The 72089-nt window shown below is 37.4% G+C and overlaps 4 protein-coding genes and 1 pseudogene across 7 annotated transcripts; 2 read left to right on the top strand and 3 right to left on the bottom strand.

The window, feature by feature from the left end:
• The first annotated feature begins 9718 nt into the window (after positions 1-9718).
• On the top strand, positions 9719-11093 carry LOC103931286 (F-box/kelch-repeat protein At1g80440). Its single transcript, XM_009340720.3, is given in 2 exon segments — positions 9719-10112; positions 10114-11093. Coding segments are annotated over 2 exon segments (1062 nt in total). The 5' UTR covers positions 9719-9921; the 3' UTR covers positions 10985-11093.
• A 9997-nt stretch (positions 11094-21090) lies between these two features.
• Positions 21091-26437, bottom strand: LOC103931284. Its single transcript, XM_009340719.3, has 5 exons — positions 26155-26437; positions 24385-25392; positions 22648-23555; positions 21982-22038; positions 21091-21640 (listed from the first exon to the last, which is right to left on the bottom strand). Exons 2-5 carry the CDS (start codon positions 25349-25351, stop codon positions 21395-21397), a joined length of 2178 nt encoding a protein of 725 aa, XP_009338994.2. The 5' UTR covers positions 25352-25392; positions 26155-26437; the 3' UTR covers positions 21091-21394.
• Positions 26438-28124: 1687 nt separating this feature from the next.
• Positions 28125-34037, bottom strand: LOC103931283 (protein MLN51 homolog). Of its 4 annotated transcripts, none has more exons than XM_048583824.1 (12): positions 33108-34037; positions 32759-32864; positions 32442-32662; positions 31503-32353; positions 30747-30867; positions 29911-30033; positions 29572-29627; positions 29336-29448; positions 29183-29254; positions 29027-29103; positions 28553-28640; positions 28125-28456 (listed from the first exon to the last, which is right to left on the bottom strand). In XM_048583824.1, the coding sequence occupies exons 1-8, from the start codon at positions 33641-33643 to the stop codon at positions 29372-29374; spliced, it is 2091 nt and encodes a 696-aa protein (XP_048439781.1). In that variant the 5' UTR covers positions 33644-34037; the 3' UTR covers positions 28125-28456; positions 28553-28640; positions 29027-29103; positions 29183-29254; positions 29336-29371. The 4 variants fall into 4 exon arrangements, with proteins under 4 accessions (XP_048439781.1, XP_018499026.2, XP_048439780.1 ...); XM_018643510.2 differs by having other exon boundaries at positions 29403-29448; positions 32759-32861; XM_048583823.1 differs by having other exon boundaries at positions 28125-28475; positions 29403-29448; positions 33108-34036.
• A 20263-nt stretch (positions 34038-54300) lies between these two features.
• LOC103931282 (uncharacterized acetyltransferase At3g50280) lies at positions 54301-55668 on the bottom strand. The gene has a single exon (XM_009340716.3). The coding sequence runs from the start codon at positions 55666-55668 to the stop codon at positions 54301-54303; it is 1368 nt and encodes a 455-aa protein (XP_009338991.2).
• A 10167-nt stretch (positions 55669-65835) lies between these two features.
• Positions 65836-66520, top strand: LOC125477006 (annotated as a pseudogene).
• Positions 66521-72089: the final 5569 nt, after the last annotated feature.

Below are 72089 nucleotides of genomic sequence, written 5' to 3'. Positions count from 1 at the left end.
TTGGTTTTAAATTATATAACTCATTATATTTAGAGCGTGCTGAAAGAGTAAATAAAGAGATTTTGTCCATTATCAAAATGGAAAATTAATTGTCCCTCACAAAATCGTATGATTGGACGGGATAAGTTTCTTTTATGCTTATTCCAATTTAATCCCCATAAAAAGGAAAATCATTCACAAGAATCACTATTATCTTCACGAACTTGCTAAATTATATGAGTTGTATAGTCGAGTTCAATCATAAGAGTGTATAGAAGAGTCTTTTTAGGGGACCAAGTCCCGGGCCATGTAGTCATTCTCCTATTTTAGACTGCTTTTTAGGAAGTAATAACATCGCTAACTCATAAGCAGTTTCTAAAAAGCACTCTAAAAATAGAATAATGACTATTTATAAGTACAATATGATTTTCTAAAATAATACCATTACTAAATCATAAGTACTTCCTACAAAACACTCTAAAATAGTAGAATGACTACCTAGCACTTAGTACCATTCGACGATTAAATATGTCATTAGATGCCTATATGACTGTCAGATGATGATAATATTAAGAGAAATTTTATTTAAATTTATATAACATTTTTCTATACCTAACTTACTCTCTACACCCATATTATTTTTAATTCAAGAATTAATCTCTTTCAACACAATTTTTTTACTTAAACTGCCCTCACAAAGCCAATTCAAAATGTAAATTTATCTTTACACCCATTTAGAAAATAAAAACCCAAATTGAATAATTTGGTGAAGTTTCTGCTTGTTTATGGGAATGAAGGCTTTATGGAGTTCGACTTATGTGGACAAGTTGAATAATTTGGTGAAATTTCTACTTGTTTACGAATCTTCCATATACTAATAATAATTTCTCTTTTTGGTTTCCCCTTTGGATTGTATGGCTTGAACTTGACGAACACTTCTATTTGTTGAGAAGACTAGATGTGTGGTGGTAATGGCCAAAAAGTTGAAACAAACTTCAAATCAATTAAAAATATATCCAGAAAAAATATTAGGGTTTTTTTTGGTCGGAAATGAAAGAATATTAGGTTAAAAATGGAAAATTCTTCGACCTCCATCCTCATCTACTACTCAATGCCGTTGCAACTCCTCTATATACTTCTCCACATCTAATTAAAAAAAAAAAAAACAAGAAAGTAGGAAGAAGAAATAATAAGATTTCCTTCATAATGTTTGGGAGGGGAGGCTTTGCCACCATATACACTGCAAAACCCAAAAATCCATCTTCTCAACTCTAAAAAAAATTGAAATCAATTGAATTTTTTTTTGCATAAATTGATTGATATCTTAGTTGGAGGATTCAAAACTTCAAAATTACCCTCCATCGATAAAAGAAAAGTTTGTTTTTCTCTATGAGAGCTCTTAGAGTTTTAGCCGAAATGAAGCAGGATAAAATTAAATAGTGTAATGGTTTGGTTTAATTATTGAGAGTGATTTTATTGATAAATTTTAGTTTTATTATTAATCTTATCTTGTACTTGATGGTAATCATTGGAATGGGGTAAAAAAGATAATTTAAATTTTAGGAAGATATTACAGAGTTTGAAAAAAATTTCTCTATACTAAGTACTTATAAGTATTGTAATCCAATCTATAAATTTGCTTTTAACTAATTCTATCAAGCACTACCAAATGCGTTCTTGTGATGTAATAGCGCTTTTAACCATTCTAGCTCGAAGATATTTTGTACTGTTCATCTAAAGGCCCAAAAATACGGTTATCCAGAAGCACTATTTACCTAAATTTGTTCTAACGTTGCGAATTTTGTTCTAGAGAGGTCTGAATTCCGGAAAAAGAATGTCATATGGAAGATTAAGCTTCCATTTCACAAGTCAAGACTCAGTTTTCTGCTTTGTTGGGGTTGAATTTGGTTCTAGAGCTCTCCATTTCGGAAACAAAAGGTCATATTGGAAGATTAAGTCAAAAGTCAGCTTTTTGCAACTTTTCTTTGTCCGGGTTTAATGCTGCATTAGCTATGTGCTTACGCCACTCTTCATATTATATTAATCAAATTCCAACGAGCGATTACCGTTGTTGACATTAGCAATATGTTTTGAAGGGTAATGCTAAGGAGATTAAATTTTTAACCAGATGACAAACCAAATGTTCTATCACCAATAAGAAACAAGCAGATTAGCTGACACTTAATTAATATTCCAATCATCTGCAACCACATCATTTAATTTATAAAATTTGATATCCCTAGCATTACCTTGTTTTGAAATACACATTTTATACTTTTTATTGGACGGAAGGTTCTTTAATTGACAAATTTCAAAGTTTAGTAAATATGATCGCAAATCTATATTATCTCTGTTGTACTAGAATTCACATTTCGTCTCTCGAAAATGTAAAACAAAATACAAATTTAGTTTTTTGTATCAAATTTGCATATCTCCAATAAAGATGCTCTTATTGATATGTTCTACGAACTAATATTTGTTCTTTTGATTGAAGGGCAAACTTGCATACATGTTTGAAGTGGCTGTAATTTTTCTCCTCTCAAAGTTGAGTAAAATTTGAAGACGTGGATGCAGCAACATTGTTTGGAGCAGATTTATTCCCTAGTTCGAATCACCCTTTTTGTATTTTGAATTTATTTGAAGCATAACATCGCTTGTATTATGAAGAGGTCCTAATTAGTTGAAATTCCTCCCCCACCCTTGATCAAAACCAAAAGAAAAAAAAAGAAAAAAAGAAAGGCCTTCCCTCGTGCATTTTGACCAAATGATCTTTCTCCTTTGACATTTGAAATTAAATTTGGGGTCTTGAATTGCTAAAATAAGATATACGTAAGAGGTGACCTGTCTTGCTTCACAAAAACCAATCTTATGTAGTAGATTCACACACTCTGGAAAACTTTGCTATTTTTTCGGCTTTTTAGCCAAAATGCTTTGTGATTATGTCGTAATCCTTCATTTTGATTTCTGAGATTTAAAATTGATAGATGTAGTTATTGAATTTGTTCAACGTCAATTATTTTTGTCATTCCGTAAAAAATGTATGTTAAATTGAATATATTTTTGTCAAATCAATCCCGCCACTTACTTTTTCACCATACTCTCTCATTTCCCTCCAACAAAAACTGCTATGCTGTTGATTTTGGCGCTAGAATCAAATCTTCAGCCATTAAAACAATTTGGCACCAAATTCAAGTAAATCATCACAAATGGTCTTTGAAAGAAAGAAAAAAAAATGATGAAAAACAAGTGGAGGGGTTAATTTCACAAAATACTCTAAATTTAATAGAGATATTTTCACGAAATAACCAAAATGATTGACCATAAATTCAATGACCACTTCTATCGTTTTTAAAGCTTAGGGACTAAAGTGAAGAGTTATGCCAATCTCAAGAACTATTTTAGTTAAAAAGCCATACATTTATTTTATTATGTGAGTCTATATGTACCGTTGGTATATATATTATTATTATAATTAATGTCGTCATCATTATTATAATTGTTATTATTATTGAGCAGAAACAATGTGTTCTTTGAATTGCAGCAGCTGCCCACCGAAAGTTAATAAACAAGGGACAGTTAAACCTGGACATGAAATTGATCTCCTCTCCTCTCATATACACTTTAAATATTTGTCAATCCGCACAAAAAAATACAACAATTAATTAACAATTATTCACGCTAAAAGTTCAGTTAAACAACATAAATTAACAACTAAATAGTGTGAATACATGAGTCCGGAGAGATTATAATGGTCTCCCAAACGTACTAATCCATTTTTTGTGTGATCCCAATTCCATATTTTTTTTCCTAATAAGTACATGTTTATGGAAGATTACTTTGTGCATTATCACTATTGACAAAATGTCTAGACAGTTTTTATCTCAAGTGCCGGTCCAGTTTGATTTCTCTATGCCAATATTACTTGTAAAATGTAGTGGATCAATCAAAACTAACTTTTGCTATTGATTTTATTGTCGTTATGTAATTATTGTTCGAAATATAGTGTTAAAATTGCATCAGTGATTAATATATTGTATAAATATATATAATTGTCGGCATCAAGCCTTCAATTGTTTGATGTGATCGTAAAACCAACATGCATGATTGAATCGTGAGAGGTAACCATTAGACAACTAAATGAATTAAATTTGATTGTAGATGGGGTGTAGACTAAGCCTTATAATAGGCTATCGATAATGTAGTTCGAATTAACCTTTGATGATAATCGAATTTAAAACTTCATTAAGAATACCACTAAACCGTAGTACTAAGTGACATATGAATTGTTATAGTGCTCATTGCTGATCAAGTAATAAGGTAATATGGCGCTAATAAGTATAAGTTAATAAAACATTAAACTGGGATTTCACAATATTTAATGATCTAAATCAATGACATTTTAGGTCATCATTAAAATATTAATCTTATAAAAATTCCCTTCAAATTATCTGCCTGTAACCAAACAAATGAACAAATACAACGTTGTCCATAAACAAAGACATGTTGATGGCAATCATATTAAATGGCTAAACAATTTCAGTTTGGGTGAGCTAGTAAGGATTTTATTTGGATGAAAATATAAAACACAAAATTATGAATTAAGTCCAAAGCGATAGCTACTGTAATATTAACTTATTAATCAGTTAATGCTTGGATAATAATATATACTATATGGATCATGATGAATGGACCATGCAATCAATGAGGTGAACAATGTAGAGACAAACATTACGTGTTATCTACTGAGATGAGCACTACACATACAACATATTATCTAATATTTATACAGACACACAAAGATGTAGAGACACACAGTGTAATCTGAGGACTTTATCTTAACGAGTTTGTCGCGCTACGGTGTTTAGGCCACAAATACATAGCCATGTGAAGGGAATTTATACGCATATCCCTTATATGAATGATCCTGGATAGACGATAGTAAACTTGTAAACTTTTTTTTAAGGCAATAATATTTCTTTAATCAAATAAAACGAAGAACATCATTCACGAGAAATAAAATTTCATGGTTACAAATGTTGTTAGTGCGAAAAATTGGTAATTTTTAACAAAATGCACGTGTCTGTATTTTTCTTAGACTAGTATTGATTTTCATATGTAATTGTTGAGTCTAAATACCTCCGGATTTTGATCTCAAGAACGTCAAGCAAAACCAGAGACATTGCTTCAGGTAAGTTTGTCATGTGCATGCATATATACTAGGTCGATTATTAGTTGAAGGTTAAATGTTGATTAACTAATGTTGTTAAATACAATGGGCTGTAGCATTTAAATTGGTAATTGTAGTGTGTTTATTTGATAAAGCTTTATTGATTAGGTTAGTTCAACCCATTAGTATTGTAGCCGCATGCTAGGTTAAAATAAGAGGCAACATAAATATATGAGTGCGCGCGTGCGCATTAAGGCCGCCGCATGTTTGCGTGGAGACTGAGAGCATAACATTGCAAAGAGGTTTTTTTAGAGAAAAATTAAGAAATCATTCATGGTCTACTTTGTGCTTTAATCTTAATATCAATATAAGAATGTTTCTTGTGATTCTCGTAATTGATTTATTGTGTTAAATTATTTATATCATTCATATCGCGTGATCGCGGATCTCTTATGCGTTTGAGAAGTATTGTGCAAAGTTTGTGTTGGAGTAATCGACAACCGTGACCAGTTTTGTGGACTTTCATGTGGAGAAAGCAAGTTGCATACTCAAGTAGCAAGGCTGCGGAGGATGAAACTGCCTTCTAGTACATGTCTAGTAAGATCTAGTTTACGTCATGTCCATTTTGTATTTGTTTGACTTATAGTGGATTGTTTTCTGCCTAGCAAAGTGCTAGAAGATTTTCATAGTAGTGGGTTTTACCTCATTAAATCCTACATGGGTGTGTATTGTGTGTTGCCAATTGATTTTATATTTCGTTGCTGCTAATAGGATTGCAAGTCTGTTTCAATCCTATGCTTTGATATAAACGAACATGTGAACCGTTCTAGTACTTTCAAATGCAACAAAAAGACATCCTTTTTTTTTTTTTTTTTCTGAAATGAATATTACTACAGTTTTCTTAAACAAACAAGAAAATGCAACAGAAATACTATACAAAATCTACCCACATAACCATATCCAACCAATTGGAAAGATAACGCTCCCTAGGACAAAACCTTGCATAATTTTTTGATAACTTGCAAAAGATGTCACTCCTTCACTAAACTTGTAACATGATAGTCTCTCTTGTACGTACAAGCAAGACCGAAATGATACTATTTTATTTTCAAGATAGTCTCACATCTAGTTATATTGACATATTGTTAGCCTTCACACTTTTTTTTTAAACAAACGATATTATCTACACCAAGAGAAAGCAGACACATATTTAATTTCAAAACAAAATGCTATATGAAAACCACATATCCAATTGCAAAACAAAATGCTTTGTAAACCCACTACCGTTTCTCCTATAAAAAAACTTTATAAACCAAAAATGCACATTGTTTTGCGGCCAAATAACGGCATCTGTATGGAACGGAAGCTCATTGTTTCCAAAACTTCCATATATATGATTCCTTGTACACACGGTCTTGTAATCAAATAATGACATCCTACCTAGAATCGGAAAGTAAAATCCATCACAATTTGCAGAGGTTTCATAATTTTTTATGAAGTTTCTTGTTGCTGCCGAAAGGAAATTGAGATTTTACGTTAAAATTAATTACTAATAGAGAGTAGCTCTATTCTTTATAAAGACAGACAACGCACGATAAGTTTTTGATATGCTGGACATCAGCCAAAAGTTGAGGTTATAAACACACGTTCTTAACTCATATTAGCTCTCACATATTAGGTGACTTGAAAAACGTATATTCATTAAGCTTCACACATGAGTAAAACTGCTATAATACTAAACTAAATGCTGTAGGACAAGATGGGGGTCGATTAAAGTGGATAAAGTTAAAGAAAATGAAATGGTCGAGCATTGGCAAGAGATGACGCATGAAAGGAAATTCATGTTCAAGCATAAAGTATTTTGTGATAAAATAAGGAAAGGCTTATTGTTGGAAAATTCAAGTTGCTTGAATAGTTTTGCGAAAGTTTGAGTTTTGGGTAATTTTATTTTTCCTTCTCCCATACGGATTAGGCTTCCATTTCTCCAATTTTTTTTATTTTTATATTTCCTTCATTCACTTGATTTCCAATTACCGCTAGATTAGGGTTTGATACCTATACAAGGCTCATCTTGGAGTTGTTATTCAGATTCTTCACATTATTATCAATTGAACTTTAAAGGTTTTCTATATATTTTTTTAATTCCGAGATACTAATGGATTTCAATTTATTCTATCCAATTTGATGCTTGTCTATCGACTCAATCCTTCCATCTTATTTGTTGACGCGTCATTAAAATTTGATGTTATAAACACACACAAAATCTCTCAATCATTCTAGCGTAAAACAACACTTCGATGCTAACAGCACTAATTTGTAAACGCCGGCCCTGACGTACGGGAATGGCTTGAAAAATTGTCCTGGTTTGAACCTAATCCAAAGGTGTCCTGAATATTCTGATGCTATTTTTGCACAGAAGCGAGACCGAATGATGAACTAACATGTTGACTCTTAACAAACTTTCCTTTTTTTTTTTTTTTTTTTTAATACTTTTAAGCCGCAACAAGTTGCAATGCTTTCGTTTGACTTCAATTTGGTGAAATTACAAGTATTAATATGATTGCATGCACAAGCATACTTTGCTGGCCGATCATAAACAATCTAGCATCTACTCTGCCAGTAATGATTGAGTAAGTTATGTCGGTTCTAATTAAAATATAACCGACATTGCTTTCCTAGTCATATCCTCACCATGTGTTTATGTTCTTAAGTTAGTACACATATGGGAATCATGAGAACGACTATGAAATTCACATGTTCTTTAATCATTCAATAACATTTTCGTAGCTGATTATTATTATTATATATTATTATTATTATTATTATTTTTAATACTCATCTAATAACATTTTCGTGGCTGATTATTATTATTATTATTTTTAATACGTTTTTGCATCAATCTACACCAAGAGGAGGGAGGAGAGTTTGAATCCGGGATGCAGTGAGTTGAGTAGAAAAGCTTTAACCACCAAGGTAATCCGCTACTTGCACACCTTATTGTCATTATGGTTGGAATGGACCTTGTGAAATACTAATGGTAAAGATGTGTTAAGCGGTTGTTCAGTAATCATTTCATTTTTCATTTTTAATTTTACCTTTTGTGCTTGAAATATTGGAAATATATATAAAAAAAAAAGGAGGGCTAAAGAAGGGCGGTAGAATAAGCGGAAATAGATGAAAGAAGAATAAATGAAAATAATTAAAATAAATTTTGGTTTTTAGTTTTTATAATCTTCTTACATTTCATTCTACTTATCTTCGAACCGAAAAAACTTAAAATAAAAACGAACAATTACCAACCGGCACTAAGCTCATACCGATTCGACTTGTCTTGATTCTTCTTCTCAGCAGACTCCTCTTTCATGGCTTTGCTCTTGACAAACTTCCAGTAATGACCCTAATTGAGTAGCTCATCGATTTGATCTTGAGAGTGCGACAACTTAGGTGCTGTCACCAGCGCACTGGTGGAAGGAGTAGTATTCATTTGGCTTTTCTGGGCCAAATGGTCAGAAAGAGGTTTGAGCCTTTTGACGAGAGGAAGGTCGTGTATTGATTTTGCTTGGTGGAGCTTGCTTATCCTTACATCCTCTCCTGTCATTCCGACGAGGAGAGCGAAGGGGTATCTTGATCATCTCTTCTTCGGTTGGACCTTCTATCGTGATCCGGATCGAGCTCTCTTTCCGAGTTTATCTCCGAATCGATGAGGTCATCAGCGATATCAAAGCACTTCGTCAGGATGGTGTAGTCATATTTCTTCTTTTTCACCTTTTGGGAGAGAGGCGAGTGGATATAGAGTCCCTGTTTGAAGACCATTGTAGTGAGCCTGTCGTTCGACTTCTCGATCTTTACCAATTCCGCATGGAATTGCTTCAAGTAGGCTTTGAGACTCTCATTCTTAGCTTGGGCGGTCATGCTGAAATGGCCTCGTAGTGCTTGCATACATTACGATGCACATAGTAGGCTTTCACACACATTCATGTATTCCATATAATCATTATAGGGTGGCCCAGTGATCGGGGATGAACTTCAAGCTTATATTTCACATGGCACGTCTTGGTGCTGGAGAATTGTAAGATTGTGACCAGGAAAAGACTAAAATACCTCTATAAGTCTTTCTGATCTTCGAAAAGATGGACTGCCATGACGGTCCCCTTTGTAAAGAAAAAAAAATTTAATAATATATTTTTCAATAACATGCAAAATGGACTTGAATTTTCTCAAGTTTGATATTGTTTGGCAATTTTCCCTTCCACATGGCATCACATGCATGTACTTCCAAAATTTGTCAATGAATACAAGAAAACCTGCAAGTTACGTTGAAGAAGATACCGACTGCGGCACCCCAATTTCCTAATCCACAATGTTTTTCCATTTTTATAATCTAATTAAATGTTGCGTGGTGACAATTGTTAGATGATGACAAATTAATTAAATTAAAATATAGGAGAATATTAATGCTGGCACATAGAGTCCGTTAATGGGAATGTGAAAATTGACAATATCAAAGGCCTTATTAAATTGTCCAAATCGACCAAACCTTTCTGTCTAGAATTTATGTTTATATATATAAATACAATAAAACCGGTAGGAGGAAACATTAAACACTAAACCAGGACCCTCCCTTCTTCACAACAATCAAACACTATAAAAATTCCCTTCCAAGCAGTCCCAATATTTCAGGTTCAAAAAACCAGTCTCTCAGAATTTATACGTCAAATCCTCTGTTGTTTTTGCATACCAAGTTTCTGCTTTTTGTTGGTACCAAATCTTGTACCATGGCGCTGATTTCTGGCCTGCCGGATGATATAGCATATGACTGTCTAAGTCGTGTTGAATACGACCAGTTTCCGACAGTGGTATCGGTGTGTAAAGGGTGGAAGGCGGAGGTTGAGCTGCCGGTGTTTCTTCAGCATAGGAAGGTTGCTGGCCGCAGCCAAAGACTCATTGTGATGGTTCAAGCCCATGTGGTCCTCAAACCATGGTGTCTTCAAGAGTCCGGGTAGCCCGGTTTACCGGCTCACTATTTGTGAACCGGATTTGGGTAATTGGTCCGAGTTGCCTCTCCTTGCCGGTTTTGCCAATGGGCTACCCATGTTTTGCCAATTGGCAGCAGTTGGGTCCGATTTGGTGGTGATGGGTGGCTGCGACCCGCTTACGTGGACGATCTCGAAAGCTGTGTTTATCTACAACTTTGTGTCCGGAGCATGGCGGCGTGGGACTGACATGCCGGGTGATGGCAGGATATTCTTTGGGTGCGCAGCGGATTCGGAGCGGATGGTGTATGTTGCCGGCGGACATGACAACGAGAAGAATGCGTTGAGATCATCAATGGCGTATGACGTGGCAAAAGACGAGTGGATTCCGTTGCCTGATATGGCAAGAGAGCGTGACGAATGTAAGGCGATTTTCCAGGGTGGCAAGCTCCACGTCATCGGCGGATATTGCACTGAAATGCAAGGACGTTTCGAGAGGAGCACCGAGACATTCAACATTTCCACGTGGCTGTGGAATCAAGTACAAGAGGGCTTCTTACAAGTCGCCACTTGTCCACGGACATGTGTGGACGGTGACGATGAGACAATGTACATGTGTCGTGGCGACGATGTGGTACAGCAAAAACACGACACGTGGAAATTCGTGGCCAAGTTGCCTGCTCAGGTGCGCAATCCCGATTGCGTGACAGCGTGGCAGGGTAAAGTATTAGTGATAGGGAGTGCTGGGTTCGGTGAGCCCCACATGGCTTACGTACTGCATTTGGAAGATTACACGTGGACAAAACTAGAGACACCTCACAAGTACTCGGGCCATGTTCAATCAAGTTGTTATTTGGAGGTATGAGTCTAAGCTAGAAGTCTAGTTACTTGTCCTCTGAATTTGTAAAAATGAGTGTCTGTCAAGTTCCTTTTGTATTTGTATGACTTATAGAGGAATGTGCTTTGCTTGATAAGCGATATCAAACTCGATATTTATTAAAATCGTATATAATATTCTTTCGTACAAATAAAAAAAAAATTATTAAATCGTAATACTAAGTTGAAAAGTTTTAAATATCTTATTGGCACCAAATACAAATGATGGCGATTATTAATCCAACAGGAACAAATTTGGATGTTGGAAGAACGATGACAGGACAACAGGAACAAATTTGGGTGGGGTTTACTTTATTTTAATTTTGCTTTGTTGTTAAATTGATTTTTTAACTATTTTTATTTGCCACGTCATAAAAAATATGTGCCTTATATTTGCCACATCACTATTTTAACTGTTGTATGAAATTGAAATGAAATAGTAGTAAATGTAAGAGATTGAAATGTTTTAAAGATATTGTAAGAAATTGTAATAGACTCCAAAACTAAGGGGGTAAAATGTAATTTACCCTAATTTTAAAGAAATTTTTTTGTTGGTTAATTTGCTATAGAAACTCACATATGGCTGCTCCCCAAAACTGATGAGGTTGTATAATCCCATTATACCTAAACAAAATAAGCCAACTTCAAATCCAAGGTATGAAGAAAAGGCATGGAAAGGATGAGATCCGAAGCTCAGTAATTATTTGTGGTCAAAGGTGGAGGCGAAGATCAGAACCATCCCATATCTGATGTAAATCGGAAAAGGTCCACAAATCAGAGGGAAGACAAATCAACAACTAAAATACAACTAGCGGCATAAAGTATCACAATTGGTCGTGAAATTAGGATCCCTCATCATTTTGGTTTTGGAAATTGAAGATCGATCAAATATCGTCTTCGAAATTGACAACTGCAACTACCCAATTGTCGAATTCCTTCCGATTAATCTCTTGTCATTTGAAAATTAAAAAAAATAGCGCCTAAACCTATTTAGGCATCCGTCTAGACTGTTTAAACCGTCCAAACCCGCCTAAGTACTCACTTAGGTTGCGACTCTTACTTAGAAATAAAATAGATAACTTTCATTTTGTTTTTTGTAAAAGACTTATTGAATACTTAGATGAAAACATATCATAAGCCCCATGTTTTCATTATGTTTTAATACTTTATAATCTATATGTCATTTTATTCTATAGTTTATGTATCCTAATGAAATTATATATTTTTTAAGAATAAGCAGACACTTATTTATACGATATATATATATAAATTTACTTAAATCCGCCTAGTCTGTCTAGGCTCTCGCCTAGCCGCTTAGGCGCTAGGCCCCAGCCCGTCGCCCGACTAGTGCTTAGCTTCTTTTAAAACCTTGGATGAGTCTGAACCCTAATTTTTTTACTTAGTTCACGTGTTTTCATTTTCTTTAAATATAACAAGATTATTTAACATCATTAGTTTTGCTATCGTTAGATTAATCCAAGAGCTCATGTAAAAGAAGTCCTCATAATCATAGCTCCTCAAAATGAGTTATTTAATCTGCATTTTCCATTGCTTATTGCACCATAATACCACTATAATAATACAGTGGTCACAAGACAATCTTTGTCCTCGTTGGCAGAATCACAATTGAGAAGATTGTAGGAGTCGTATTAAAAGGAAAATGCTATATTTGTTTAAAGAAATCATATCTTAGCTATTGTCTCTTTGATTACACTAATCAAGTTGTATTAAAAATAGTTAAGTCAATTAAACCAAAATTGAATTTTGAAGTCAAATCATTTATATATATATAAATTTACTTAAATCCGCCTAGTCTGTTTAGGCTCTCGCCTAGCCGCTTAGGCGCTAGGCCCCAGCTCGTCGCCCGACTAGTGCTTAGCGTCTTTTAAAACCTTGGATGAGTCTGAACCCTAATTTTTTTACTTAGTTCACGTGTTTTCATTTTCTTTAAATATAACAAGATTATTTCACATCATTAGTTTTGCTATCGTTAGATTAATCCAAGAGCTCATGTAAAAGAAGTCCTCATAATCATAGCTCCTCAAAATGAGTTATTTAATCTGCATTTTCCATTGCTTATTGCACCATAATACCACTATAATAATACAGTGGTCACAAGACAATCTTTGTCCTCGTTGGCAGAATCACAATTGAGAAGATTGTAGGAGTCGTATTAAAAGGAAAATGCTATATTTGTTTAAAGAAATCATATCTTAGCTATTGTCTCTTTGATTACACTAATCAAGTTGTATTAAAAATAGTTAAGTCAATTAAACCAAAATTGAATTTTGAAGTCAAATCATTTGCAGAAAGCTATTTTATTGTCATTTGGTGGCTGCGGAACAACGTTATTTTAGTTTATTAGAATGGAACGTCAATAGAAGTAAACCCTTGCGTTGTGTTATAATTTCTTCATCTCAACCGATTTCCGCCGCAATCTCCTCCATCTCCCTTGTTAAAAGAGACCAACCCCAGCCCTTTCTACACAAATCCAGAAAATTGTAGCACCAAAGTCGGTGCATCATGCAGGCATATAAATATGCTAGATAATTCTAGCATTATCCTATTTAGTCGGTGGGTGTGTGTGTATAATAATGTGCTAGAAAGTCCTAGCAGCTTGTACAATTGTGTGGCTGCCATACAAAGCCCAACGGCGGTGGGCAATTGTAGTCGGCAAAACCACACCTATAAATAGGTGTGTGCGCGTGTGTTGCTAAGTAACCAACCAAGAAATCAAGAAGTAGAAGTAGGCAACCAAGTAAGCTTGTAATCAAGCAAGCAAGCAACCAAGTGAGAGTGAGAAGAAATAGTAGTCTTGTAAGAGTGTGAGTAGTCTAGAGTTTGTCTCTATAAAGTGAGTGAGTGTCATTGCTTTTAGAGTGTCCTTGATAGTTTGTGTGTTGTAATATTTTGTGAGTTAATACAAGTAATTTGTTTACTTGTTTTGTCTCTCCAACACTTGTGTTAGAGTTGTGTACTCTAAGATTTTCCCAACAATTGGTATCAGAGCGGTACGATCAGGGACCGTCTCTATTGAAGCTTTTGAGAATCGTGAGAAGTTTAGTACTTTGCAAGATTATTCGTTAATCTTGTTCGGCTTATCGAAGCTCTGCCGACACTATGGGAAACCTTTAAGTTGTTGGAGGAATCAAAAAGTTGAACAACAAAAATTACAACACATGGGCGACGTGTATGGAGTCTTACCTACAAGGCCAAGATCTTTGGGATGTCGTCGGCCGTAATGAAGTTATGCAGCCAGAAGAAGACACCAGCGCACTTTGAGGAAGTGGAAGATCAAGGCAGGTAAGGCCATGTTTGCCTTAAAAACTACAGTTGAAGATGACATGTTAGAGCACATACGGAAGGCCAAGACACCAAAAGAAGCATGGGACACCTTCGCCACACTCTTTTCAAAAAGGAACGATACAAGACTGCAGCTTCTCGAGAACGAGTTGTTATCAGTGGCCCAAAAGGACATGACAATTGCGTAGTATTTCCACAAGGTAAAGTCTATTTGCCGTGAAATTTCTGAATTAGATCCCAGTGCTGCCATTGTAGAATCCAGGATAAAAAGAAATAATTATCCATGGATTGAGACCAGAATATCGAGGCTTCGTTGCCATTGTACAAGGATGGCCAACCCAACCATCACTTGTTGAGTTTGAGAATTTGCTTGCTGATCAAGAAGCTTTGGCAAAGCAAATGGGAGGGGTCTTGTTAAGAGGTGAGGAGGAAGCGCTTTACACCAAAAGTAAAGGCAGCTTTAAGCAGCATGCTGGTGGTGGATCTAAAAGAAAGGGTGACAAGGAAAAAGGTCATCAAAGAGGAGGGAGTTCTTGACCAAGGGGAGCTCTGAAGTATCACGACAACCGTGGTTAGTCTCAGAATAATAAAAGATTTGAGGGCAAGTACTACAATTGTGGAAAGAAAGGCCACATGGCGAAGGATTGTTGGTTCAAAAGGCCTGCAGAAAGTAACGTCGCCAACTCAGAGAAGAAAAGTGAAGATGATTGGGATGCCATAGCGTCTTTAGCTATGGTGGAAGAATGGGACGCTGAAGCATCTTCTTGGTGGTGCTCAGAAAATGAAGAGTTGCCTGACTCGAGAGAAGTTGAAGATACATTACAGGAGAAAATGGGAGACCAAGCTGCCCAAATCCAATCGAGTCCAGATAAGCTTGAGGAACTGCTTGATGGTGATGATATCAAGCAAGAAGTACCTAAGAGTTATTGGCAAACTGGTGTGTACCAACAACCACAAAAGTTAGACCTAGTGAAGTGGAAGTATCAACTCCACAATCACAACTAAGAAGGTCAACAAGAGTATGAAAGCCAAATCCTAAATATGCCAATGCTGCCATAACTGATGGAGCAGCAAAAGAACCTAAGGCGTTTGAAGAGGCATCACAGAGTTCTGAACGGGTAAGAGCTATGGAAGAATAAATCACTACGCTTAGGCAGAATCAGACTTGGGATTTGGTGCCAAAGCTAAGGGATGTGAAACCCATATCCTGCAAATGGGTGTACAAGATAAAGCACCGTCCTGATGGTTCAGTTGAAAGGTACAGGCTCAGTTGGTGGCTCGAGGCTTCTCTCAGCATTATGGACTAGACTATGATGAAACATTTAGTCCAGTAGCACAGCTTACGACCATACGAGTCCTACTTGCACTTGCAGCTAATAAAGATTGGAATCTATACTAGATGGATGTGAAGAATGCTTTCTTGCATGGAGAGTTAGATCGGGAGATCTACATGATGCAGCCAATGGGCTTTGAAAGCAAAGCTCATCCCGAGTACTTGTGCAAGTTAAGGAAAACACTCTACGGTCTGAAACAAGCACCAAGGGCTTGGTACGGTAAGATTGCAGAATTTCTAACATAAAGTGGTTACACAGTGGCACATGCAAATTCCAGCTTATTCGTTAAAGCTAATAGAGGAAAGTTAGATGTCATGTTGGTGTACGTGGATGACTTAATCATCACTGGCGATGATGAGGTAGAAATTCGTCGAACAAAGGAGAATTTGTCAGTTCAGTTCAGGATGAAAGAACTTGGACAACTGAAGCACTTTCTTGGATTAGAGGTTGATCGCACACAAGAAGGGATTTTTCCGTGTCAACAAAAGTATGCAAAAGACTTGTTACAGAAGTTTGGGATGCTTGAATGCAAGCCAATCTCAACACCGGTGGAACCTAATGACAAGATGTGTGCACATGAAGCCAGAGACTTGGAAGATGCAACAATGTATCGACAATTGGTAGGTAGTCTGATCTATCTGACTTTAACTCGACCTGACATTTCTTATGCAGTTGGTGTGATGAGTTGATACATGCAAAATCCAAAGAAGCCTCATCTAGAAGCGATTCGACGAATATTAAGATATGTAAAGAGTACAATTGACTATGGTCTCTTGTACAAGAAAGGAGAAGATGGTAAATTGGTTAGCTATTGTGACGCAGATTTTGCAGGAGATCACGACACCAGGAGATCGACCACTGGCTATGTCTTCAAAATTGGTTCTAGAGTAGTTTCGTGGTGCAACAAGAGACAACCAACAGTGTCTCTGTCAACCACAGAAGTAGAGTATAGCAGCAGCAATGGCAGCTCAAGAGAATGCATGGCTGGTACAGTTGATGAATGATCTACATCAACTAGTGAATTATGCAGTACCATTGTACTGTGATAACCAATCGGCAATTCGCTTGGCAGAAAATCCAGTATTCCATGCGAGAACTAAGCATATGGAGGTACATTACCATTTCATTAGAGAGAAGGTCTTGCAAGAAGAGATTGAGTTGAGACAGATCAATACAGATGCTCAAATTGCAGACTTTGTTCACTAAAGGTTTGAGTACCGGCAAGTTTGAAAAGTTTAGTCGTCAACTCAGCATGGAGAAAAGAATGAGTTGGTGTTGAGGGGGAGTGTTAAAAGAGACCAACCCCAGCCCATTCTACACAAATCCAGAAAATTCTAGCACCAAAGTCGGTGCATCATGCAGGCATATCAATATGCTAGATAATTCTAGCATTATCCTATTAAGTCGGTGGGTGTGTGTGTATAATAATGTGCTAGAAAGTCCTAATAGCTTGTACAATTGTGTGGCTGCCATACAAAGCCCAATGGCGGTGGGCAATTGTAGTCAGCAAAACCACACCTATAAATAGGTGTGTGTGCGTGTGTTGCTAAGTAACCAACCAAGAAATCAAGAAGTAGAAGTAGGCAACCAAGTAAGCTTATAATCAAGCAAGCAAGCAACCAAGTGAGAGTGAGAAGAAATAGTAGTCTTGTAAGAGTGTGAGTGGTCTAGAGTTTGTTTCTAGAAAGTGAGTGAGTGTCATTGCTTCTAGAGTGTCCTTGATAGTTTGTGTGTTGTAATATTTTGTGAGTTATTTTGTTTACTTATTTTGTCTCTCCAACACTTATGTTAGAGTTGTGTACTCGAAAATTTTCCCCAACATCCCTCGCATGACCATGACCAATCTACGAGCACCACTCGTCGGAGAAGAAGCACCACTCTCCAATATCATTAAAGAAGCCGATACTGACCCTCAAAAACTAAGAAACCTAGAGCAGCAAATATACCTCTACCGAGAAAGAGCCAGGGGAAAAAAAAAAAAAAAAAGAAGCAAAAAGTCGTGAAACCATAACTGATCAAGGTTCAGGGCCAGAAACCAGCCGTCTCCCCAAACCTTCTGAAAAGGTGGTGTATTTGGGGGAATTCATAGTGAGCTTCTTAACTCGAGATGCAAAGTTTGTCAATACAAGGTCACTCGAATTTGGGTTGCCAATACCAGTACAATGTTCCAAGGGATGCAAAAGTTGGAGAAATTTTTCACTGTGATTGGAACACCGATGGTGTACACTATGTGTTTTTATATAAATGGTGAGAAATTTTATATTTTAAGTTATTAACTTTTTAACACACAGATCTAACCACTTGTCTAGTGACACGTAGTGTACCATCCCGTATTCCGGTCACAGTGAAAAATCTCTCCAAAAGTTGGCCCTAGCGCTACTATGATTTGTAAATGCTGTAAAAGAGAAGGTGACTATCCTAGTATAGACGAGAAATTTTTCATTATGTGCGAAACACGGTGATACACCACATTTCATTATATAAGTAAAGAAAATTTTATATTTTTTAAGTTGTTAAATTTTTAAGACAAGTATCTCACCACTGAATACGTAGTGTATCACATCGTGTTCCGTATACACTGAAAAATCTTTAGGTAGAGAATTGGATTGGAGGTGTTGTTAAGAATACGACTTGTCGTGTTGGTTATAGCCACATGACTGAAGACTGCCCCAAGAAAATAGAACGGAGACGGAGAGTGATGATGATCAAGATGACACCCTCGTTTACAATATTTAGGCTACTAATACGTGGTCATATGAAGAGAGTTTTAATTCACATAACCTTATATTAATGGCCCTGAATGAACGATAGTAAACTTGTAACTTTTTTTTTTTAAGATAAAAAGTATTTCATTAATAAAATAAAACGAAGAATATCATTAACTAGGAATACAATTATACAATTACAGACGCTGATAGTGTGGAAAATTGACCATCCTAACAAAACACACGTATCTGTATTTTGCTTAGACTAGTATCAATTTTCATTGTAATTGTTGAGTCTAAATGTCTAAGGATTTTGATCTCAAGAATGTCAAGAAAAATCAAAGACAACACTTCAAGTAAGTTTGTCATATGCATTCATATAGACTAGGTCTATTATTGGTTCAAGGTTAAAGGTTGATTAAATAATAGGTTTTTTAGCCAAAATAATCCCTAAGATTAGCATAACTCCTCACTTTGGTTCCTGAATTTAAAATCAATAGAAGTGGTCTCTCTAGTTTGTCTACCATTAATTATTTTGGTCATTTTGTTAAAAAAATAAAAAAACTTCATTAAGTAAGAATAAAGTGACAAAAATACCCTCATTTTGTCAAATCTTTTTGATCAATTGTTTATTAAATTGAGAGTATTCTTGGCATCTTGGTACTTATTTAATAGAGATCTTTACGGAATGACCAAAATAATTGATAGTGCACAAACTCAGGGACCACTTATATTGATTTCAAAATCTCAGGGACCAAACCAAAGTGAGGAGTTATGTTAATCTCATGGACAATTTTGGCTAAAAAGCCTAAATAATATTGTTAAATACTACGAAGACCAAATTTGTAAATCAAATGATATAGTTGTTGATAATTGAATTATTACTTAAGTGTTGATTAACAGTGTATATTTTTTTTTATTAATTATCTATCATTTAATTTACAAATTTATTTTAAAATTTTGATCTTTCTAATTTATCGTAAACTAAATAATCCAGCCTCAGACCCAAAACAGCAAAAGAAAACAAAACGACGAGTTATTTAATTTGCGTTTTCCATTATTTATTGCACCAATAATACCCGCTATGATAATATAGTGGTTACAAAAACAATCTTTCTCGTTGCAAAATCACTATTAAGAAGATTACAGGGATTTATTAAAAGAAAAATGTTTTTTTTTTGTTTTTTTTGTTTAACTAAAATCATTTTTGTTCAAAAAAAAAAAAAAGAAATCACATCTTAGCTATTGTTTAAAGAATATTACACTAATCAATTTGAATTAAAAATAGTTATGTCACATAACTGAAAATTGTATTTTAAAGACATAAATCTATTTTATTGTCACATGTTGGCTACGGAACAACATAATTTTAGTTTATTGAAATAAGAAATTTGTTTAGACTTATTCTTTAAAGCACATGCTGAAACTATAGATATGTAAAGATCATGCCTAAAACTTCGTTTAAATAAAAGAGCAGCCTTTTAAGTGCTAATTTATACAACAAAATCCAAATGAAAAAAAGAAAATCCACATGAAATAAGGTAAACTCAAAAATAAAGAGTAAGGTTTCCAAATGAAAAAGGGTGAAAAAGGGAAAAGGGAAAAAAATCCAAATGAAAAGGGGAAACTCAAAATAAAGAGTGAGGCTTCCAAATGAAAAAGGGGAAAGGGAAAAGAAATCCAAATGAAAATGGGAAGCTAAAAATTAAAGATTAGGTATAATAAAAAATAAAATAAAGAGTAGGTTTCCAAATGAAAAAGGAAAAAGGAAAAGAAATCCAAATGGAAGAGAGAAACACAGTAACAAGCAGCAAGCAAGACCTTTAATCCATGAATTGGGAAACCTTGGAAAATTAGTTATTTATTTTATTGTTTGGATTAAAACCTAGACCATCTGAATTGGGATATCTTAAGTTTCTTTCTTTATAAATATAGTTTGCAATTTAATATAAGATTTAAGTTAATCACAATGTAATCTTATGGGTTATGTAGCTGCCTGACGAATTTGTAAAATTCTCTTCATTTCAATCAATAAAGTTTTTCTGTATCTGCTTGCCTGCTTTTCAGAATTTGCTATTTGATTTTGGTTGTCGTAATTTGCCACTTCACTACCCTTATCCATTTATTAACTGCTTGGAAATTGTTTGCTTGGTTGTTGGAAATTGGGAAAGAGAACCTCTCTGGATTCTTTCCTCTTAATCTATCAAATCAGGAAATCTATATCGTTTAAATTTGATCCAACGGCTGAAATTAGTATCACTTTTAAAGTAAGCCCCTATTTGTAGCCGTTGGATCAAATTTTAACGGCACGAATTCCTTAATTTGGTGGATTAGGAGGAAGGAATCCGAAGCAGATCCCTTTCCTTGAAATTGGTTTATTGTTTGGTTGCTCGCTTGAATCGCTTGCTTGTCTTGTCTACCTAATAAAACTCGCCTTGCCCACCTAACGAAGCTCGTGTTGCCTTGTCTATAATTGGCAAATCAAAGATGTACTCTCCAAGGGCCTTTCTTTCAGAACCGGCCAAGCTTTCTAAAGAGGAGGTGGTGCCCAGGGTCTCTTATTTCTAGGACTACCTTTACGAAGCTAAAATGGCTGCCCCAATAACAGACGGATTGATATGGTAACCTCCTCGTCACAGGCGGTTGTGGAGGTGGCCTGGCTGGAGGATACACAGGCCATGTCGATTGTCCAGGCATGCTTTTATCTCTTTGATTTCTTCTTTTCTCGCAAATATGCCAGAAACAATCACGAGTGACTCTAACATATAACCAGTTGTATAAAATTTGTGGAAACAAATTGTAGCATTAACCACAAAAAAATAAAAAAAAAAGAAAAAAAAAAGTTCTCTAAGAAGTTCGCCCCGGGCTCCAAATTCACATTCTTTTGCTTTGCCCAACTTCACGTTTTAAAATCTCTCTCGTCACGTAACACGCCTTCGTCAAAATATCAATCCTCGATATGTATCGATTAGCCAGAGTAACATACTTTCCGTTAATTCCACTCACAGCATTCTCTAAAAATAAAAGAATGAAAATGTCATCTTAACGGTACCTGTGTTATTTGGGTCTCATGCACTTGAGGAGAACGTCTACAAATTTCTTGTACATGTGCCGCTTTAGGTACATCCGCTCTACCTTCTCTCGTCCCTTGAGTCCCATTTGCTTCCTTGAAACTGGGTTCTTAAGCAAAAACCGGAGATTCTCGGCGAGGCCACGAGTTCCGTGATGCCCCGCAGGATGAAGCAGGCCTGTTACATTGTGTTCAACAATCTCTTTTGTGCCTCCGGCTTCGGTTCCAAGCACCTGATCAAAACAAACACATAGGAATTATATTTGATCAAACGACCGAGATCAGTATTAGTAATGCCATTTTGCTTCAAAAGAGGCTTTATCTTTTATAACTGTTTCTGTTGTTTTCGAGGAGAAACCAGAAAAAGGCATACAACGCTAAAAACACCATTTTGTTTTCAAGATACAAAAAATAACGGCTATACCATCCCTAGCCGAAAAGGAAGATTACGCCATAAAGCAGTCATATAGTATAGCGTGCCTTTGCATATTTGAGGTTCGATTAGCGAGACTAAATGTTATCAGCAGTATAAAAAAACTATCATCCAAGTGGGATGGGGAATAAAATGTCATACCGGAAGACCGAATGCCATGGCTTCAATTGTCACTCTCCCAAAAGTTTCGCCCAGTCCCTGTGCACCATTTGACAAACTGTGTTAATTCTAAATGATATAGAATAATTGATCAAATGCATACAGGCATAAATCAAGATTATAAATTCAACTGAAATGAGAAATGGGTTACAAACGCAATAAATTGGAACCGCTACATACATATTGAACAGAACAGTAACATTTGGTGGTACGCCTAGTTCATACATAACCAATGGAATTCATGAATACAACTTGTGCATACAGTGGACAGAGCTAATAACTTTTTGTTGCAAAGACCTCAAATGTAATAAAACAAAATGATATCCAGATAGAGATCAAAATAAACCATTTCATAACATTTATCGACAGTAGTTTCACTTTCACATGGTTTATAAGGACCTGAAATCTATCCGGTGTTCTCACTTAATACTGTCAAAGATACCATATCGTTACGTGTCTGTCTCAGTTGTGTTACAGATTAAAAACTAAAGACTCACAGAATATTTTTATTCAAACAACCAATACAAACATGAATGGTTGATTCTGTTATGACATGGGACTCCTCCATCAAAATCCATAATAACAAGTATAATTTAGGAGCAGTTATGCGTTCACATAAACTACTAAAAGACTAAGAAGATGGATCACCTGAGAGTTCATGACATAAACATCAGCTGCGGAGTATAATGCAGCTACACGTGTGGTTGCCGGAGTCCACAACACTGACTTTGACAAGTTTGAATGCTGAGATAGGAATCCCAAAAGTTCTTTGACATAAACGACCTTATTGCTCTTAGATCCAACAGAACCAATAAGAAATTTAACAGATTGTTTGAGTGTTCCTCCTTTATCTGACAACACTTTCCTCATATGAGTGGCATCGAAAGTCAAAGCACCTGTACTATCAACAGAGGTATAGAGATTACGTAATGGCAAAATTTTCTTCTGGGGTTCATTCAACTGGACATCAGATTCCTTGGACAGTGACAATTCATTTGATGATACTCCATCATCATTCAATTCTTGTAACAAAGCTCTCAAGTGATGTTTTCTACCCAAGGTAGAGCGGGCTTGGTGCTTATGTACTGGATTTTTTATCTTCGGATCATCTTTCGCAGGTTTTTCTTCAATCACCAAGCGTGCTGAGTCAAGAAGCAAGAGCTGCCCCTTCCCAGGGTTTATACTGCTCAGAGACATCACAAGCATATCATTATCTGTTAACCCCATTTCCTTTCTGACTGAATCTCGCAATACCTGCCTCTTCTCGAGCATCTTCTCAGTACTAGCGGATGGAGTATTAAGTGAACAAGCTATGCCAGCTACAAAGGCCAGTTCATCATTAATAGAGAGTGGTACAACGACAGGCGGAGACCTCAGCTTAATCTTTTCTTCTTCACACCAGTCTTGCCATTGTTTAGACTGTGATTCTGATAGAAAAACCAGCATTTTCACTTGGTTAAGCACAACCTTCGCGCGATCAAAGTATTCCCTCCGGTTTTCCATGATCCACCAAGCAATTTGACTTGCACCAGCTGGAAAATGATCCATGTATTGATCTAAAACAAGCAAACGACGCCAAATCAAATCAGCTACAAATTTAAGAATTCCAAAATATCACAGACAAATGTCACTTAGTCTAAGAAAACCTTCATACAAAAACACATCAATGCAAAATAAACTAATAAGGTGTTAAAAAGATGGAATTTATGTATTTACAAATTACTGAGGGAATACTGATTTCCAAATGTATATATAAATGGAATGGTGCATAAACACATCCTTATAAGGTCAAGAAAAACCAGAGCATATTATGGCTATTTCATCAGGTTAGTAACTTAGTCAATGTCATTGTTCTCCTAGAATGGGAAAAAAAAAAAAAAAAACCATCTTAATTACAGAAAACATGCATATTTCCTGCATCAATTAGTATGGAAGTGGATGAAGTATCGGAGGTCAGCAGTTGGTGAATAGAAAACTACATAATTCCAACACAGAATAAATTGTTTAGGCAATATATGTTGTTCCATCCATACAGTGCTGTAACTGTTTACATGGAAATCACTCTGGGAGATTAGAGGCATCGGACCAATTTAACATGTTGCTAAATGATAATCGTATCTAAAAATTCTACAAGAAGCTGACTAATCTCTATGGGAAAGCATACTGTTTTTACATGTATAACCTGTACTTCAAGAGGCTAAAAAGGTACTGAAATCCGTAACTAAATAAGCACAACACTCAACGTTAGATACAAAATCTATAGGGGTTAATACAACATCAGTTCACTGAAAACAATAGGGAGGTATTGATAGTTAATGTTATACACTTCAAAATTTGTGAGATCAGCAAATATATTAACTTGGAATTTCTTAAAATGGTTCTCACCAATCCATGATGCACACACTGCTGACCCAGCAATGACGAGATCTGCCTTCATAGCAGTTTTGAAGCTTTGTTTTCCTTTATCCTCAAGCACCTTGATTCTTCTCCTAGCTAGCTCTGGCATCAAGCCACCCTTCTTGCTAAGAACTACAGCAGAAACAGTGGCTCCACAGCTCAAAAGCTCTGTTGCTAATTCCAACATAGAAAGTGGAGCCCCAGTCATTGAAAGTTCATGGAATATTAATATAAATCTTCTAGACCAAACAAGACGTGCAAAGTCCCCCTTCCTGTCACAGGTTCCAGACCGCGTTTTAGGACTCCATTCTAAAATTTGATCCTCTAGAACGCCAAATGGACCAACAAGCATCCCATAAGTAGTATTTGTCTTAGGAAGGTCCACTTCCTGCTCCTCTGTCTCATGGTCATCAACCTGCACTGCTTTCTTCTGATTACCTTTCCCTTTACCACGAAGACTACGAACTCCTCTTTTACTCTTCTTTTTTGGACTTGCGCTTCGATGAGATGAAACTTCATTATCCTTTTTTGTTAAAACCACATCTATCCTTTTACCATCTTCCACCTGATTTTCAGTGGTCCCATTCTTAACTTCCACAGAACTGTCGCTGCCAAGCAAATCTCTCCGCAGATTCTGTTCATTGTCTGACTTCTCATTCCTTGCTTTATTTCCAAACCCCAAGAAGTTATCCTTGTTATTGCTATGAGCCCAACTGGACTGAAAATAAACTCCAAGATAAGCCCAAAGAGTAATCAATAACAACCAAAACAGTACCCGATTGCTCCGAAACCACTGCACACCTCCACTACTTCTACCTTCTTTTTGTGAAGTACGGCTAGAATTCAATCTCCGAAATGAAGGAGAATTTCGAGGACTGGATCTTCCTGACAATGTAGACTTAAAACTTCCACTTTCTCTCGTCGACTTATAATCCACTCTAGTGCTTTCCTCCATCGTTCTCTTCGAAGAACATCAGTTCCTTTTTAATTCGGTCTCTGCAGCAATTAAGAGTAAAGAAACATGATTTTCTCTATACACAAGAATGAGCAAATAAGCAGAATAAAACAAATTGGCCCAGAGCAAAGAATTCCCTCGGCTCTTGTAATTTTCTTTAAATCTTATATAGCTCACAGAATGAAATTTTAATCCGTTTAGCGCTACTTGGCGCTCTCAGCAATCAAACGGAGTAACTGCATTCAGCATTTCACCATAAAACCGAAAAATAAACACGCAGATTCTATGTTAATTAAACATCCATATCCATGTCTAAAAATAGCATCCCAGTAATTTGTGATCACAATCAACCAACAAGAACATACAGGAAAATAATTATAACTAATTCAAGCAATGCTTATTTTTCTCTACTAAAAATTAACAAAACAAAAAATCAAGATCCCAAAAATTTTCATTAATTTCTCGGTCTTCGAAGTTATCGATGAAGATCAACTAGAAGGTCAGAGCTGAATCTAAAATTTTCTCCGATCCTAATTCTCACTAACTTGAGAGACTTGATTCATTTTCTTTCGCTCCATTTTCTCGGCAGCCAAACAGACCATAAAAGATCCACTGATTACTACTTACCAAGAAATCATGCAATTAATTCGGAGCTCATTCCCTATCAAACCGCCCAACGAAATATTAAAATTCATACATATACACACACATACATATAAAGAAAGATTTCAAAGATACGCATTTTTCTTATTTCTGGAAGATTGGGTAAGCAAATACGAGCTTTCAGAGGAGAGGGAAATTACATGGATTTGCTGCATGCTCTGCCTCTGAAGCTGCGCCTCCAAGATCTCGACGGTTTTTCTTGAGAGAGAGAAGCACAAGTTGCAGAGTGAGTGAGTGTGAAGATGGCCGAGAGAGATTTTAGAGACGGAGAGAGATTGTTATGTGTCTGATCGCGCAGGCGGGTCAACTCGTGTAAACGGAATCGGAAGCAGGGCAGGGTGTGTATTCTCTGCCGCACGGACTACTTCAAAGCTTTTGCTCCTTCTGGCTGTTGCTGTGTCTGGTCTGGGGGTCTTCTTGCAGCTGACCTACGCTGAATAAAATTGTACGCTCGGGCTCCTACTGCAGCGTCGGTGGGGTCTCACAGCCAATCATGGCCCTCCATCTGTATTATGCTTCTGATTATCTTGGCCCCACAAATTCCCCTTTGTAAGAACTTGCGAGTATTCCGCAAGTGGCTAGCAAGTGTCTTCTATTTTGGACGATTGCATATTCAAGCTTGATTCGTTATTTGTAAGACGTTACGAGCAGTTGGTCACGTTTAACTCCTATTTACACCATGAATAATCATTTAGGGAAACAACCGTGTCCGATTTAATCGTCAAAACTTCTATCATGTTGACGTCGCCTATTTCTAACTCAGATTTCAGTACCCATAAGCATTTGAATTATGCTGCATCGCAGGCAAGGATGGAGCCAATGAAGGCTCACCAGAGGCGTATGCCCCTGCTTAACTGATTTGTTTGTTAAGTCGTAGACTACAATTACATAATAAACACACGTTATTGTTGAAGAAAATATATGTACCTAGTATCCAACATACTTTCATACAACGTATACTCCATGTCAAATATTATACGAGTAAAAGTGCTTTTGTTTTGTCATTCAAACCGAAAAACCTCACTCTTGCGTAATTATATATTAATATTTTTCTTATCACTTTGCCACTTTCCACGTGACATCCCACATCGACCAGGAGAGTGATCCTTATATGTATATTCTCATCCCTACCTAGCACGAGGCATTTTGGGAGCTCATTGGCTTCGAGTTCCATAGGAACTCCGAAGTTAAGCGAATAGCGCGCGAGAGCATTCCCAGGATGGGTGACCCATCGAGAAGTTCTCGTTTGAGTTCCTAGAAACAAAACCATGAAGGCGTGGTCGGGGCCCAAAGCGGACAATATCGTGCTACAGTGGTGGAGCGGGCCCGGGAGGTGATCCGTCCGGGCCAGGACGTGACATTCCACTACTACATTGAAATTTTTGTAACATTGGAATTGTGATACATTATTATTTGAAATCATCCCTATTTTCATATTGGTTATAAGTCATATTATAATAAGGTTTTCTTAATTGATTTTCGGGTTGCCCCCACTAAAAGAAATTTCTAAGTCTGTCCTTGATCGCAAAGCGACGAAAAGCTGGCCTTGCATGGACGGAGCCAATGAAGGCTCATTGGGCAGATGCCCCCACTCAAGTAATTCGTTTGTTCAGTTGCAGACTACAGTTATATAATATACATATATATATATATATATATGGGCCTTAGCTTTGGAGAAAATTATATGTATTTAATATTCAACATATATTCATACTACTTATACTTCATATCAAATATTATATGAGCAAAAGTGCTCTTATTCTATCATTCATACGGAAAAAAAATCCTATTCCGCCTATCATGTATTAGTATATTTCTTACCACTTTGCCACTTTCCACTACTATACTGAAATTTTTGTAACATTAGAATTGTGATACATCATCATTTGAAATAATCCATGCTATCATATTGAGTATAAGTCATACTATAATAAGGTTATCTTAGTTGGCTTTCAAGTTGCCCCCGCTAGAAGAAATTTCTAGCTCCGTCCCTGTAGCCTTGCCTTGATAGCTAACCTCAGACCCGGAGGCGGATTCAAGGCCGCCACCACGGTTACCAAACTTAGACCGGGCCGGTTCAAAAAAATAATAAATAAACAAACACAGATTTCTCTTCCAATTCAACATGATTAATTCACATATCAAATATTCATAGCAAACAAGTCATTACAGTATCGATAGTTCAAGCAGAGCTTCTTACCCTCCTCAACTAAACAAGGAAAATACTACCACAAAGGTTTTTAACAACGTAGGCAACAAAAAAATCCAATGCATCTATATGTAAAATGAAACAACTTATAGAAACCATCGCCGAGCGAACTGCTGCTACCGCACAACAATTCTTTGTATTTTTTTTCCATTTTCTTTTATATAGCAGTTTAAGTGGAAGCCCGTCTACATTTTCAAACAAGCTTTTCGATAACAACCAAACCACAAGAAAACCTGAAGACAGAAAAAGCAACTGTATTACACAGCAGTCGATGACGATTCACAAGAACAAAGATATTTAAGTTTTTTTTCACTTGAAACGTTTCCTACCGAAATTGTAAATAAGGAATGGCACCCGTCAAGCCGCAATATTGATCTTCGATTAAGTGCAGCATGAGCAGGTGTTTGTCATACGTAACTGCAGGAACAGAGGAAAAAGAGGGAAACAGACAAGAACGAGATATAAGCATACAACTAAATATTATTATAAGGCCGTAAAATACATTTGGCAATACGAGGATAAAACAAACAGTGTGTCAATCTTCCCATGGCCCAAGCACAGAATAAGAAAAACTAGTCACACTGGTGGTTGTAGTGCCTAATTCTTCGAGAATACAAACAAATGAAACACAGGCCTTTCCAAAATATTTAATTGAACATTTTGTTGGTTCATAAAAAAATAGAATGTCATTACTCATTGAAGCAACTTGGCGTGCTATCCTATCCAAATAGAATTATCACTTTGGGGTGTCAAGCATTAAATACATGTAAAACCAAATTGACGAAAGACCAAGGATGACATACCTAAGATATCTTCGAAAACATTGGCCCAGAGTGCCCCAGAACATAGGCTGAAGATCACAAAGGGCTCAGACGAAGGCCTGCAGCACCAAATGAACAAAACTTAGAACTTTGCACTCCCAATATGGCAGAAAAGTTAAATTTGGACAAAGATAGAACCTTCATCCGCTTCTTCAAACAAGCTCCGTATTATTTTGAAGTACTTCACTGGCCACATTCATCTGTGAATATCTGCACTTGAAAAGAAAAAAGCATTCAGATTGCATGAAAAGGTAGAATGTATAAAATGCACCCTCTTCAATCTAACCCAACCTTGGGATAAGCGGAGCAAGTTTGGCAAATAAATAATTAGTTCATGAAAACATGAGGTATGACTTGCCTACGAGGCTTGTTTTGTCGCTGCCCATACTCATCTCCCACAATCTCTGTAATGGAAAAACTATGTCAATGCCAAACCATAACAATTCATAAATTATTAAATGGCCAACTCAATGGCCAAGAGTAAAAAAAAGGTGGGAAGCAGAGCTAAGTGTAATATAATGTCATACCAGGCTTTTGTGAAGGCTTCCATTCGTTATTGGTTTTATTTGCATTATTCTCTTTGCTGCAAATAAACGAAGATTATTCAGAATGGTAGACATAGATGTTTATTAAAAACATAATTGAAATGTAGGATCTCCTGACCATGTGGCAGTAGAAAGACCCGTTAAACAGTTATTTCAACTTGAACAAGGAAGTTTAATCAAGAAAGATAAATAAATAAAATAAGCAAAAAAGGAACCACATAGTATTGCAAGAGACAAATCTAACAAGGTAAGCAAGTTATGATAAACGAGAGACCATTATCTCAGAATCATAAATAATCAAAGAGACGCCATACAACCAACCTCAGGGAACCCACAGAAGATGTTTGTCCAGATGGGCGACCATGATAAGAACCGTCAACAGTAATATATGGAGGACAATATGTTGCCCCCAATGCTCCTGCAGCACCCGCCAATACAGGTAACCTAAAACAATTCAAACAATTATCACCAGAGATCTTTCTCAAACTAAAGGAATCACCCCATTAGATTGAACTCCATTCTCATAGCAATATTTGAAGATATTTTTCCAAGACAGATACGACACTGAAGCAGTTCCTACCTCCTCACAGAAATGATATATATTGAAAATATATTTAGGGGTAGTAATCAATAAGGAGTTTAAAAGAGTGTGAGGTTACAAATTCAGGGATATTCCATGGAAGTATGGGTATTCAACCAAGATTTTAAAGGAGTTCATAAAACTCCATAGAAATCTGGATGTATTCAATCAGGTTTTAAAGTAGTATAAAAATCCATGTGTATTCAATTCAGATTTGATTTTAAAGTACTTTAAAAAGTTAAAAGAATTTTTATGGATTTAAACAGATTTTATAGTGCATTTTAGGCTTTAGGAAATCTTGCCTCTCCCCCAAAGATTTTGAATGAATTCACATGGATATATGAAACTCCATTAGAACTCCATCACACTTCACAAATATACAACTCTCTTAAAATCTTAAAAATCTCAATTAAATACACACCCCTTCGCATAATTCTCTTTATAGCAGACAATAATTCATAATGCAGAGTAATCAACCACTAACTGAACTAAATAAGATATCAACTTCCCATAAGGAAGAAGAACAAGAAGAAGACAAGACCAACAGAAATAAATATCATTAATACAATTCCCGTACCATGTCATTTCGCCAGAATTTCCTAAACCACCAAGTTGTGGCTGAGCAACATATCCAGGGAACGCCATGCCAACAGCAGGAACTCCCATACCCCCAGTATGCTGGCCCCCAAATTGCATGACTGCACAATCATCCAACCAGATAAGACCTCAAATCATAATCTATTGAATGCTTAAATGTTAGAAAAAGACACAACTTAATATGCACTAATAATTTAATCTGCAGCTACTGTCAATCATTATCGATAAGCAGTTCAGAGAACAACATTGCGGTGAAATCATAGACAGTTCAGAGAAGCAGTGAACATGTTTTGTTACGTTGACAGTGCGGGGCAAAAACAGATGATTAACCTTGATTATGTTTTACTTTGCATTCCCATAAAGGGAAATTGGGGCTTACTAGCCCTTTTGGAAATACACCAACAAAAATTAGTCCTGCTCTCAAAATGCAATATCTATTAGCCCTCTTTGACGAAAATACCCTCAAGTGAAAAGCCTCTTACTAAAAATTATGGTGTCAATAATGTATTAATATTGTATCGATAATCTATCAGTATTGTGTCGATAATGTATTAATAATGCCAATAATATATTAACTTGAAGGCATTTTCGTCAAAGAGGGCTAGTAGAAATTGCACTTTGAGAGCAGGGCTATTTTTGGTTGGTGGGTTTGTAAAAGGGCTACTAAGCCCAATTTTCCTTCTATAATTAAGGGCAACTCTATAATTCTACCAAAATGGTAATCCAATATACTTACCAGGCAGAAAGGCTGGAGCACCAGGGAAGTTCTGATCATGATTAACACCCATACTCCCAGTGGGTCCCGTAACTGGAGCTCCGCCATAAGTAATACTGCCCCTTGCACTACCCTGAACACTGCCTTTTCCCTTTGCAACCAGGGCACCTTTAGATTTACTTGAATCTGAAGGTGATTCAACTTCTCCTGATTCGAAGGAATTTGATGACATGGTTGTTTTGGGTGGAGAGGAAGCCTGAGATCCACTTCCAGGACGTTGTCCCATCTGCTGAGCAGGACCTTGCAGAGCCAGTTGAGATCGATTTTGAGCAGGATTGCGCTGAACCGCATGAAGATGTGTGGATGGAGAAGCCCTTGTCATTTGGTTCTGAGACACTGGTTGATAACTCATTTGTCCTGAGATAACACCCCTTCCTTGAACCCTAGACTGAGGAGCTTGAGTAGTATTGACAAATGATGACCCAGAAGGTGACATTTTTCTGTTGGTCAAAGTCTTCCCAGCAGCTGGATTGGTAGAGTCATTTATATAAAGCTTGTCCATACCGACAGATTCAGCTATGTTCTTACCTCGCTCCAATGCATTGGTTTGGGGAACATTGAAACTCTCATGCACTACAGAAGACCGAAGGTTCCTCTTACCACTCCCAACCTGTGCATCCCGCTTAGGAGTAAGAGTTATACCTTTATTGGAACTGGAAGAGCCTGATGGGTAAAAAGGAGGAGAAGCTGAATTCAAGCTTGAGGCAAAGGAATTTTTCCTAGCAGAAACCTGGCCAGACTCTGCATTTGAGTTGGGAGTAAATGTTCTCTCTAAATTACTTTGTACGTTTTTCTCAGCAGGCTTTCCAGACCTGAAAATAAAATCAATGTGACGGCTAATTATAAAAAATCATGAATTAACGAAGACATATTAGTACCATAAGAATACGTTGTACTCACTGTTTGTTATGTGTTGGCGGTGCCTGTCTGTTATTCCTAAAAGCCGGTTCATACCTCCTGGGCCCTCTCCCTCTAACACCCTTGGGTACCTGTCTCTGATTATTATTGTCATATTCTTTAGACCTGTCATATTCTTTAGACCTATTTCCTCTGGCACTCCCACGATCAATACCTCGGTTTCTTCCGCGACCTACATAAGGACCCTTTGAAGGTTTCTTTCCCTGAATTAGTAAGTAGTGCACATCAGAAAGATGAGAGATGCAAAAAGATCTATAGAACAAAATATTCTGCAGTATGACCATGTATAAAACTATTACTTCTTCATAGCGCCTTTCCTGAAAAGTAATCTCCTCAAACTTATCGTGCCCCCATTTTCTTTCATCTCTGGACTCCCACAGCTTCCTTCCACCACGTGTTCGCCTACTGAAAGGAGAATGCTTCAAATTATTACAGCGCTATACACCATAACTTGACCATGAAAAGAGAGAAGAGGAGAAGGAGAAGAAGGGGGGGGGGGGGGGCGTGATGCCGAAGGAAAACAATGATCCATAAAGGAGCTACTATCACAGCTGCACAAGTTCACTTCTATATTACAACAGTACGACTCGCCAAACTACACCTACATTCATATGAACGCAAATGCAATAAAAAATCATAAACAATTACCTGTGCCGACCACCAGAGTTTTCCCTGAAGCGGTCATCATGCATATAAAAAGCACCCGCTGTGGGGACTGCAAATGGTTCATTCTCCTTCTTCTCCTCCCCTTCTTCAGCCTGATTCCCCCCATTCTCATCCACGGACCCTTCCACAGACCTCCGACCATCACCGCTCGATTCCTTAACAGCCAAAACCTCAACCCTGCCACCCATCTCGCCTTCCCGGCCTCTCTCCTGATATCTTTCCAACTCCTCTTCTTCCACAACTTCCTCCTCAAACTCTTCTTCTTCATCAATCTCTTCCTCTTCTTCTCCTTCTTCTTCTTCTAGTTCTTCGTCATCATCATACTCAGCCGCCCCACCCTGATCATCCGATTCATCGGAGTGAACCGCGGCCCTCGGATCCTTCCTCGGCTTCTCCCTCGCCTCCTCTTCACCTTCCTCATCGTCGCTGGCCGCTTCCCTCCTCCGCATCGCCAGAGATCGCTTCGTTACCTCCGGATCACTCTCATACTCCACATCCTCCTTACCCACAGAAGCCATTAGTTCAACTCTAAACCAACAAAAACCCTAAATCCACACCAATAAATATCCAACAAAAAAACCCTAAACCCAAAACTTGCCTACAATAATCAAACACCAACCGCACAGATCTTCACTCAGATAAACCCCAACCTTCCTGGAATTCAAACGCGAATTCGAAAAAACCAAAGCCCTCAATCAAAAACCCGTAAAAATCCAAAATTTCCCGTGAACGAAACCCTGAATATGTACATTACCGCAAAATCGAAACCCTAGGAGCTCGAATTGGGGAAAAACAAGGGGACTTTATTAGGGATTTGGAATCTTACCCGTGAAACCCTAGAGAAAGATTTTGGGGCTTTTGGACGACGATGCCGTCATAACTTGAAAGTGGAAAGACTTGGGCAGGAGTCAAGATTTCAAGGAAATGGATAATTACGGAAATATCTGAGGCAATAGGCAGTTGTGCAGGGGTATTTTGGGGATTTAAGTAGTTGCAGTCACAAGTCAGGATAGAAAGTGAGGCGTCAGAGACATGGACTGGAGGGCATTGGAATCCACCAAAAAAGCAGTGTTGTGTTGGATTTAGATTCTGACACGTGAGATGCTTTATTCTCACATGAGAATTAGCTTGGGTACTCTCCACCAACCAACTTCCGCCATTTGTGTATCTAGGAAGTGGGATGTAAGCAAACTCAATACTTATTTTCGTTTCTTTTCTAGATTTCTTTCCTTTTGTTTTTTACCTTACTGTTCCGGACAATACTTGAATACTTCCTCGTTGCTACTTAAGTTTTACTGACCACTTACGTGGCCCATTAAGAATGTTACACCTGTCCATTTAATTACCATAAGCTCTTGCTATTTTGATGCTCAAACATCCTTCTTTATGTCCTAACCTAATAACCAAACAATGTCCTTCTTCCTCTCATAACCTGACCAACCATGGTTGACCACCCCTCATTTCCTGCAACCCTTGCCCTTCTTCGAATCCACACTCGTCTTCTCCTCCAGCCTCTTCCACTTGACCCCACTTTGTCATATCCTCCAATCTCTCTCAATCGACCTCACCCTCAATCCATCATTTTTTTATTCTAAAGCAGTCATGGCAGCAGGGGAAGGAAGGTGGCGGTGATTCGCCTGTACTCCGATGGCAGTTTCATGACTTCCTTGAAAATAAGATGTTGGTTTGATGCAGGGTCGGCTGAGAAAAGTTAGAGGATGAGACGTGATGGGAGACCTGGAAGTGCTTACTGGTGCAGGGAGATGAAGGCTGGGAAATATTCTGGTGACGGAGAAGAAGAAAGTTTGAATATTAGAATAATGAACGTTTGGTAATCAATTTTAATTAAGGGAGCATTTTTGCTCATCAGTATTAACTTTAAAGTATGCTCACACCTACCATATAACATGACATGTGTCATTTAATTCAACACTAGTTAATTTTGTAATTATTTTATAACATTTTAACATTTAAACTAAACATAAAACAAATTAAGAAAGTAAAACATTGTGGGGCCCATCCATCCTCACCTTTCTTCCCTGTTGCTAAATTTCGCACTGTTGTAGAATGTGAAGATGCTAAAATTTGTTTACCTATAGAAGAATCGTAAGCAAGCCTAAGATTAGAAGGTGTGTCGGTTAAAGACTCTCCAACAGTTATGTTAGTAATCAATATTAAGACTCAAGTAGTGACCAAGAGAATAAGTATGCAAATATTGCATTACCCAAGATAAGCCCTAGAAAGGTGTATTTATACCATTCGAAGACAGGACCTCTAGGATAGTATAACCCTTCTTAAATCGGGAGAATCCTATAGGATATCTAAGAAGTAGATATTGCATCCTCTTAGAAGTGCGAATACTTGCGGCACACGTCAATCCTTAGATTGTAAAGACTCCAAGATTATAGGAAACTTGTTGATTCCTTGTTGGATTAGGTTCTTGAATCTTGCAGAACAAGCATGGTCTATCCAGCGAAGTTGATGGACTTCGCTCATTAATTCCGGAACAGGATGATGGTTGTTTCACTAATCCGTTTAGTCAGCTCTGCAATGAAGGTTGTTGAGTCCATGACCGCAATTCTAAAGCAGGCGTATATCGATTCTCCTTATCCCGGTCTTGAAAAAATCATGGTCTCACATTCCCCACTTCATCTATCTACCCCCTCCCTCCCACCCTCGACCCCGAACCCCTATTCCCTGCTCTTTCCTTCTTCTACTAGGTAAGCTTTAATTTTTTTCACTCGGCAAGCTTTAATTTTTCACTCTAATTCTTTTTCTTCCTTCATCATCTTCTTCTTTCTACTGGGCTCGCAACGGATTAATAGATCAGTGCAGGTCTGACGAACGATTTCGATAAAATTAGTGTTGCAAATCCAATGGGTGTCATTGCAGAGTCGTGTTGTCTTTTGCACAATAGTGGGCCATGAGGAACAACACAACCACCAACATTTCCACGCAATTTGGGATCACAATCGGGATGATCGCACCTGGTGCTCAGCCCCTTCCTCGATTACTCTTTGTTTGGTTTGATTGGGCTTGTCGTCTAAGGCAATTGGTTGGGATTAGACTGCAGAAACGAAAACGAGGGGTGGGGGCTGCAAGAAGGTGAAGTTATTGGCATCGGCGAGGTGAGGTGATTAGTCTAGGGTGTTGGGTTGGGTTGGTGTCTTTAATGTTTTCAAGAGTCATTATTTTGACCCGCAACGTTTAAATAAATTAAAGTTGTCTTTTGCGTTTAATCCCAACCAATTATTACAACAAAATTATGCTTTAGCAATGAATTTTTTTGCTATAAAAAAACTCCTTTAAAATTTTAGTTGAATACACCTAAATTTTCAGAGAGTTATTTAAAATCTTAATTTAATACCTTTGGATTTGTAAATAGAATTATAATCCCTTAAAGTCACAATTGAATGCACACTCCTAATTTTTCTCGCCAAAAGACAATTTCATTGGGCTCTCCAAAACATCTAATTAACGAATGGCAAGTTCCAACAAGTCACATATAACTTTTACAACATTCTTTCTCAATTACATGACAATTTAACAATAGTCTTATCAACTTTCTTTCTCAATTACATGACAATCTGACAACACTCTTAACAACATTTTAACAACACTCTAGATTGGCAATGCTTGCACAAATAATGGCCAATTACAACTCTAAGATCTAATGTTTGAATTCCACAAAAATGTTATAGGTTCACATACGAGAGAACAACACATTGTCGTGTAGATAAACCCATACAGAGGCCTTATAGGCTGCCATGTGGAGCAACATCTATAGCGGTTCAAGTTTCTTAAATTGGAATTTCAACTTAAAAAATTTGGCGAGATATAAACTTATCATAGTACAACATCGTGTAAGGTTTCAAGAACTTCCTGATCTAATTTAATATATTTAATTTATTAGAGAATAGTTTAATTTTGGAAAGTGATAGTTTTTTTCTTTATATTAGATTGAAATCCTCGACAAAGTTTTTTACTAAGTTCACTTAATATAACATATCCTCTAAACAAATACCATAGTTGTGGAGCAAAAAATAATCGAGAAAAATATGGAGGCGACATGTGGATTCTAGGGTTAAAAGGACAAAATTACCCTCGAGGAATACCAGAACTCCTACGCGTGAGCAATGGACAATCATGACTCAATAAAGGTCAAAAGTGCTCAAAATAGATAATTATTCAAATCTTATTTCATCCATCTTCATCAAATCTTCTCTACAAGGTAACCCCAAATCATTCCCTTCAAATTATATTAATTAGCTAATTAATTGATTTATTACTCAATTAATTTATTAATTAGCTAACAAATTATGAATCACACCCAAAAGACCATCCAAGTGGTCGATCCCCATCTTCCTAAACGGGTCGGTCATACCCCTATAAATACTACCTCATTTTCTCCAAAACTCAATTCCAACTATCTTGCAAAATTCTCTAAATTATCCAAACACTTTTCCCTCAAAATTCTACCTTTGGCATTGGAGGTTCTTCGGCCAAAGCCCCCTATTCATCGTGGGTGCATAACGCTCTTGGCCTTGACCTAAGGTGTTATTTGTTTTGAAGGTGCAATTTTGTCCAAGAAGAAGAAGACGGAAATTTGCATCCACAAATTGGTACTTTCATTGAGAGTTAAGTCACACACTCGTAGAAGACTCTCGCATCTAAGGTTTTTCGTTTCCTTACTTATTTGTAGATTTTTCATATGTTCTTATTCTTGGAATTTTTATTTCTAAAAATTCTTTGATAAATGTAAAAGAAAAGTACAATTACAAGAGATTCGACGAACAAAAATTCCAATATTCAAGGATTAAGACCACAGCGATCTATGAGGCTCAACAGAACGATGAGTAGAGCGACACCACCCCCACGGGGCACCACTGTGGCAACAACCATGGCAGTTATCCTTGGCAAGGCCCACAACGCCACAACCACGGCCAAAGTCGTGCCATCAAGCCCACACAGGCCCAAGCCCAAGCCATTCAAGCTCGACGCAAACCTAACGCGTTACCAAGCCGAGCCCTAGCCTCGCACCCATGTACAACACACGTTGAGTAGCCCATTCCCGTGGCCTAACCTGCTCCCACGGCCCAGCCTGCTTCAGTGGCCTTCCAAGCAGCCTAAATCAGTCCAAGATTAGTTCAACCATCCTGGTTTCAAATTTCATGACCTACGATTGAACCGGGGACATTTTCACCACATTTCTCCGCAGATTTGACATTTCCCAACCAAATCTCGAGCCTGGAGTCTACCACACTTCTACTGCTCAAGGAGACGTATTCCTTCCAAACTCTTCTAACCTAAATAGAGAACAACTCTTGTCTCGACAAGTCACATAATTGACGAGCGTCAACACACAACAGACGACCTTGGTGAATCAGCTCTTGCAGCATACCGAAATACAACGTGCCCCAGACGAGGTGTCCCAAAGTAGGACAAGGGTAGACGAATAACCTCTTCAATAGTGTCCCGGCAAGCAGCCACTGGACCAGCCACAAACTGAGCATTCGAGTAGTGTACACTCCCGATTAGGCCCCCGAGATAACGTATACTTCCGTCTTAGCACGCAAAAGAGCGTGCACTTTCGATTAGGCCCACAGATGAGCATACATTCACAGTTGGGGTCACACTCCGATAGTCAACATAAGTAACCTTCTAGGCGAAGTGTTCATTCGAGGCTAGGCCTACAAGGAGCATTATTCACCTCACATCGGAGTAGGCAGCAAAAAGGACAGAGAGAAACAGTCACTAAGTCTGGCTCAAGCTCAACCAGCAGCCTATGAAGAATTCCCTCGCTTGCTAGGAACAAACCACATACACCGCAACCGCGACATAGGTGAGCCGAACACGTAGAAAAACAGCCTAGACTAGGTCACATCCGGGGGTAGCTGAGAGCTCCGTTACCCTAACAAAGACAAATTCAAGAAGAAGTAGAAAGACTCATAACCGAGCGAGTACACAATTTCCAACGCAACAAGGTCACTAACGAGGCACTACGATGAGACATGACCAACATAAGCATGTCACTTTTCACGGATAAGATCGAGCAAGCAGAGCCTCCAAGCAAGTTTTGCATGCCACATTTCACATCTTTCAAATGAGATGTAGATCCAGAGAAGCACTTGAAGCACTATCGAAGCACGATGGTCCTTTATCGGAACAATGATGCCCTTATGTGCAAGATATTTGCCACCATTTTACAAAGCGAGGGGCAAGATTAGTTTCACACTCTGCCGCCACAATTCATCCATAGTTTCGATGAATTTTCTTTGGTTTTCACCATAGAATATTCATTATATTGCTTGATCAAGAAAATGTTCTACCACTTGTTTAACGTCAAAGGAGTCATTTCGTGACTATGTGATGTGGTTGATAGCTAGAACAGCCTTCCAAAAAGGACTCCTAGCAGATCATTCGCTGTTCGGAGAATGGATCATGAAAGAAGATCTAACTCTATTAGACTCTTTCATTCTGACAGAGAAGTATGCACTTTGGGACAAGGTTCGCCGATGCACATTCAAGGCAAATCTGAGCGATCTTGAATATGAAGTCCACCACTACTCTGAAAGAGATTCAAAGTCTAACTAGACGAGCATACGCATCTGAAGCAGCAATAAGCTCTACCCTTATACGAGAAGAGTTGGGGGCCCAACTACATATTCCACAGTTTAAAAGCTCTCATCGATGCAGAAACTAGCTACTAGAAATTCAAAAGCTAACTTTGGTGACAATTATTGCAACTTGAAAGCTCAAGTTATACCTTCAAACGCACGCATTCATCCTCATGATGCACTATTACGCCTAATCCAAACGTGCAACGATAAAGGCGCAGACACTGGCAGTGCAAAGTTTTTTTACGAATGCAACAACTCAGCTCAAAAGGCACACCAAAGGCAGACGAACACTAAAAGGACACTCGAAATCAAGTTTTGTCCTCGTCGCCCCTGCAGATTTTACATAGAAGCAACATGTACCAGCAAGTTGAGCACCATTTCCTACTGCGCGTTACACAGCCCCAGCCGACCCTTGCTTCATAATTCAGCACTAGAGCAGCCTGATACTGGCAGTTGAGCATCTCCTGCTACGTGTAACATGGTCCCAGTTCCACGACTTCCTACCGTGCTTTCACGCCTAGCCTAGGCAACGCAATAGAGCGACGCAACGATGCTCCGAAGACAGCCAATCATGCCCTAGCCACGCCTGCTTCACCCAATGGAGACTCTTGGCATTTGCACGTCGACGGCGCATCCAACTACAAAGGCTCGGAAGCAAACATGGTTCTTGTCATCCCAGACGGTTTGATGTTTGGGCAAACGATTACTCTAGGCTTCAAGGCATCCAACAACGAAGCAGAGTACGAAGCCCTACTAGTAAGCCTTCGAATGGAAAAAAACTTGGCAGTGAAAAAGCTTGCAATTCATTCCGATTCTCAGCTAATCACCAGCCAAACTACTGGGATGTACATGGTAAAACATCTAAGGATGGCACAATACTTAAAGAAAGTACACAAGAAACTTGAGGCATTTTAGACTTACACCCTCACTCAAGTTTCGCGGGTAGACAACATCCACGAGGACGTACTAGCCGGCCTAGGCTCCGCCCTCGGCCATAAACTTAAAACGCTATATCCCGGTGGAATATCTAGATAAGCCAACCATAGAGGCGGCGCCGGCAGTTGAAATGTCACAGGTTAGTACAACTCCAAACTGGCAAAGTTTTATTATAGACTACCTGTTCAATGGCACACTCCTCACATAAAGGTTGGAGTCTAGAAAACTCCAAATAAAGGTAGCACGCTACTATATGTGGAATGACATTCTTGTCCGAATATCCTATACTAGACCACATCTCCGTTGCCTAGCGTCTCTGGACGACTTAAAGGTTCTAAGCTCAATCCACGAAGGCGTTTGTGGAAATCACTCCAGAGGTCGATCTTTAACATAAATGGCTTTTAACGCATGCTACTACTGGCCTACCATGCATCAAGACACTAAGGAGTTAGTGCAAACATACGACCGCTGCCAACGCTACAAGCCGGTAGCAGCACTGCCTGCCAACGAACTACACCCACAGATGAGTCTTTAACCGTTCATACAGTGGGCATTCGACTTGGTAGAGCCAATATCACCCGATACTGGGGGCAGAGGCATGATGATCGTGGCAAATGATTACTTCATCAAATGGTTAGAAGTAGAGCCCATGACAACCACGACTCAAGCGAATATAGAGCGCTTCATAGGGAGGAACATTATTTGCTTATCCATCATCATCAACAACGACCTGTAATTCGTAGGCAAAGATTTGGCGAAGTTCTTCCAAAAGTATGACATCAAGCAGCACATGTCCATACCTAGATATCCTTAAGGGAATGGGCAGGCTGAAACATCCAACAAGACGATCCTCGACTGCCTCAAGAAATCCCTATCTGACAAGAAGGGAAAATGGCCAAACGAACTCCCCAGATGTCTATGGGCATATAGTACCACAAAAAAAAAAGCAACTGGTGAGACTTCTTTCTCTTTGGCATTTGGTTCGGAAGCAATCATTCATCCCAACATTATCATGCCAAGTATTAGCATTCTACTGCCAAGCATTGAGCAAAATAGTAAGGAAATGGCCACAATCTTAGATCTGACAGAGGAGAAGCACGAGCATACCATCACCCACATCGCAGCCTACCACCAGCAGCTCCTCTCTAGCTATAACGAAAGGGCCAAGATCTAGTAGTTCCAACCTGGAGATCTAGTCCTAAGAAAAGCCTTTATCATTGCTCGCAAAGAATGCTCCAAAAAGATGGATCCCATCTGGGAAGGTTCGTACAAGATCAGCAAAGTAGGCGGCAAGGGTAATTACAACTTCGCCACCATGAAAAACAAAGAGATTGAAATGCAGTGGAACGCCTACATTCTGAGGAAGTACCATGTATGACCTCTCGCCACATCAAAGCTCGAAGACTCAAGCAGCTCGACGGGCACCACCTCGCAAGTCGAGGACTATCCAATTGTTATGCAGTTTCTACCTTACAACTAAGATCTTGTTCGTTTCACTCATTTTTCAATGAAGAATTTAGAAGTAATCTACAACTTAGCTCAGTTGCATGCTTACAACAACTGATCACTCATGCACTTCAAAATAAGACTGCACCCTTCTTAGGGACTCATCGCAAGAATTACGCCCCTTGAGGGACCAATCATGTTCTCCAGTGCGAGAGGGTAAACTAATTCCCCGACACCTATCTAGGTCAACTCTCCAGTGTGAGAGGATAAACTAATTGCTCTCCAATGCGATAGGGTAAACTAATTCCCTGACACCCACATAGGTCTGTCCTTCAAGGCGGGAGAATAAACTTACACCTCCGAATATCCAGACGTGGATGAGCCGGGCTGCCCTGGTATAACTAAGTGCACAATGGCTTGCGCTAGGATTCCTAGAAGTAGCCACAATGTGAAGGAAGATTTGTGAAAAATATGTTCATTTAAGCAACATCAATAACATGCAATTAACAATTAAAGGCGGAATCATGCTTGTATGCACTTAAAACAAAACATTTACCCATGAAATTCAAAGCCTAGTAGATAGGTGAACCAAGACTCAACTCAAAACAAAGTGAGTTGAGAAATCAATACCTTTGTAGATTCCTCTTTGCATAAGCAAAGGCTAATCACCCAAAGAGAGGGCCTTCATTCCTTGCATCTTGGATCCATGGATTTGGATGGATGAAAAGGTTTCTTCAAGTTCCCAAAATTGAGAACCTCTAAGTCTCCACACCAAGGTATATTGTAGAAGAAATGAGTGACCTAGAGGAAGTAAGATTGCTAGCTATTCCCTTCTAGATTGGCCAAAATTTTTGAGAGAAATGAGAGCTTGTGTTCTCATCCTTTCCCCAAAAATAACCTTTAGTAAATTTTAGGCTATAAAGTCCTTTATATAGTCCCTTCAAATAAGTGACCTAATGGACCAAAAGCCCTATTCTTTTACACATGGCTAGCCTATAGGTTTATTGGGCTTTCAAGCCCTTTGTTTTATTCAAGTTGTCATACAACTTGAGTTAATGGGCTTGACATTCAAATCCCATTGGACCTTGCGGCCCAAAACTAACCCGAGGTCTTTTAACGAACTTATTCGTTTGATTAATAATCATATTAATTAATCCTTGCCATAAATAATTAAACCATTTAATTATTCTTACTCATCTCCGTTGAATCTTCAATCTCTACCTTACACGGTGTACGATCCATTAGGTTCCTTTTAGCGAGGCAGTGGGCGATTCAAACTCTTTCAAATCGATTGTGAATTGAAACTTACTTTCAATTCTCCCGTTAGTGATAATACACTTTTAGGGCTTCCACAAACCATGAGTGACACCTAGCAGCATATCATGGTTACCCAAGCTAATCAGAAGAGGTGGAGAACCTATTCAGTTTAGGATTACAAATGCAATACGGTCTTTCTCTAATACAATACTCTTGACCACATTGTTTGGTTTGATAGTTTATTCATGTCTACTATCCAATGTGAATCTTGTACTTATATGATTACCTTGAATGTGATCTGGAACGCATTCCAACATCTCATTCATACTCTGGCCAGAGATTCTAAATCATATCATAGAGTATTCTCCCTCAAACAGTTTGAAGGTTAGAGATCCCTTGTTGCGCATTCACTTGCCTCCATGGCTAAGTGGCTTAACCCCAACGATGCCGTGGACACCCTGATAGAGTGACGTTGACATAATCAAAGATTAAGGACCTAACCACAAGACAACTGTGATGCCTCAGGTCAAAAGACTAATTTGCATTATCCCAACCATGAGTTCTCATGTGACATGAATATGAGAACTCTTCGTTGATCGTGTTCAGTGAACTCATTCTCTATTGAGCACCTACGTACTTGTCTTGATGTCACACACACCAATGACTCGAGACTAGTCACTCTCCCTGAGAGAAGACATAGCACGTACTGATCTTAACGGACTGTCAATGCCTAATTGACAATCCTATGATCAGGAACGTTTAGGATGTGTCAACGAAAGAACGGTCTCATGAATCTAACTTCTTTAGATCGCATTCTTCCAATCACATATTCCTTGGACTTATCGTTTAAGCATATAACATTTATATTAGACGGCTCAAACAATAATCTTTGCCCTTTACATTTAAACTACATTAGTTTGAAATGAACTACATTAGTTTGAAATGTCCGTAAAGTATCATCATATGATTGGTTTTAGGGCACATTTCCAACACAATGGTCTTTTTCAAGGCTTAGCTAACTGAAGGATTTTGGGTCTCTTAGCCTAATCCGTGAGGAACCGGGCCTCAGAGACGGAGGAGGCACATTACTCAGTACGCCATATGGATGGTTGCCCTGGAACCCTAAAGCTACTACCAAGTGCACAAGGTAGCCTATGGTTTTCGGGAGGCTACTTACGACTTGCCTTTCGAGCAGTAAAGCCACGCTACACTTATACAACCGCACATTCTTGTGAAAGGTTAAACAAGCTAGCGTCCATATACGAAGTTTTAGCCACTACTAACATGTTACGTAGTCGATAAACTTCACCTCTGCTAAACGCGGAACGACCTACACCAAGTCCTAAAGTGTTGTGATACTTGCTACGCAACCTACGAAATTGGAGAAGGTCAAGGTTAACAGCCTAATGGTCACGCAGACTTGTCAGGTGTCTGGCTGCCAACCCTATGGCTAACAACTTTGCAAAGTTCTACACCAACATCTGCCACTGGTCTATAAAGTCTAAAGGTTAGGGCATGAACAAAAGAAGCGAAGATAGAGAAAAGCGAAGGAAGCAAGTTTATTAAATTTTTTAACAAATTTGATAAACGACTAGTAAAGATCGAAAAAGTTCAAGCAAAGCAAAAGCAACAAGGAAAACAAATAAAATCCTAAATACTACATAGAAGGCTGCTCCTCAGTAACTAGGACGTTCCACGACTACTTGGTTGCCACACCTTCAGCAGCCACGACATCTTCAGCAGCGGCACCATCCATCACTTCATCCTCGACTACTCTAACCTAGGCACCAACTTCTTTAACCACTTCACCAATGGAAGCCTCAAAAGTAAAGGCAACTAAGTTTCCTGGAGAAATAGAGAAGGTTTCGAAGTCTTTCCCAGCAAACTCGAAGTCAGACAGCCTACCAAAGAGATAATCAACATAACCTATCTTGTAGAAATCGGCATAACTCTGAACAAGCGAAGCCTCGAGCCCAGCTTTCTCACTCTTCATCTGCTTGTTTTCCTCGACTAGACCAACATAGACGCGCTGCAGCTCATCCACTTATTTCTTTAAACTTTCGTTGATCTTCAGTACACCTTGAAGTTCCAACACTTATGGTTCATGCCTATCAATAACCTTCTTGAAGTAGATCACTTGGTTATAAGCATCAATCAACTCTTCATTCTTTGCATAAGCAGCGGAACAAAGCTCAGAAATGGCAGCTCAAGATCTTGAATCAGAGGTATGTAACATCCAATCTCATTCTCTGCACTTTTATACTTAACTTGGATCGCGTCAAGCCTAGTTTTCAAGTCAACGATCTCTTGGCGAGCGGTTTAAGCTGCAGAGAAATAGAGGCAAAGATATTAAACCCCTTTAAAGCGACGAGCTCAGATTCCAACCTCTTGATATTCTCGACAGAAGAATAGGCTTCGGCTGCCACAACTTTTGCCACCTCATTGGCAGCCTTGGTATCCTTTTTGTCAAGGAGCATATACTCGGCTGCTAGAATAGCCGTCTTCTGCATCATGGCAAGTAGGGAAGTCTTCCTATACTCGGTCGTATGCTTTGCAAATGAACTTAGGCAAATAACCCCTATAACGCCATTGACAAACTTGGCACAAGCGTCTATGTCTTTAAGTAGATCTGGTTTCAAAAGTGCACAGATCTTAGTAGCCTCCCCAGAAGCAGGCTTAGTGGATTTCTCACAACTACCAACGCGACCAGTCTCCTCCTTCCCACAGACGAATCAGTCTAAGTAGTACGGGGAGTAGGCCTTGGTGCCACTTTAGTAGTAGAGTCCACTTTATCGCTCTTCATAATAGCAAGCCTCTCTAAAGGTGAACCGAACTTAGCTCTCAACGAACGTCTTAGTACAGACTTCGGCACTAAGGGCATGATAGGACCTCTACGCTGAGCAATCATACTAGCTATTCTCGACATGGCAGACACCACATACTCAGATCTAGCAACCTTATTTTTCTTCCCATTGGAAGAATTCATGCCAATCATATGCCTCTTAGCAGCAGGTGGACCCTCACTAGCAGTGGAGGGAGAAAATCTTCAGTTTTTTCTCAACCGGCATCTCTTGAGCAAGCGAGGAAGATCTCTTCTTTCCACCTTCATTCATAGTAGGCCTCATGACAGCGATCAGATGAGCCAATGTATTCGCCTTTATCCTCTTTACCTCATTTTTTGGGAGCAGCCCATAATTTTCTCGACGAAGAGGACTAAGTAGCCAATGCAATTCACGATACTCAACAAGGGAGCTCAACCCATACTAGATTTTCCCTCATTTTTTCTCTCGGACCAGCAGGCAAAAGGCCTGCATGCCTAGCATTTTAGCAGTCCATGAGGCCCGCAACCTCCTTATTTCTCTCAATCGTTAGCCTGGCTCGGTTCTGGTCCAATAGCCCAAAAGACATGAACCATGCGGCTCGTCTAGCACTGCTCCCTAGCGCGTCAATCCGCGGCCTTAGCCGAACAAGCTGCCCTTGGCTCTGGCTCAGCCGAGCAGCCTAAGCAGCAGTCTCTGCCATAACACCTATTCGGCCAGTGCCGAGTCAACTCTTGGCCCCTGCTAGCCGACGTGCAGCACCACCCCGACGACTGCCCTGTGATAGCACTATCCAAGAAGAAGACAAGGAAAATTAAATTTTTCTTACCTTGGTGCAGCGCAGAGAAGATGAAGAAAGCAACGAAAAACAGTCATTTGTACGAGCAAGTATAGAAGATTGCTAGGGGAGGGGGAACAAATATCCTTTAGCTTTCTCTCTCATGTAGGATAGAATAAATTGCTCTCTAAAGTTGATTTGATCATCTACTTAAGGTAGACTTAAATAGACTTTAGAAGTGATTTATTTTCCTCTTCTACAAGGATCAAATTTCCAATTAAAGAGGGAATCTACATCAAAATAGGAAACAATCCTATGTTTCCTAAAGCAAGAAAATCTCTACACTTGCTGCCCTTTCTTGCGAGCAGCCAAACAGTGTGGCGGCATTTGTGGAGTAAATGATAATCGAGAAAAATATAGAGGTGACACGTGGATTCTAGGGTTAAAAGGACAAAATTACCCTTGAGAAATACCGGAACTCCTACGTGCGAGCAGTGGACAACCATGACTCAATCAATGTCAAAAGTGCTCAAAATAGGTAATTATTCAAATCCTATTTCATCCATTCTCATCAAATCTTCTCTACAAGGTAACCCCTAAATCATTCATTTCAAATTATATTAATTAGCTAATTAATTGATTTATTACTCAATTAATTTATTAATTAGCTAACAAATTATGAATCACACCCAAAAAACCATCAAAGTGGCCGGTCCCCATCCTCCCAAAGGGGCCGGCCATACCTCTATAAATACTACCTCATTCCAAAACTCAATTCCAACTCTCTTGCAAAATTCTCTAAATTCTTCAAACACTTTTCCCCTCAAAATTCTAACTTTGGCATCGGAGGTTCTTCGGCCAAAGCCCCCCCCCCCCCACATTCATCGTGGGCGCGTGAGGCTCTTGGCCTTGACCTAAGGTGTTATTTGTTTTAGAGGTGCAATTTTGTCCAAGAAGAAGAAGACGGAAATTTGCATCCATAATAGTATCCTATAAAGTTCTTGTTTTACAATGTTGAAACAATAGTAATGTTGAATAACTGTATTGACATTAGACATCATATAGTAACCTTTTTTTTTTTTTTTTATTAGGAACCAAACATATACATAATTGCTTTTATTTGGTAAAAAGAAAAGACAATTGTCTTTCATTCTGATGAGTGGCTCTTTGGCCTGGTACAAAAGCTTGTTATAATAGCCTAGTACTTATTTTTGTTGCACAACTTCGAGCAGTTCATCACGCAATGTTGCACTTTCTTTGGATCTGTAATATAAATAAATCATTTTATTGTGCAAATATATATTGAATTGTGAAAGAACTAAAACAATAAACTAGCTACGAAATGAATGTTTTTGGTGCATGCAGTCATTAGCAAATGTATTTGCAAATATAACTGTAAACATAAGAGTACAAAGAGTTTTATTCATACCAGAGCCCATAATTGTACACATAAACTTTGAGCAGCTATAAGTACAATTGCAAAGATTATCCGGTATTGACATTCCGTGCTTGCATTTCCCTACACAAAGGGAGGCACACCAAAGAGGCCTAGTCACATTGCACTTGGAATAGCATTTCCCGTAGCAATCTTTGAAAGCCGATAGAGCTTCTTTCCCTTCGACTGCTACAAGTATCAACAACATCAGTCCAACAATAATCACAAGTCTCCCAGTAACCGTTTTCTTCTTAGGCTCTAATACACTACTGCTCTTTCTCTTTGAACCTCTTTGTGAATCAAATGCTGAGAAAATTTCTGGAATTCATAGCATCAATAGCATTGACCTACCAATAAATGTATGAACTTTAAAGTTGATGAGTGATGCTTAGCTCAGAAAATCTACACATACTAGTTTTGCATTTACTGTTGGATATCATACTTTTTTGGGTTGGCTTATTTGTTTGACTTTCATTAATATTGTTCTTCTTGTCATTAATTTATGTGTAAAAAGATTGTTGAGAAATGCTAAGAGGATTATCTCAAAAGCAGAACTCTTCATGGATAGTTGTCACTTCACAGTTTAACGTTAGTTCTCATGCCAACATTATAAAACATTGTGTAAAAAACATAAAGGGACCAAGAATTTATGAAGAGTCTTACTTCTGAGAAATTCCCCTTTTAACATTTCTCAATATTGTTTTGTAGGATATTAGTCAATGACAATCAACTCTCAATTAATGCCTTTCTTCATCTTTTTAAACTACAATGATATCTTCATAGTAATAACTAATGAGGGGGAAATAAATTGATTTCAAACCCGCCATCTACGAGATTCGGACTTCAAACCTCTCACTTATAAGTGAAGATGAATATTATTAGACTATAATACTAAATGACAATGCTTTTCTTATCATTCTAGAAAAGTGTATGCATGTAAAGAACCATATACTCAATTCCTTAAAAACAAATTAACCACTAATATCTTTTAGATATGTTGAGAATTTGCTAAGTATACTACTAATGTCTAAAGGCCAGATATGTCTTCCGAAAATTGATGAGGACATATGAGAAATATCATATGTTTTCTAACAGCACTTTTAGTTATTTTAAGAGTACTTTTAAACGAGTCTTAGAACATACGTGTGATAATTGTATTCCACTATACTACTTACTACTGTGACAAGCGGTAATAATTGTGAGTGAAAATGCAGGATAAAAAGCATCCGTACATTTACCTTTTGTGGTTAAATTTTGTATAGATCGATTGCCTTATTGGGATGTGTTAGGTATGATAAATATAATTATAGAGGATTTATATATAAGTTTAATGACCATTTAAAATAGGATTTTATAAGATATATAGGTGTTGCTAGAGTGCAATACCGTAGTAGCAGTTGTCTTTCGTCCGACAAATGTTCGTAACCTTTTTTTTATGACAAGCGATTACTACTCTGATATAGACTGTACCGGGAGAGGAAAAAGTTGAACATAGGATACATGAGTTGAAGAGGAAAGTTCTATATTTCCAAAGCGCTTTTCATTGAAATACAAGTTTTCATACCCTTACAATTATTAGTAAAGAATCAGCACAGCAATCTTTCTTGTTCAATGGATGCTTGTGCTGATTCTTGTGATGGTATTACCTAAGACATACAAATTTAATTAATTTTTGTTCTCTAGATGAACAATTTTGTTAGTTATTTTATTGATCGATTAATCTACTTAAATGGCACCTACCTACAACTTAATTGTAATATGACAGATTCAACGAAGATGGAAGGGTGTGTGAACCAGTGCTCAAACACCAGTTGCATTGTCAAAAGCTTTTAGCCTCCATAGTTATTTGTATTTTTCTCCAAATAATAAATAAATGAGAAGAGAATAACAATTATGAAGTTCATGCTAATTGTAAAGTTTAACTTTCATTAGTTTTCTTTGGGCACTTCTATCTCCTTAGTTATTCTTATCCATCAAGTGACTACATCTAATAACAAAAAATATGTTGTAGTTAATATCGTTTATTCAAAAAGAAAGAAAAAAGTATAATAAGGGATCTATTAATGACACTCCAAGATTTATTTATTTATTTTTGTGTGTACATACGATAAGAGATCACTCAGAAACTAACTCAAAGAGTTATTACAAACAAGGCAAGTCCTAAGGACCTCATTAATGTTCTTTGGGCACCCCTCTTGTTACAGCTCGTTCTTAGTTTTATCATATATTACTTACCGTGTGTGTAAAATGACCAAATGCCCTTGAAAGGCATAAGTGTTTTACTAAGTTGACTTTTTGGCTCAAGTTTGTTTTATTTTTCTTGGTATTTTATTTTTATAGTACTCGTCGATACGAACATGTAGACATAGGCATAAAAACTACCGAATTGGAGAATCGAATTGAAGCGTATTAAAAAAAATCGAAAAAAGTAGTGTTGACTAAAAAAGTCAAAATTGAATAAAAAATAAAACCAGACTAGCTCAGACCAATTCCAATCCCAGTTTTTGTAGTACCAAGAATGGGTGTAAACTGAACCGAACCGAGGCTATAATTAATTCCTTAATTAAGTTTATTATTTACATACTTGAGTCACCCAATGATTGGTTAAAACCAACCAGATTTATGTGGTTTCACCTGGTGCATATACACTGAATCCTTTCTTATTAGGTTTCCATTACTTTATTTTGAACAATGTTTGGCTACTCAAAGATGAGCAGGAGCTCCTACTCAAAATTCATCGTGTTCGAATCACAGAACTTTGTGCTTATGATTAGAACCGTTTATATTATGAATTACATTGTAAAGATCGTCTTTGCAAAAAATGAATTAGAAATAAGGTCGTAGATCGTACGTAATGCTTTTACAAATTTCATTCATTTGTTTTTGTAGAATTCGATAACTAGATAACCTTAGTTTTAATTAATTTTTGTAGAGGCAATCTTTCTAGAGTAATTTATAATGTGAATGGTTTTGATTATAAACACAAAGTTCTATAAATCAGTAATGAACAATTTGAGTAGGAACTCCTACTCTTCCTTTGAGTAGATAAGTATTATTCCTCTCATAGACTCAAACTCTCTTGCGAAGTTGAGGAAATTGTAGTAATAGTCCCTTAACTTTAACCCAATTGGAGAAATGGTCCCTCAACTTTAACCCAATTGGAGCAATGTTCCCTCAACTTTAACCCAATTATAGCAATGGTATTTCCAATATGACTCATTGTGATGGAATTTTGATGGAGTTGATGAAATGACTATAGTTGCACATTTTGATGAGTTAAGAGACCAACGTTCATGGATTTTTAGTTGAGGGACCATTGCTACAATAGTTTCCTTGAAGACAAATCATTCATCCCTCACTCTCTTTCAATTTCACTCACTACAGTCTCCTCTTTTACTCTTTCTCTCTCAAAGTCGAATCAAATCCTCTAATCTCGCGAAGTTCAATCATTCTTCACTTTCCTTTTTAGTTTCACTAACTTCAGTTTCCTCATTTCTCTCTCTAGAAATTGGATCGAATCCTTACCCTTAGGCAATCAGACTCATTTCATCGTGACCCTGTCTCGTTGAGACTCGAGAGCACCTCTTCCTCCACCACCCCCATAAGGTATGATGTTATTTTAGGGCAGTTTTATATAATGGTTTACTCAAAGGCTTTTCAAATAAAATGGTCCCTAAGATTTTCATAAGTCCTCACTTTGGTCCTTAAGATTGAAAATCGATAGAAGTAGTTCCTAAGTTTGTTCAGCGTACATCATTTTGGTCATTCTGTAAAAAAAAAAAATCTCTGTTAAATTGAGGGTGTTTTTGTCTAATCAACTTCCTTACTTACTTTTCCATTTAACATAGATTTTTCATGAAATGACAAAATGACTGACCATGGACAAACATAAAGACCACTTTTTTCAATGTAGGGGATCAAAGTAAGGACATATGCAAATCCTAAGGACTATTTTGGGTTAAAAAGCCTTATTCAAATTGATATGGGTTTTCAAATTGAATTGTTGGTTTTCTTATTGATCTGGGTTTATTCTAGTGTGTGCTGGGTTATCAAATTGATTAGGGTTTATTCTGGTGTGTACTGGATTTTCAAATTAGGGTTATTCAAATTGATTTGGAATTGGTTTGGGTTTCAAATTGGTATGGGTTTACGTAACGGCACTCTGAGTTTTTTTATATTTGCATAGTTGCGATGAGTGAGTTAACGACATATGTGTTCTGGGTTTTCTTATTGATTTGCATACTGTGTTTATGGGTTTATTTAACAGCTCTCTGAGTTTGCTTGTTGATTTACTATGGATAATGACATGGGCTTGCGGTGAGTGAGTTCTCTGAGGTGAAGGTTGATTGAATAGAGCAATATAACTGGTGTGCTGGCTTTACATTTTTATGTTCAAAATGTTTGATTGTGTACTTAAATTGAGATGTTAATAATTGGTGTATTTCTTGTTTCTGAAATTTGATTCTTGTATGTTCATATTTTGCTTCAGGAGTTAAATCACAAACGTATTAGTGCTCAATGATTCTTATATGAAAACCGAACCTATGTATGATGTTGGTATGTACTTTCTTGGAGGCACATCGAACACTCGAGCTCCAGAAACTATTTAGTCCTAGCAGCTGCCAAGGAAGGAAGGAACTGCTAATGATTGCTTGCTACCAAGGAATTGCAGTGCTTGCTACCAAGGACTTGCTATTCCCATTTGTCATAGGTTTTATAGTATTGCTTTGCGTTTATTATGATCTTCCAGTTTTTAAGTTTTGAATTGGGTTGTAGAATTATGACTTTATCTTATGCATTTTGATTTGGTGTTTGGAAAAGATTTGCTTTGATTTGGTTTGTATATTGATTTAGAATTTGATTTTTTTTGCTTCTTGGACTAATTGAATGCAAGTCTTCAGTTCGGACATTTGTGTTGTTGATTATACAATAGAAATAAAAAAGAGTTATATGCTTACAGGCCCAAAACCATCTATGAAATCGAATCGAACTATAATCAGTCTGATCTGGTCCGATTTGGTTCTTATAGTCAATATTAGGAAAAACTAAACCAAATTGAAATCATAAAAACAATCAGTTCAGTTTCAATTTGGAGGGTGAGCTGGATTGAACCGGACCATGCCCACACTTACGAACAAGTGAGCACGGAAGAAACTGAAAACGGCTCTCCGATGACTCAATTATAACATTTATTAGTTTGATAGTTAGAACATTCCAGTAAGGCTCAAGTTTTACTTAATTCTTTCACTTTAGTCCTAACAGTATAACTTAATTTAGGGTTTTTATTTTGAAAACCCTCATTGTCTCTCTTAACTCTCTTCGCTCTCTCCCTCTCGACAACTCTCTCCCTTTCTCAGAAACACAGTTGGCAATCGGCGCAGTGAGTCCGCCGTCACAACCACTACCACTAGAATTTTTGTTGTTTATTTGTTGAAGTATTCTTTCAAATTGACTTAGAGCAACTCCAGCCCATGCTAAATGGACTGGCACCAAGTGAAGAATATGGACTGGCACCACATTTTGTTGATGATTTATGAGATTTGACAACTATCTTTATTGAGCATGATCTAGATGACTATGACCATGAAATTAATTGTTTATGACTACATGGTATGCATTTCTACATTAGTTACGTGTTTACTTTTAATATATATAACTAATAGTACACTAGTATGATATTTAAGCTAATAGACGCTAGCTCTGCAATCCTTAAATCAATTAATTGTAAATTATCGTTCCTATGGAAAAACACCCAGAAAATAAAATACGTGCACAATAAATAAAAAACCCCCAAGAACTCCCCTAATTTTCTCTAAAAAGAAAACGAAAAAAAACAATAGAAAACTGAAAGTGCTCAAAAAAAAAAAAAAAAAAAAAAAAAGGTTCATTTGGACAAGCTGGCCATGAACTCTGCGTCCTCGGCCAAATCTTGCAGTGTCTGAGGTGGCAAACAAGCTTCAAACTCTATAGTTCCATCTTCTGCCCCAGGAGCCACTGTCAACTTTCCCTCAGCCTTGTTGGATGCGCCACTTCTAACTGCCAGAGGCCTTCCCCAACCAAAGTCATTACCGTACATATTGAACCGCGGTGAGCTTCCCGTCCCGAATGAGTAATCGCTTGCCAAATTATTCAGTTGGAACAGTTTTGGACTCTCTATCCATTCCTCCAAATACTTTCTCACCTCGTTTTTTGTCTTGGAAGCAATCATCTTGTTTATTTCCCAAGCCGCCCAGCCTAGTCCGTGCTCGAGCAAATCGCTCACGGTGGATGTCGCCGTGCCAAACTGAACCAGATTTCCGAGGTACTCTTCAGGTAACGGCGATTGGAATCTTTGTCTTAAGCCTATTTGTAAGGTATACTTGGTCTCTTGGTCGGGGTTGAGATGTTTGTTGCGGATTATGGACAACCAAAGATGAGCCAAGAGTGCTTGAAGGGATGAGATCTTAGTGGTGCCCATCTCGGCATTGGCTTTGGCTTTGAGTTGAGCAATTTTTTCTTTCGAAAATTTAAATATTCTTTGATGGAGGGCGGCGGGTGGTGTGGAAGACCTATTTTTCGGGATTTGATTGTGAAAGTTTGGAATTCGAACCGGAAAATCAATGATGCCGTCAAAAAGTTCACGGCTGAAAATAGGAGGAGGTTGCGAAATTTTTCCACAATTTGCAGTACTAGTTTCTGCATGCCGAGAGATTTCTGACCAAGTATTGAAGAAAAGCCAAAATGTTGATCCATCAACGACAGAGTGGTTCATGGTAAAACCTATGAAAATGCCATCAACCAGCTCTGTTACTTGTACTGCAAGCAAGGGTTTGGACACGCCTTCATAGTTCAAAACTCCATTCATAAAAAAGAATGAGTGAACAATGTCACTGGGAACCAAAACAGGGTCAAGAATATCAGCAACCGTGACACCATCAGCAACAGCATGGATCAATTGGGCTCCGACGCCATTGCAATTGACGGAGAAGGAGGTGGTGTTGTCGTCTTCATTTTCGGTGATGGCAAGACGGCCGGCAAGGGGATAGAAGATGTCTAGTGTGAGGGAGAGGGAGGCTTGTAGGTGTTGGATCAAGCTTTTGTTTGGGTACTTGTCATAAGTAGTGGAGTTTGGTTTGTGGAAGAGAAGGCCCTTTTGGGCGTAGCCGAATAGGATGAACTGCAGATCCCATGGAGTTAACTCAATTCTCTGAGTGGACTCGTTCTGGCTTGTGGGTTGAACAGTGGTTGTGGAGATGCAGCGAACGTGTCCCATCGATCAATAATTCTGTTTGTAAAGAGCACACTTGACTTGGCGGCAACTTGTAAACTTTTATAGGTAAGGGGGCAGCGGGAGCCGCACGCTGCCTCTTAGTCAAAACTTTCAATTGAAAATATGACTTTAACACCTTAAATTCAATTTTTTTTCCATATAAAACCCGATATAATTTTTTTATTGAAAAAAAAACCTAATGACTAGGATCCACCTAAGTAAATTCATTAATTATATATTACTTTACACATTTTACATTTTTTAGATGACTAAAATACTCCTATTGCATATTTGTTGTGCATAATTAATTCTATGCAGATTGTAAGGAGAGAGTTAATGATTTTGCAAAAAAAAAAAAAAAGATATTAATGTTAAAAAGACTCATTGCATATTAATTCAAATATGAGAATTGTTGGCTTAATTCTATGTATCTGCATTATAAGTTCATACACACACACACACACACACACACACAAAAACCCTAATATATGTAATAATACATATAAAAAAAAAGTAATTTACCTACCATGTACAAAAATGTTATTTGATTCAAAATGTGTATAAATATATATATATATATATATATGTATGTATGTATATGTGTGTGTATTTATATAATTAGACCATATTAATTTAGAAAAACTAATGAAAAAGGCTTGAAAAGTTTTAGTTTTAATAAAAAAAAATCATGTTATAAGTTTTGTTTAATGATTAGTACAAGGCTCATATTAAAGTAGTCCAACTAAAAATGACCCAACTATAATAAATTATGATTTGTCGATTTTACTCCTAACTGTTTTAGGTTGAGTTCCAGATTTTCGTCGTTAATAGAGTTCATCATTGTTTTGCAGACCTTCTTCTTTTTCTTTGAAACAAAAATATAGATCCTCATGCTATTTAATTTATATTTTGCAGACCTTCTTCTTTTTCATCGTTAGTGGAGTTCATCGTTTGTTTCTCCATAAAATAAATTTGAGATCAGCATGCTATTCAATAATAAAGATAGGTCATTGTTTCTGGACTGTAAAAATAAACTGTTTCTGGATCCAAATGAAACAAACACACTGTTTCTTAAATGTAAGTTAGAAAAGAAATAGTGAAATTCATTGTATTTGGATTCAAAGCAAAATAAGCAACCTATTTCTTAAATATAATCAATTGATGCATGAAAGAAAAGAAACAATCAAATGTTAAAACATAGACTGTTTCTGGAATCTAAGTAACTGTTTTTGAAATTTAAGTCACTGTTTTTTAAATTTAAGTCACTATTCTAGATTTTGGTTCTTTTCTTTCCTGATATAGTGTTTGTTTGTGTACAGACAAAACAAACACTGTATCTGATTTTTATTTTTTTTTTCCAAAAATAGTGTTATATTTTGGGTTATCCAGAAATAGTTTTATGTTTTGGTTTTTTTTTTATTATTTTTTTTCAGACACTTTTTTGCTGGTTTCTGCCATTAAACTTCTTAGAACTTGTTTTGGAGGCTTTGTTTCGACGAATACTTCCTTTTTCAACTTTGATTTGGTTGTTTTTGAAATGGGGGAATTCGATTTGATAGGAAGACATGGAGTTATTATGGCAGTTTCGTGTTGGGTTGAGGTTGGTGAAGAGTCAAGACAATATCAAATCATTTAGGAGTATTTACGGGAGTGTAGATTTGTAGTGGGTTGGGCTTGTAAGTTTGACCCGTCGACAATAGTTTTGGATGGTTTTTTTACTAAACTTTGAGCCCTTTTGGTTAAATAACATTTTGGGATGATTTTTAATTAAATACTCGTTGGCCCAAGCCCTTTTCATTGAAACTCTCTATTAATTTACCTAACTACTATTTGAAATGTTCATTTCCAATGATGCAAAATAATTGTATACCAATAACAAAATATTGCATAAACTTAGGAATTGGATCATGCTTTTGATTTTATCTTTTTACCTACAAACAATCATATACATATTACTTTATATATTTTTACCATAAAAAAAGGTCCCTAATAGGCTAATATACGTAATAATACATGAAAAATAATTTACCTACCATGTATACAAAAATGTTATTTGATTCAAAATATATAATCTAGGTTTTCTCCCAAAAAGAAAAAAAAAAATATATATATATATATAATCTAGGTGTAGTGTGTGTGTATATATATATATATATTTTTTTTTTATAATTGGAACAAATTAATTTACTTCCTAATTAATGCAAAACATATATATCACAAAAAAAAAGGTAAATTTTTGGTATGATATGGATACAATTAATGCAATACAACAATTTATATATTTTATTTCATTTTTTCTACAACTTTAAATTTGGAATAAATTTAGAGATTTGGGAAAGTAGCATGGATGTAAATAAATTGTATTAGTAGTTCAATAGTGTTCCGATGTGGCTGTAGATTTTAAATTTAAGCTTTTATTGAACGTTTATATATAGATGAGTTTTTATTTAAGAATAATGAGTTGTAAGGATTAAAATCTAAATCATTCAATTTTTAATCAAACTTATTTGAGCCCTTGCCAATTGCAGAACCAAAAATGCCGATGACTTAAAACGTGGATGGTAGCTGGTGGTGACTCATCACATAATGACAGGACCACTTTCAATTGTTTGGCAACTGGAGCCATCAATAAACCGAATCTTCAAATATTTGCGACGAAAATTAGTTATCACTCGTTTGAAAATGTTTTAAAAATAATTAAAAGTGTTTTTTGTGAAATTGATTTTGATTTTCAAAAGCAGTTAAGTATTTTAAAAGGGCATTTCACCTATATGGCGTAGCAAATCCCATTTGCCTAGACCTTTCCTGATACTCTTAAGGTGCGTTTGTTACATCGAATTATCTCGGACTGAACTAACTTGAGGAACGAAATTGGATTGGCTTGTCATGGACTAAGTAGTATAAGAATAATGAAGCGTTTGATGCAGTGTCAGGCTAAATGCTGGATTAAATTATTTTAGAGTTACAATACTTTTTTGTCATTTTTAATTCATTTTATTATTTTTTATTTGACTCTCTCTCCTAGATCCTCTACTTTTCTTCTTTGGTTTGCATTCTGTTATTCGCAAGCCTAGATTTTTCCCATTAATAATCAAAACCCATAAACTTTCTCTTCTTTTCATTTGCTTTCTCTTCAATTAAAACCCATATTTCTCTTCTATTAATTTACCTTCTCTCCAAATCAAACCCAGAAAAATCCCAATTTTTTTTTTTCAATTTGCAGAGGCTTGTATTGTCGGATTTGCAAATTGATTTCTATTGATCTCTGCAAATCAATGACAAACTTGTAGACGCATCTTCCTGGTGGAGAACTTAACAGACTTAAGAAGGACGCAACGGTCGGAGAAGGAAAGCGTAACAGTGGTGGGTTAGAGATCTGTGGAAGACGATTGAGGAAGTCGAAGCCTCAGCACGATGATGATGTGAAGCGCTAGTCTTAGCAATCTCATCCTTTTTGCCCGGCCTCACTAAGCCCAGCTAGTGAAGAGTTTAGTCAGAACAAATCCAAGCTAGTCCCATTAAGCTCAGTCCTGGCTTGCACCAAACACAGATTAATATTCTTAGCTAAGCCAGTCTAGTCCAATGAGGTTTAGTCAAACAAACACACCCTTAAATGACATAACTTCATAATATTCCAACTATAAGAGCATCTCTAAAGGAGATGTCAAATATAATATGTCAAAATTTTATTTGATGGTTGATGTGTCAAATTGAATACAAATACTAAATTCTCTTATTTTCCAATGGATGTGTCAAATATTTATTTTATTATTTTATTGGTCCTAGAGTTACATTAACTATTAAAAATAATCAAAATTAATTGTAATTTTTTATTTTATTGGTTGTTAATGAGACTCATGTATTAAAAAATTCAATTAAATATATTTGACTCATTTTTTGTTTGCTGTCAAAAAGACATCTAGAAAGTAAGGAGTCAAATGACTCACATGCCACATCATATATGGCATATCCATTAGAGAACACCTAAATGTCTTTTAATCCTATTTGACATATTTGACATCTCATTTGGAGATGGTCTTAAAATTATAGTCCAACTTTATATGTAAAACTTCAAAATATAATATTTTATATTTTTATTGTATTTTACTTTTGTGATAAATATCTATTTTCCCTTCACGCACCTCCATGAGAAGGGAGGATGCATCCACACCTATGATCAAATCACAGATATTTTCACGATTTTACACCAATCGCTTCTGTTTTCTTGTCTATAAGCTTTCTATTCTTGCTCGTCACATCAGCTTACGGGGCTGTGATCGATAATATTATGTAATTCCTGATTTGTAGAGATCTTTCATGATCTTTGATTGATTCCCAAATCATTTAGATTAGCCTTCCTATTATGTAATCCTTGTACTGTATACCTAGCCTTTGTAACATTATATATTGAATTAGAATTTTTTTGTTTTCTTGTCAAATGATAGATTTGTTAGATTAGGAAGCCTCATACCTTCTCTATTTTCTTTGATGTGCTTTCTGCGATTCCATTGCAGTCCCATAATCTTATACTCACAATTTGATCTCTGTAGGACACTCATTTATAGAGGCATAAATGCTTAAAGGCGCTAGCCAAGAAGGCTATAACTGTATGAAACAAAACAAAGTGTATGCTCAAAACAACTCGATCACTGGTCCATATTTCTTGACTATGAAGAAAGTTGAGGTTCTACCATAAAATCAATTGGTAATATGGGGAGTAGCCCAACTTCTTATAAGTCCATGCAAGGTTTATCCTCCCATTAATATGAGATTCATCAACACCCTCCCTCACGTGTGGCAAATTTTCAAGCCTAACACATGGAGAACACAACGGGATGATATGGAGCGCGTGTGATCGTTTAGCTTCATACGTGGAACAACCTATTCTGATACCATCAAAAAATATGGACCAGTGAGGTTTTAGAATGTTGCGGCAAAAAAGGTTCTATATTGGAATTCTTGACTGATCTATCAGTCATGGTATTCACTTATATATAATTGTAAGAGTGGACCAACATAGTCCCATTTACAGAAAGTACATCAACACAATCAAACTAATTGAATGATTACAGGGAAAGTAAATCAGCAATTACAAGGGAAGGAAATCAGCCAGATTCTTGTGAGGGTGGACTTTTTTGGGTTTGCCTAATTTGCGGAGATGATTGAGATGATGGCTTCGTCAGAGGCATATATGTTTCTCATCAGTCTTGCCTTTCTTGTAGCGTTCAGGAGTACCATAAAGAATGATAAAACTTCTTCTACAAGATTGTATTTCACTCAATCAATTTTACAATTACACATAAGAGAATATATATATAGCCTTTGGCTCTTTACAAATATACCCTTGACTACCTTAACTAAACTTGTAACCGTTCTAACTAACTATAGTAATAACAAACTAACCACATTTAGCTTTTACTAAACTATTTAACATCAACGGAAATGGAAGACTTGTTATCTTCCTTAATACACCCCCTCAAGCGAAAGGAGGAATCAGAGTTGATTCCAATGGGAAGCTTGGAACACAAGTATCGAAACTGATTTTTAGACAAAGATTTTGTATGAAGATCAGCCAATTGATCGGCATTGCAAACAAGCTGGACTTTGAGAAGATTAGCTAGAACCAGTTCACGAATGTAATAATAATCAATCTTAACATGCTTCGTGCGAGCATGAAAAATAGGATTAAAGGCTAAAGAGATGGTTGAAATGTTATCACACCATAGTGTAGGCAATTTAGGAAGAGGATAGTGAAATTCACGACGGATTTTACAAACCCAAGTGAGTTCTGCAGCTGTATGAGCCAGAGACCTATATTCGGCTTCTGTAGAAGAACGAGCGACGATACTTTGTTTCTTGGCACTCCAGCTGATGAGGTTGGGACCAAGAAAGGCACAATAGTCACTGGTTGATTGCTTATCAAACGTGCTTCCAGCCTAATCAGCATCGGAGTATGCTGAGAGAGCAACATGACCCTTTATAAACCATAATCCTTGGGAAACATAACCTTTTAGAAATCGAAGAACTCGTTTGGCAGCTTGAAAATGTTGTTCATGCGGAGCATGCATGAACTGGCAGAGTTGATTGACAGCAAAAGCAAGGTCCGGGCAAGTCTACGTGAGATATTGAAGGCCTCCAACAATTGAGCGATACTCAATGGGATTGGGTAAAAGAGAACCAGTATGATCCAGTTTGTGGGAGCCAAGAGGTGTGCAACAAGGTTTGGAACCCTGCATATTTGTCCGTTGAAGAAGATCAAGCAAATATTTTGTTTGATGAAGAAAGATCCCTTTAGAAGATCGCTGGACTTCCAGCCGCAAGAAATAGTGTAAAGGACCAAGATCCTTCACTGGAAATCGATTACTAAGCTGTTGAATGAATTGATGACAGAGATGAGAATTAGGGCCAGTAACGAGAATGTCATCCACATAAACGAGAACTATAACCAATTGAGGACCATTAAGTACAAACAAAGATGCACTAGATAAAGATTGATGGAAGCCAAGGTCCTGCAGAGCTTGAAATAGTTTTTCAAACCAAGCTCTAGGGGCTTGCTTAAGACCATACATCGATTTTTGAAGTTTGCACACATGACTAGGAAAGAGAGATCAATAAAACCCAGGGGTTGAAGCATGTAGACATCCTCTTTTAAATCCCCATGAAGAAAGGCATTGTTGATGTCTACCTGGTTTAAAAACCAATTATGTTGAACAGCAAGACTAAGAAGTATTCGAATGGTAACTGGTTTAGCAACCGGACTGAAAGTATCTTGGAAATTAATGCGCTCTTGTTGATGATAGCCCTTGGCAACAAGTCGGGCCTTGTAACGATCCACAGTACCATCAGGCTTCTTCTTGACACGAAACACCCACTTGCAACCAACAATGTTTTGAAAAGAATGAGAAGGAACTAAGGACCAAGTTCCTATAAACAGTAAGGCATTGTATTCATCTTGCATCGCAGCTCGCCAGTGAGCAAACTTAGATGCTTGTAAATAAGTGCTGGGACCAGAATCCAATGCAATGGATAAAGGATGCTTAGTTGCTGCATAAGCCTTAGGTTTATAGATGCCTGCTTTGGATCGGGTAACCATAGGATGAGTATTAACTATAGAGGTAGAAATAGGGTGAGAAACATCTGGAGTTGGAGACGTATCTGGAGTTGGAGAAGTATCTGGAGTTGGAGAAGTATCGGGAGTTTGAGAAGTATCAAGAGTTAGAGAAGAAGCAGGATGAGTATACTTGCTAAAATAGAGATCCATGGAATGAGAAGTAACTGGAGAAACACTGCCAGAGCTAGAAGTATGAAGGGGCAGAGACTGAAAAGGATAGAGTTCTTCATTAAAAATCACATGTTTGAAGATATAGACTCGGTTGCCAATCGGATCAAAGCACCGATAACCTTTGTACTGAAGACTATAGCCCAAAAACACACAACTCTTGCTTTTAGCATCCAATTTACTGTGAATATAAGGTTTAAGCCATGGAAAGCATTGGCAACCAAAAACTTTGAGTTTGGAATAATCCGGGTGCTGATGAAATAAAATTTCCCAAGGAGATTGTGAGACACCAGAAATGGGAAGACGATTAATGAGATATAGGGCAGTAGAGAAAGCCTCAACCCAAAACACATGAGGGACATGAGAAGCCACAAGTAAAGTCCTAGCTGTCTCAACAAGATGGCGGTGTTTTCTCTTAGCACAGCCGTTTTGTTCAGGCGTGTGTAGACAGCTGAATTGATGAAAAATACCATGTGCACTAAGAAAAGATGCAAACGAATGACCAGTAAATTCACCCCCTGAATTTGAATGCAACACTTGATCTTATTACCAAGAAAATTTTCTACATAGTTCTTGAACGCAACAAACGTAGAAAGTACATCCGACTTTGCTTTCAAAGGGAAAAACCAACTGTATTTACTAAAATCATCAACAAGAAGTAAGTAATATCGGAAACCACTGCTAGATGTAACAGAAGCAGGTCCCCACAATTCACAGTGTAAAAGTTGAAGACTGTGAGTAGTTGCTGAAGAGGACAGACCAAAATGAAGCTTGTGGTTCTTTGCCAATGCACAATTTGAACAGAAAAAATCAACTGTAGACTTGTCTTGCATTGCAAGAGTATTCGTAGATATTACCCGACGAAAAATGGCAGAAGATGGATGGGGCAAGCACCTATGCCATATCTTTATTGGAGCTTTAATACTGACAAAAGCTAATGCAACAAGTGAAGGAGAAGCTTTACTAGAGACGAAACTAGAAGATGTAGTAGACTGCAAAGGATAAAAACCATCTTTAACTGAACCTCGGAAAAACGTCTTCCCCGTGGAACGATCTTAACAACGGATCCATCAGAATTAAGAGTCAATGAACAATAATTGTCCCGGAGAAATTGAAAGGCAGACAACAAATTGTGTTGTATGTGAGGAACATGCAGAACATTTGACAGTGTAAAAGAAGAAGTAGGGGTTCGTAATGTAAATGAACCAACATGAGAAATGGACAGACCTTTACCATCACCTATGTAAACCTTGTCTTCACCAATGTAGAGAGTAGGAGAGTTGATGTGTGATATGTCATTCGTAATGTGCGAAGTAGCTCCTGAGTTAATTAACCAAGTAGGAGAGGGCTTGGCATTGGAACGAGCACACATTGCTTAGAGCTTGGCAAGATGGATTTGACCACATATCTCAGGATTCATACGCTCAAAGCAGTTAAGCGTTTCATGACTTGAATTACCACAAATCTGACAAGTAGCCCGAGGACCATAAGAAGAACCACGAGATTGAGCAAATGAATTAGAACAATTGAAACCACAAGTGAAAGAATTACCATGATGAGAGCCTCGATTGCCATGATAGGTGCCATGATTGATCTTCCCACAATTCGAATTGTAACGAAAAGAGTGCTGAAGTGGTTGATTCTGAGCAACATATGCCTGGGGTGGCGTGGAAAGAAGTAGGGGTTGAGCTTGAATTGATAAGGCATGAAATGGTTCAGACATACTAGAAGAGACATCGTTCTTACGACGATTCAGAGATAGCTTTTTGGTAAGGAGAAAGCCATGCAATTCATCTAAAGATGTAGAAATTAACCGAAGCATGATTGAGTTAGTGAATGATTCAAACTCATCAGAAAGACCAGCCAGAGTAGCAGCAATGAGATCGCGATCAGAAATTGAGGCTCCAGCAGCAGTGAGAGAATCAGAGATCTCTTTGAGCTCTTGCAAATAATCAGACATGGATCGAGAACCTTTTTGAACACTTTGAAGTTGAGAGCGAAGTTGATGAACATGTGCATCAGAAACACCCCCAAATCTTTGTTCAAGCTTAAGCCATAGATCACGGGAAGACGAAACTCCAACTGTGAAATGAATCACCTCTTCAGACAACGTGGAATTAAACTAGATCAGGAGATTCTGATCCTTCTCATACCAAACTTCAAAAGCCGGATTAAGAGTGCGATCAGGCAGAAGAGGAGCAGGACAGGGTTCTGTGCCATCGACGATACCAAGAAGACAATAACGCCGAACAATCGGAGCAAACAGAGCACACCATGGCAGATAATTGGTCCTCTTGAGCTTGATTGGCACCATGCTGCTTATTTTGGATTGTGAGAGAGGAATATGAAGAGGAATTAGGGTTAGAAGAGGGATTGATAACAGGCACCGACTCAGACGAAGTTGCCATGAAAGAGCAAGAAAACAGATCAAGATCAATAAGCACAGAACAAAATCGCCACAGAGAACAATCAAATCGAGGTACAGATCAGAAAATCGGAGCGGAAGAGATGAGGATCGAGAAGAGCTGTGAGGCGATTGGCGATGAAACCATAAAGATTGATAAAACTTCTTCTACAAGATTGTATTTCACTCAATCAATTTTACAATTACACAGAAGAGAATGTATGTATATATATATATATATATATATATATATATATATATATATATATATATATATATATAGCCTTTGGCTCTTTACAAATATACCCTTGACTACCTTAACTAAACTTGTAACCATTCTAACTAACTATAGTTAATAACAAACTAACCACATTTAGCTTTTACTAAACTATTTAACATCAACGGAAATGGAAGACTTGTTATCTTCCTTAATATACCACACAGACAGGACATTATTTCATGCCCGAGGCCCACCTCAGCTTAACATATTGAATACCAACCTTTTGAACCATAAAATAATTCCTGTACAGTACAGAAGGCCGTGGTTTAGAGAGCACAGCAGTCTCCATGTTCAGATTGACGAGGAACCAGCCCTAAGGAAGATGATAACACGATCAACTATAGTCTATAGCACGTATGAGATATTAGCTGGTCATGTTTGGAAATGTGGATCCAACTCAGGTGAACTTCCCGATGATCGAAAGAACAAACTACATGTTGTTGATGAATGGTCCCGACTGCAACCCCCACTCCCACTTTGTTTCTTTGGTAATGTTATTGTCACAGCTACCCTAATTTCGTGGGGGGATCTCCAATCAAAACAACACGATACGCTTCAAGTTATATTCACAATGCTCTATCGCAGATGAACGACAATTATTTTAGATCAGCAAATTGACTTCCTTGAGCTTCAGCCTGATCTTTCAGCTCTTGTTCGTGGGGCTGGTTCTCTTACGTCTCCTACTATTGGAATAACTAGTTGGGTTGGGGTTCCAAGTTATGATTTTTTGGATGGGGTCGACCTATTTTTGTGGGACCTTGTGGAATTCCATCTGAGGGGAAGGCTTTCGTATTCGGGAAGTGCGAATAATGATGGGAGTTTATCAGTGGCAATATGTCTGCAATCCGAGCATATGAAATCATTTTCAAAGTTGTTTTATGACATGTATTAGTATTCGGTCCCGCTACTAACGTTCTTTAACTAATTAAATTTCAGGTTTAATAATATATGTAGCTTGTTTTGAGTGAAATGTTATATTACAGGAGTATTATTGACAAATTTTAGGGTGTGAGAGAGTGGGCCGCTTTCTATTCGAATTGTTTGTTCTCAAATACATTCATGAAAACTGGATTAGCAAAAGGCCATAACGTGCTATTAAACCTCAAATTACCACTTGCATTATTAAGTGTGAGCAGTAATTGTTATTTCCTCACACACTTGTAGTTCAAGTGTCTGAGGTCACTATTAATTCTGGAGTAGAAATTATTTTTTCACTAATGAAGGTTCAATGCAGAGTCACTGAAGGGAAAATATGAGATTTATGTGGGATTTCTATTGACTAGCATGCATATACAATTCAAAATTTATATACGAAAACAACGGAAGCATGTCATCAATTAATATCAAAGCTCTAGTCATGAAAATCCCCTTCAAGATTCATAGGTTTATTTATGATGCATCAAAAACAATTTATTGAAGAACAAAGTTTAGGAGTAGTTTTATACATCTTGATCTAGATCTTAGACCAAAGATGGACCACCTCCAAGCTCTTTGCTCCTTGAACTCCTTGAGCCTAGCATCCCTCCTTGCCTCCTCCACTTTGTTGAGAATGAGTGCTCCTAGGTCCTCTTCAAGTTTCCAAAATTGAAAACCTCTAAAGATCCTCACCCACTAGTGTAGTGAGAAAGATGAAGGAATAACCAAAGGGGTGATAAAATGATTAGCTAAAATCCCCTTATGGTGGCCGGCCCTTTGAGTGTTAGAGAGAGTTATTTTCTTTTCTCTTTTGTTGTTTTGAACACTAAGAAAAAACCCATTTAAACTTTCATTATAAAGTTCCTTTTATAACATAAAGAAACAAGTCAACAATTGACCTTCTCTCTCCCTCTCTTTGGCCGGCCTTCTTAGTGTTGTTTGGGCCTTGGGCTTTTATTATTTCAAGTCATCCAATGCTTGAATAAAAGCCCAATCGGTTTAGACCCAATGGGCCCAATTAAACCCGAACATTTCTTTAAGCCCAAAACGATCTTTTATCGCTTTTATGATTTCTTTAGACTTTCTAAATTAATCACAACACTTAATTAATCCAATTAATTATTTACATCATCCATTAGTTACTCACTACAAGAGTGTATTGGTGAACAATCTTTTAGGTTCTAATTAGCAAGGCAGTGAGGTGATTGACACCAATCCAATTGATTATATTTAATCCATCCACTTAGTGAATTAAAACTTACTTTTAATTCACCTTCTTCTTTGATGACTACATTTAATCATCTAGAAGAACTCACAAGCCATGAGTGACATCTAAACATATATCATGGCTACCCAAGCTAATGTAGAAGTTTATTCGGAGAACCTATTCAGTTGGAATTACAATGTAATTCGATCCTTCTCTAAAACAATACTCTCAATCACATCACTAGGGTATGGATATACTATGTCAAACCCCTAATGTGATTATGCTTTCTTATATGATTCAATTGAGTCGCATAGGAACGTTTTCCTTCATTACGCTCGAGACTTCGGCCGAAGATTCCCGAATCATATCTCAGAGTATTCTTCCTCTCATAACGAGGATCAGAAATTCCTTGTTGATCATTCACATGCCTACATGTTTAGATACCTTAACCCCAACAATGCCGTGGACACTCCAATGGAATGTCGTTTGACATTATCAAAGATCAAGGACCTAACCATTAGACATCTATGATGTCTTAGGTCAAAGGATTACTTACATTATTCCAACCTTCAGAGTTACTTGCTTGACATGTGAGTAGACCTCCATGCAAGTACTCTCGTTCGATTGTGTTCAGTGAACTCATTCCCTTAATGAGCACCTACATACTTGTCTTAGTGTCACTACACGAATGGGATGAGACTTTCCATCCTTCCATTTGAAGCAGACATAGTATGTACCGGTCTATGCATTGTCAGTATCCCTCCGACAATCCTATGACCAGGAACCTTTTTGGACATAATGGTTATGAGAAGAAGGTCTCTGTAGTCTAATCATCATTAGATTACTTCTTCCATCAATCCATTGTCCATGGATTCATCATTTAGGACATATTTCGTTCATTGAGATAGTCCTAATTAGTATCTTTGCCTTCCGATGTATAAGAGTCATATATACATCATTACATTGTCCTAAAAGGTTTCTTCCAAAGATTGACTTTTAGGGCATATTTCCAACAGTCACACCTTCATGATGCATAATGCATGCTTGGTCTTTCATCTTTTATAATTCTTGTATACCTAAATACATTATAGTGAATTAGTGGCGCATAAGAAAATATGCAAAAACATAAGTGTACCGAAAATTCAATACCTAAATCTATGATACTAAACTAGTGTACTGAAATGTTTGTACCTAAACATATTATACTAAACTAGTGTACCGAAATTCTATATATGAACCCTAGCTACAAATTAAAGAAAAGAAAATTTGAAATCGATTGTGTATCATACAGACATCATGAAATCAAATGTGAATTTTTAACCTAATCCTTAATTAACAATCAAATGTGGAAATAAGTATCTAGGTATATATTCCAATTCCAACAAAATTGTGTTATACTTTCTATTTTTTATTTCCTAATAATTATTACATCAAAATCCAATATGAATTTTCAACGAAGTCACATACCACATACATGAATCCATTCAAAATATTAACATAATGTCAATCTAACTTAAGGTATGCCATCATCAAAATACCAATATGCAACGCCAATATCTGATTCTTTTAGAATCTTGTGGCGCGTATTTGATGTTTCAAAAAGTGGTATTGATCACACAATCACATTATCGCGTTCCTATAAACATCTCTTAAGTTTGAGAAATTACACTAAGACTCTCTGGTTGTGTATAAATACATGTATATCATTCAACAAATATGCAGACAAAGAGCTAGGCTTTGGGAAGAATAGAAAAAGACAAAGTGCTAGCCTTCCAGGTGTTTGATAGAAAGACAAAAATGGAGGGGAAAAGAGTTAGGAATGCAGTGCTGGTTTGTTTAGTGTTGGGATTGTTGATGGGGCACTGCACAGCCGGCTTATTTTTCAAACTTTGCTATGGTGCTTGCTTTACTATTTGCATGGTAAAAAAACCACACAATCCTCTCACATGCGGCTTTAATTGCTTGAAAAAGTGCGCCGCACCTGCTCAGACTTTGGACTTCCAAACAAACCCTCACCACTTTTGCAAGCTTGGCTGTGCTACCTCTTTGTGCACCCATATCAGCACCAAAGATAACCCTAGTAATTACATCTCTCCCTTTCTGGTTAGAGTTTCTTTCTTATGATATATTGGGCTCACTTTTCTGTTCTTTTTCTTTCTTTTTTTTCAGATGCAGAACTGGTGGGAAAATGTGTGGATTCTTGCTCGGGGACTTGCAGTACCAATTATAGTCACGCTTCAACGAAAAACCAAGAGTTCACCTGAGTTCAAGTATGCAGCACATTGTTGCAGTTGTACACAAATATTATTAGTAATAAAACCTGAGTAGTGGTCTAACTACTTTAGTGCACTAAATGAGATTAAAATATGCATTTTGATGCTAGCAATCTTGCATAAAATTGAATAAATGTGCTAATTACTGTAGCACACATATTCCTGATTGTGTATACGGATGAAAAGAGAAATGCTAAGAAGACTCTCCCAAAATCACCCTCCTCCCAAAATATTTCCCATAAAATCAAACGTTCCTCTAGATATTAGATTTGCCTGACGAATATTGATCATTTTCATCGGCCAAGTTAGTTTCCCACGTTTCCTTGCCAAAATAGTTTCAGTTCGCGGTGTTTATTGCATTTATTTAACTAACGGACCCTCCACCAGGTAATCACCATAACCTGACACGTGTTAAAAATTAATATGTTTAACCAACGGGATTTTTGTAGGGTAAACCCTTCTCCCCCCTATATCAGACTGAGAGCCCTCCATTTTTTTTTTTGGGAATAGAGGGGTTGAAGACACTCCAGATGAACTAATACATAGCATTAATAACAATAGAGTAGCCCATAGGGGCACCTACAAGATCATCCGTTAGTTGTTGCATAAGCCATTGGCGAAATTGAAAAGAATAAAACCCAAGGTCCAAATTGTAGCTCCATTTGGCTAGCTAATCTGCAACATTGTTCACCTCCCTGAAAATATGCATTAGCTCACAATGCTCAATTATGCTCATCAAATTCATGTAACTCTTCAAAAGAGTAGCAAAGAGGTGAAAAGTATCTTGCACATACTAGTTCAACAATAATACAGCAGAGGAAGAGTCCATCTCAATGATTAACTTAGATATGCCTTTTTCAATAGCAAGCTAAAGTCCGAAATACAAACCCCAAACTTCAGCTTCTATAATTTGCCATTGCCCTAGGTTAATAGAGAAACCTCCCAAGCAATCACCATTGTGGTGACGAAGAATTCCTCTAGCACTGATGTTGCTCGAAACCATTTTTCTAGAGCCATCCACATTCAACTTGTGACAACCAAAAACAGAAGGCTCCCACTTCAACATAACATGCATCTGAGAAGGTGGTTTATCAATTTTTAGAAGGGAATCCATCCATTCAGATGGGACTCCAACAATAACCTTTTTAGGATCACTAGGAAATAAGAGATCCACTTAAAAAATCTAGTGGTTCCTTAATTTCCAGATAAGACAAACAAACAATTTCATGCTACCTTGTCAAACCACATTACCTTGGACGTCACGTTAGCCATTAACTAGGCTTTCAAGTCCAAATTAAAAGTATTGCTGCAATTGAGAAGGAATCCGTAGAATATCCCAAAATGTATTCAACTTTGCTACATTCCTTAGAATATGTGAGATGGTCTCCATAGGCCAAGAATAAAGGTTGCAAGAGGAATCCACAGTTAAGTTTCTTTTGGTTCTTTACTCATTAATAACTTACCTTGACCAATGAGCTAGATGAAGAATTTAAGTTTGAAGGGGATTTGAGAATCCAAATCCCAAACCAATAAAAAGCAGGCATTCTTTCACAATCATGTAACACACTATAGACCGTCTTTATGATGAAAGTTCCATTTGAAGTGCATCCCCGTATAAGTTTATCCTCTCCAGCACCAATAGTCTCAGCAGGCCAACTGATTATTTTTTTGACCAAGTTTTCTAGAATAGCAGATCTTAGCTTATTGACGTTCCACCAACCATCCCGAAGGAAAATAGAGATTGGAAAGTCTTCCTCAAGAAAGTTATTAGCAACAACAAAATTAATTAAAGGATCATTCAACACCCAATCGTCTTTCCAAAACTTGACACCATTACCTTTCCCAATTCTCCATTTCATTCCTTTGCGCAACAAGTCAGCCCATAAAGAATTCATTTCCAAGTGTAGGAGTAGTCAAACTTCTCATGTAAATTAGTATCCAAGATAGAGTTCCCTTGCAAGTATTTCGCCTCATAGATTTTTGCCCATAAACCTGTATCCTTAGCATGAATTCTCCATCCAATTTTAGCCAACAAGGCTTGATTCATCTATGTCGTTCTCTTGAAT

The sequence above is a fragment of a genome, unplaced genomic scaffold (assembly GCF_019419815.1).
Source record: "Pyrus x bretschneideri cultivar Hongxiangsu unplaced genomic scaffold, Pyrus_bretschneideri_v1 Contig20, whole genome shotgun sequence".
NCBI lineage: Eukaryota > Viridiplantae > Streptophyta > Magnoliopsida > Rosales > Rosaceae > Pyrus > Pyrus x bretschneideri.
The sequence above is the reverse complement of the archived record's forward strand: the minus strand, read 5'-3'. Positions and strand labels throughout refer to the sequence as shown.

Coding starts and splice junctions, on each gene's coding strand:
- LOC103931284 (XM_009340719.3), bottom strand. CDS start 25,351: ATGGAGGAAAGCACTAGAGTGGATTATAAGTCGACGAGAGAAAGTGGA. Junction 23,556..24,384: donor AGTGTGTGCATCATGGATTG/GTGAGAACCATT, acceptor TGCTTGTTTTAG/ATCAATACATGGATCATTTT. Junction 21,641..21,981: donor CCATGGCATTCGGTCTTCCG/GTATGACATTTT, acceptor TGTTTTGATCAG/GTGCTTGGAACCGAAGCCGG.
- LOC103931283 (XM_048583823.1), bottom strand. CDS start 33,643: ATGGCTTCTGTGGGTAAGGAGGATGTGGAGTATGAGAGTGATCCGGAG. Junction 30,034..30,746: donor AATTCTGGCGAAATGACATG/GTACGGGAATTG, acceptor GAATTGTTTTAG/GTTACCTGTATTGGCGGGTG. Junction 29,255..29,402: donor CGACAAAACAAGCCTCGTAG/GCAAGTCATACC, acceptor TTTCAAGTGCAG/ATATTCACAGATGAATGTGG.
- LOC103931282 (XM_009340716.3), bottom strand. CDS start 55,668: ATGGGACACGTTCGCTGCATCTCCACAACCACTGTTCAACCCACAAGC.